The following is a 72,089-nucleotide window of genomic DNA, read 5'->3' as shown; positions in this document are numbered from 1 at the left end:
AGGGCATTTCATTCGGAGTATAGCGCCTACTTTCTCTGGGTTAGCATCGATTCCTTGTTCGAAAACAAGAAATCCGAGTAACTTTCCGCCTGGAACTCCAAACGCACACTTTGATGGATTGAGCTTGATATCATACCTTCTGAGGTTGGCAAAGGTTTCAGCATGGTCAGTCAGTAGGTCGGAACCTTTACGTGACTTGACCACAATGTCATCCATGTATGCTTCCACATTCCGACTAATCTGAGTGAGCAGGCACTTATGAATCATCCGCATGAATGTGGCTCTGGCGTTCTTCAAACCGAATGGCATTGTGACATAACAGAAGCACCCAAACGAGGTGATGAAAGCTGTCTTTATCTCGTCGGGTCCGTACAGACGGATCTGATGGTACCAAAAGTAGGCGTCCAAAAAGGACAAACGCTCGCACCCTGCAGTCGAGTCGACTATCTGATCGATGCGAGGGAGAGGGAAGTGATCTTTCGGGCAGGCCCGATTGATATGCTTGAAATCAATACACATGTGAAGTGAGTCGTCTTTCTTTGGGACCATGACAACATTGGCTAACCACTCGGAGTGATAAATCTCTCGGATAAACTCAGCTGGCAAAAGCCGAGCCACCTCTTCACCAATTGCCTTTCTTTTCTGGACGGCGGACCGTCGAAGATGCTCTTTAACTGGTTTCACCTTTGGGTCGACTCGCAAACGATGCTCAGCCAGTCCCCTTGGAACACCCGGCATGTCAGAAGGCTTCCATGCAAAGATGTCCCAGTTCGCACGGAGGAACTGGATGAGCGCTTCTTCCTATTTGGAGTCGAGTGTAGTTGAAATGTGAGTCAGAGCTACGTTGGGATCTGTCCGGTGAATGTTAATCGACTTCGTTTGACCAGACGACTGGAATGCTGAATCTGTGGCTGGCTTCTTGGCTCGCAGCAAGTCACTCGGGTCTGCATTTTTCTGGTTTTCCTGCAATTCTACCACGGCCATCTGGGCATCAGCGATCTTTGAGCCCTTTTGGAAGCACTCTTCTGCCTTCTTCCGATTACCAGAGATAGTGATCACTCCTCTAGGACCAGGCATCTTCAGTTTGAGGTACATGTAACATGGTCGAGCCATAAACCGTGCATAAGCTGGCCTGCCTAGAATTGCATGATAAGCACTCTAGAAATCCACAACTTCAAATGTCAACTTTTCTTTGCGGTAATTTTTGGAATCACCGAAAACCACGTCGAGTGCAATCTGACCGAGGGATGCAACCTTCTTGCCTGGAATGACCCCATGGAAACTCATATGGCTTTCGCTGAGTTTGGACATTGGAATGCCCATTCCCTTCAGTGTCTCTGCATACAGTATGTTCAGGCCACTACCACCGTCCATCAGGACCTTTGTCAGTCGAGTGCCTTCGACCACTGGGTCGACCACCAGTGCTTGCCTCCCAGGGGTGGCTATATGCGCTAGATGGTCAGACTGGTCGAATGTAATGGCAGTCTATGACCACTTCAAGTAACTGGGTGTCACCGGAGCGACCATGTTCACTTCCCTGTTGATGACTTTCAATCGACTTTTGCTCTCAACTTCAACAAAAATCATCAGAGTGGAATTCACGTGGGGATAACCATCATCATCCTCTTCCTCATCCTCAGCCTTGTCTGCTTCTTTCTCCTTTTCCTTGGGTTGTTTCTCTCGGAACTGCTGGATTAGAAGATGACACTGCCGAGTGGTGTGCTTCGGGTAATGAAATTACCTTCTACATCTTTTTTGGTGTGGATATGGCACGGCAGATCCAACACGTCATTCCCATCTTGATCTTTTACTTTCTTGGGGTTCCACGGCCCTTTGGGCTTCCCCTTGAACTTTCCTTGAACCACAGCCAAGGCTTCACCCGGAGCAGCTGGCTCGGCCTTGCGCTTCTGTTTCCGACCGGAGTTTCCTCCTCCGGCTTCGTGGGCAACTGCTTTGTGCTTGCCGCTCCGGAGTCGCTCTTCTTCTTCACCATTGGCATACTTGGTGGCAATTTCCATCATCCGAGCCAGAGTCATATTTCCTGTCCGACCGAACTTGATATTCAACTCTCGATACCTGATGCCTTCCTTAAAGGCACAAATTGCCTGATGATCTGACACATCTTCTACCGTGTGGTGCAGGGTGATCCATCTCTGGATATAATCCCTCAAAGTTTCATTTGGCTTCTGAACACAACACTGTAACTCTGTCAAACCTGACGGCCGTTTGCAACTGCCCTCGAATGTTCTGACAAACACTCGGGTGAGATCTTCCCAAGTATAGATGCTGCAAGGCGCTAACTGATTCAGCCATGCTCTAGCTGAGCCCTCCAACATCAGAGGAAGGTGTTTCATGGCCACTTCATCATTGCCGCCACCAATCTGGACAGCCACTCGGTAGTCTTCAAGCCAAGTGTCAGGCTTGGACTCTCCGGTGAACTTACTAACTCCAGACGCCAACCTGAAGTTGGGGGAAATCACCGCAGCTCTGATAGCTCTACTGAAGCACTCTGGACCAGAGACATGCACCCTGTTGCTGGTTTGTGGACCTCCATCATGGCCCTCTTGATGAGCTCTGTTTCTGTCGACCAAGCCCTGCACGAGAATAGATCTCGCATCAAAACCTGGCTCTCTAGGGTCGATTGGAATACCTCGCCCAACACTGTGAGGGCGCCTGTCATCATGTTGTCGAGGCACATACGACCCACTCCTTGGGGGAGGCGTGGGCACTCGACGGCGATCATCATGATCGACTCGGCGATCATACTGCTCTCGGTTTCTATACTGATCTCGTCGATCCCCACGTCCCTCATGCCTCGGAGGCGATCTTGGGCTGTGGGCCGACTGAACTGTGTCTGCCATCACGGATCTGCTGTGGATTCCATCCCGCAACTGAGATACAACTGTATTCTGTTCTCCCGCCGCCCGGAGCAAGGCTCGGATCTGCACCAGACCTCAACCAGCTTCTGACTGGGAGGGTTGGATCGACTCCGCTATCCGGGCAGCAGCAGCCAGATTCTGGATTGGGGTTCGGTACACCTGAGTCGGAGGAGGAAAAAGCTGGCATCGACTGGATTCGGGAGCGCGCTGCCGAGTGCGATCGTCGAGTGCGCGGTGGAGGTTCTCCAGTCGAGTGCGCTTAGCCAGGTTGGCCAAGCGCGCCTGCTCCAAGGCCTGGGCCTCAGGGGTTTCTCCAACTATAGGAGTATGCAATGCATCCATGTTCCAGTGGCGAAGTTCCTCCCTCTGCTACGAGGAGAGGGGTTCGGGGCGGTACTCCTCGTGAACGTGCGACGGATCACCATTCCCGTCGCCTCCGTCTTCACGGTTGAAGCCAGGAGGGCTGCGTGGTCCATTGACCATCAAAACTTCAGCCATTGGGTCTCTGCTGTCGCACTCGGATGCGGTCTCTACGGAGCCAGTCGACAGATCGAACAGGCCATAGAGAGTTTCGTCGGGCTCGATCGCCATGACTTGAGGGGTGGCCGACTGGCGGGCCACCGCATGCGTCACCCACCGCTGAAGCCTTGACCGACCGGAGCGTTTGATCCGGCGAGCCGCAGGGAGGGGGAAAGCTGATGGAGTCGACTGATACTGGGTCGACGGTTGCCGCAAGAGGACGCCGCGGACACACGCGCGAAAGTGCGTCGCCCTGCGAGCGGGGAGCGCGTCGACGTCGAGTGGAGCCTCCTGAAGCCAAGCGGAGTCGTCGGCGACAAACACGAGCGCGCCGAGATGGATCTCGCGGCCCTCAGCCAAACCTCCGCCTGAAACCATGATGAAGGGGATCGGAAAAATTGCAACTTCTCCAACAAGTTGCTAAGACACCTGCCCCATGGTGGGTGCCAACGGTCGTGGTTCTAAGACCGACAGTAGAATAGGGGGTAAGAATGTAGAGGCAAGATCCTAGCTATGGAGGAGTAGTACACACGAGTTTTACGAGTTTACCAATTGAGCACAATTTTCCGCTCCATCATTTTCAAGAAAGACATGATAAAGATGAATAATATGAGACCACCTCAATTCCATTTTTTGTAGTTTTCTTTTTATGAACCAAACTAGTGATAAAACAAGAAACTAAAAGACTCAATTGCAAGATCTAAAGATATACCTTCAAGCACTTACTGTCGTGGTTCTAAGACTGACAGTAGAATAGGGGGGTAAGAATGTAGAGGCAAGATCCTAGCTATGGAGGAGTTGTACACACGAGTTTTACGAGTTCAGGCCCTTCTCGGATGAAGTAACAGCCCTACGTCTTGGAGCCCTGGAGCGATCGACTGAATATATGTGTGTGAATTACAGAATGTGCGAACCCTTGTCCCAGAGGAGGGGGGTGGCTTATATAGAGTGCGCCAGGACCCCAGCTCCCCTCTATTACACAGGTTTCAATGCTCATAAAGGTGGGGGCATTACTAGTAACGTCTACAATAAAGTGTTATAAATGCCCATAAAGCTATGGTTTAAGTCATGACCGCTGCAGAGTGGGGGGTTTCTCATCTTCTGGTGGTTGAGTGTCTTCAAGGTGGTCGAGTGAGCACATCTTCATGGTCGAGTGGATGATGTTTTCTCTTCGACTGCTTCTGATTATTTGTAGAGATGTCCTTGGGGAGGGTATGTTGGACAGATCCATGACCCTACCCTAGGCACATAGCTTCATCACTTACCTCCCCGGCAACGGCGCCAGAAAAGAGCTTGATGTCTACTACACAACTTGTTCTTGTAGACTCGTGTTGGGCCTCCAAGCGTAGAGTTTTGTAATTTCCCTCAAGTGGATGACCTAAGCTTTATCAATCCATGGGAGGCGTAGGATGAAGATGGTCTCTCTCAAACAACCCTGCAACCAAATAATAAAAAGTCTCTGGTGTCCCCAACACACCAAATACAATGGTAAATTGTATAGGTGCACTAGTTCGGCGAAAAGATGGTGATACAAGTGTAGTTATGGTAGTAGATATTGATTTTTGTAATAGGAACAATAAAAACAGCAAGGTAGCAAGTAATAAAAGTGAGCACAAACGGTATTGCAATGCTTGAAAATGAGGCCTAGGGTCCGTAGTTTCGCTGGTGCAATCTCTCAACAATGCTAATATAATTGGATCATAACCATCCCTCAACATGCAATGAAGAATCACTTCAGAGTTATCCTTTCTGATCGATCTATCCAAGAGTTTACTAAAATAACACCAAGTTATCCTTTCCGATCGATCTATCTAAGAGTTCATACTAAAATAATACCATATGACACACATCAACCAACTCTAATGTCACCTAGATACTCCAACGTCACCGCGAGTATCCGTGAGTTGATTATACAATATGCATCAAACAATTTCAGATTCATAATACTCAATCCAACACAAAGAATCTCAAAGTGTGCCCCAAGATTTCTACCAGAGAAAAAAGATGAGAACGTGCATCAACCCCTATGCATAGATGAAAGGATCGACAAGAGGGGTCTAGAGGGGGGTGATTAGACCCTCAAAAAGTAAAAGTGGCAGTTTTTAGGTTCTTCAAATTAAGGTGGAGTTTTAGAACAAGTTTAAGCATTCATAATACATTTCAAGCAAGCATGACAAGAGTATGAGCAGCGAAAAGAGTAAACCATGCTAATTGTAAGAAAGTAAAGGGATGGGATTGGAGTGTGCAAACGCAATGAAGACACAGAGATTTTTGGCGTGGTTCTGACAAGTGGTGCTATCATACATCCACGTTGATGGAGACTTCAACCCACAAATGGTAACGGTTGTGCAAGTCCGCGGAGGGCTCCACCCACGAAGGGTCCATGAAGAAGTAACCTTGTCTATCCCACTATGGCCATCGCCCACGAAGGTCTTGCCTCACTCGGGTAGATCTTCATGAAGTAGGCGATCTCCTTGCCCTTACAAACTTCTTGGTTCAACTCCACAATCTTGTCAGAGGCTCCCAAGCGACACCTAACCAATCTAGGAGACACCAGCCACCAAAGGGTAATAGATGGTGTGTTAATGATGAACTCCTTAGTCTTGTGCTTGAAATGATAGTCTCCCCAACATCAACTCTCTCTCACACAGATTTTGATATGGTGGAAAGATGATTTGAGTGGAAAGCAACTTGGGGAAGGCTAGAAATCAAGATTCTTGTGGTAAGATTGGTATATCTTGATCTCAACACATGAGTAGGTGGTTATCTCTCAAAAAATGTATGCTAGAAGTGTAGATACGTTGTGATGGCTCTCTCTCATATGGAGAAGGGGTGGAGGGGTATATATAGCCTCCACACAAAATTCAACCGTTACACACATTTGACCCAACTCGGTCAGACCGAATAGATGAACTCGGTGAGACCGATTCAGTTCAAAATGTGAACGTGAGGAATATCGGTGGGACCGACTGGAATAACTCTATGGGACCCATGTGCTAGGGCTTAGGGAAAACTTCAATTTGGTGGCATCGACAACATCAACTCGATGATACCGAAGTGAAGCAATAAGGCAACAGAGAAAAAGTCAAGCAAACTCGGTGAGACTGATCGCAATTTCGGTGAGACCGAAACAATTGCAACAGGAAACACAGGGTTTTCAAGGCCATCTTGATGAGACCAAGATCCGTATCAGTGTGACCAAACTGTTAGGGTTTCTGGCAGTGGCTATGTCAAATGAACTCGGTGGCGCCGGATAGAAAGAATCGGTGAGGCCGAGTTTGACTTCGGGTTTTGGACATATTTGGAATGAGAAAGTGGTTGAGGGATTTGGAGCAATATCACTAAGCACTTTGAGCAAGTAGACCATTAAGCAACACCTCATCCCCTTTTAATAGTATTGACTTCCCTGTGGACTCAATGTGATGTTGGATCACGAAAATGTAATGAAGTGTCTTGAGCTTTTGCTAATATGTGTCCTTAGTATTTAGAAGGGTTTCACATCCCCTTGTCCATTCCACGCCATTGTAGAACTTGTCTGAAATGCACTAGATAAAACCATTAGTCCAACAAGAGATATGTTGTCATTAATTACCAAAATCACCCAGGGAGCAGTTGTGCTTTCAATCTCCCCATTTTTGGTAATTGATGACAACATACATCAAAGCTTTAGGTAAAAGATACTCCCTTTGTTTTTATTTAATTAGTTCGTGTATTAGCTTTGATCAAAGTCAAGCTTTGTATACTTTGACCAATTTTATAAACAAAAGTATTAACATATATAATAACAAATCAATACTATTAGATTTATTATTGAATGTACTTTCACGTCATATAAATTTGTTATGGTAAATGTTTATATTATTTTCTATGAACTTGGTTAAATTTTATGAAGTTTGGCTTAAGTCAACTCTAATATGCGGAGTAAATAAAAACGAAGTGGGTATAAAGGGTACCAGGTAAAGCTTTGGAGAGACATGTAACATGCATAAGTTCCCCCTACATGTATGCAATCATGTGAAGATAGAATATAAGAACATGTGAATGCATAATCATGACAGGGCAAGCAATGAGTTACATGTATCTTGGCTATATGCATCAGGGCAAATAATGTGGTTAAGAAGTGTACCTCCATGTTTATGAATCCCTCTTGCAAATAGTATGTAGATGTTCGCACACGAACATGTCACCGTGTACCCTCGACGCTGGGGGTGATGCACCGCAGCTCACGTCGAAGGACACCCGGCCGGAAGCGCGGTACGCAGGCAATCCGGAGGGTGCTTCTGAGGACCCAAAACCCCACACGCCCGGGAGAGACCCCGTCAGGGCACGCGGCGGCTATGAGCTGCCCTAGGTCGACTATGATCGCCCCTAGGCCCTCGAGGTTCGCCGCCCTGCCACATGAAGAACGAATGAAGAACGAGAAAGAAGAAGAACTAGGGTTAAGGAGAAAAGATAAAAGATAAAAACTGGTAGATGAATTGATTGATTGTGTGTTGCTCAATCGGCCGTCACCCCATAGGTATATAGGAGGCGGATGGACTTCCCGTACAAGAAAAGGACTCCAAATCACGTCCAAATCTTTTCAAAATTAACCGAAGTCGGATTTAGGTAAGTCAGGAACATCAGTTCGGTTTTTAGGTCTCACGGCCAGAAACGACCTCGGATGAAAAGAGCCCAAAAGAAAAATTGACCGTTTCGACGAGACGAACAATTTTCATGTTGAACATTTTTCAATTCGAGGCCATCTTCAGGGCCGAATCCTTCGTGCAAAACAGGCTGTTACTCGCGCTACCCATCAGACACCGTGTCTGATGGGGCGCGCCACTTTTGCCCTGTGATCGGGCCGCACTCAGCTGGCTGTAACTTTTACGTACGATCTTAGATTGATATGATTTTATATCAAAATCGATCGTTTCAATGAGATGAAGACAATTCGTGTAGAATGTTTTTCCATATGATTCCTTCTGGGGGCGTAATCAGCCAAATAGTATTCTGAATACAAAATATCAATATTTCGAATACAACTTTGGCCTTCGAGATGAGATCGGATAGCGATGGCCCTAACTTCAAATATGTTCATGTCGACAATAAGAAACTTTTTTATGTAGATCACTTCTCCATTTGAGGCCATATTAATTAAGTTCGTGACTGTGCCAAAATCCGATTTCAACAGTACATCAACAAGATATCATCATGCAGATGAGTGTGATGCATATACTTACCTTGTGGTCTTGAGCTGGCTTTGCAAAATGTGGACTTGAGAAAACGGGGTTAGATAACACAAGAGCACTCCTAGTAAAGCAATTTCAGAAAACCACAAAGATACCAAGACTGGGATGACATGTAATGGGTGAGTACTTAGTAGTTCAATTAGATATAGACATGTCCCCAAGAATTTAAAGATGTGCAATGAATTCCAAAGTTCCCCCCCTTAGACATGGACTCTTTCTCTCCCTGAATCTAATATTGGATAATAGGAGAAAATATGGTGAGATAAAATCAGAGCAAGAAAGGGTAATATCGAGCAAAGTCAGAGAAACAAGAATTTTTAATAGCAATGGCTAAGATCAAACATATTGACATGTCTTTCCCCTCTTAAAAACATGTGACTTCTCTCCTCTTTGATAACAAGCATCTGTAGAAGAGCTTACATGTGCTCATTTGATAAGCTTTGATGTGCTCTCTCTCCCCCTTTGACATCAATTTCCAAGAAGGGCACTTCTGGATCATGACCCAAATAGGCGTGGTCCTTGAGAGTCACTACAAAGCAACAGGTAGTTTATGATGCTAGTAGAGGGGAGAATCATTGAGTGGAGCTGAAGAAAATAGGAAATAAGAAATGGGAAAATATTTTCTCATAGTTGAAATTGGTGACGCCGATTTGTTTTTCGTCAGTGACACTGTGTTAACAGAGTCACAGAAGGTCCCGATCAGTGAGACCGAAGTAGTCCATGTCGGTTGTACCGATGAACTATTCACAAGGATACCTTGTGTTTTGGTCGAGTCGATGGATTTGGATCCGAGAGACCAAGTTCAACACAGAGTAAAGACTTTGTCATCTCAGCTCACTTAGCAAATGAAATCTCACAAAGATTTGCAAGGAATTAGCAGAAAGATTTGCAATGAATTAAACACACAAAATAAAGACAGAAAAAGAGATCTAAATGAAGTTTTTTTAGAGCAATACAAAATAGCAAGAAACACATGCAAGAACAAAAAGAAACTGAGCAAAAGAACACTAGAGAACTTCATCTAGAAGGGGTCGGCGACAAAGTCACCTATGTTAGAGTATATTGACTGAGGAGTTAAGTAATAGCACTTGATCGTAGGTCATACTCATCATTTAAGCTCAAAATGGGGTTACCATTTTTCCTTCAAGCATTTTGATGTATTCACATCTTGTAGAGTTGCTTCAACTCATGACTTGGGGCGAAGCTTCTCTAAGATGGAATGACATACCTTGGCTTGTGGTGTTGATCTTGATCATGTAGTCAAACTTGTGTTGGATGCTGAAGGTTGATGTTATCCATCAAGAGTTGGGAGCACCACTAGTAGTTTGCGTTCATCTTCCTACATGGGTTAGTCTTGCAAGGAAGAGCACTTGTGTATCCAAAATGACAATCATGAAATTTTTCATAAAAACATAGTCAAAGGATATGTTGAGTGAGTTCATGCTTCCTTGTATTCAACAACCATATCATAGGAACTTGGTGATGTAGAGATTGCTCAAAATGTGAATGACTTCCAATCCCATAGATTTGGGCTCATCCAAGTACCTACAAGGGTTAGATAACATGCAAGGGTACACGTATAGATCCAAGACATATGATCATCATCATAAGAGGAATATCAAGGATTAGTCATAAAAGGCTCATGCCTTGCATGTATCCAAATGGAGTTTCTACTCCAAGTTTGAGGAATCAATGATATTCAATTCACCTCACAAATGGAAAAATACTTTCTCATCAAGTGGTTTGGTGAATATATCCGTCAATTGCTTATCGGTATGAACATGTTTAAGATTGATGTCTCCTTTAGCAACATGATCTCGAATGAAATGATGACGAACTTCAATATGCTTAGTTTGAGAATGTTGCACGAGGTTGTGAGCAATCTTAATAGCACTTTCATTATCACAAAGCATTGGAACATGTTTCACATGTATCCCATAATCCTTAAGGGTTTGGGTCGTCCATGGTAATTGAGCACAACATGATCTAGCTGCAATGTATTCCGCTTCAGTAGTAGATAAGGATATCGAGTTTTGTTTCTTGGAGGACCAAGACACAAGGTATCTACCAAGAAATTGAAAAGTACCCGAAGTGGACTTCCTATCAACCTTGTCACCAGCATAGGCCAAATCAGAGTAGCCAACAAGATCAAAAGATGACCTCTTTGGATACCAAATGCCAAAGTTTGGTGTATGAATTAAGTATCTCACTATCCTTTTCATGGCCTTAAGATGACATTCTTTAGGGGCCGCTTGATATCATGCACACATGCACACACTTAGCATAATATCGGGACGAGAAGCACATAGATATAACAATGAACCAATCATAGAGCGGTAAACATTTTGGTCAACCGGTTTGCCATCCTTAGTCAAGTCAAGATGTCCACTAGTAGGCATGGGTGTTTTCATACCTTTGCTTTCTTGTGTGTTGAACTTCCTGAAAGGATCCTTGGTATACTTTGTTTGAGAAACAAAGGTGCCTTCCTTAGTTTGATTGATTTGCAAACCAAGAAAGAACTTGAGTTCACTCTTCATACACATCTCAAACTTCTCCGACATTAGCCTTCCAAACTTTTCACTAAAATGGGGTTCAGTAGAACCAAATATGATATCATGCACATAAATTTGGCACACAAATAATTCACCATCAATCCTTTTAGTAAAAAGTGTAGAATCAATCTTCCCAGTCTCAAAGCCTTTTTCAATAAGAAACTTGGTCAAGCATTTATACCATGCTCTAGGTGCTTGTTTAAGACCATAAAGAGCTTTGTGAAGTTTGTAGAAATGATTAGGTTTCTTGGGATTAACAAAGCCGGGAGTTTGTTTAACATAGACTTCCTCCTCAATTTCTCCATTTAGAAAAGCACTTTTAATGTCCATTTGGTATAAAGTGATATCATGATGATTGGCATAAGCAAGTAAGATGCATATGGACTCAAGTCTAACAACGGGGGCATTTGTCTCACCCTAGTCCATACCTTCAACTTGAGTGTAGCCTTGGGCGACGAGACATGCCTTATTGCATACAACTTGTCCATCTTCATCTTTCTTATTCTGAAACACCCATTTGGTTCCAATGACATTGTGATTGTTGTCGGGATTTTCAACCAATGTCCACACTTGATTCCTCTCGAAGTTGTGTAGCTCCTCATGCATAGCGTTCACCCAATCCGGTTCCTCAAGAGCTTCTTCAGCCTTCATCGGTTCAATACTAGAAATGAATGAGTAGTGTTACACAAACAAGTTTTAGAGCGAGTAATTATCCCGGTTTGAATATCATGAAAGATTTGTTCGATGGGATGGTCTCTTGTGACTCTTGCTCTAACTCGTGAGAGATTTTGTTTGGGTTGGAGTGGAACATCCTATTCATTGTCTTCTTCTTTTTGTCCTCCTTCATTGTTGTTGGCATTTTCATTCTCTTGTGGAGGTGGAGAGGAAGGTCGATGTGGTTCATCTTTTGCACTTCCTCATTTTCTCAGTCTTGGCGTGTTCCACTTGTGGATGCCTCCAAATCAACTTGTGGTTCACCTTGATGTGAAGTTGACGCTTCCACTTGAATGGATGAGGTACTCTCCTTCACCTCCTTTGGGTGAACCTTGACAATGGACAAATCTTGGATTGCTTTCGAAGGATATTTGTCTCCTACATCAATTGGCAATTGCTCAACTTGTGAGCCATTAGATTCATCAAACTTCAGATCTACCATCTCTTCAACCTTTTGGGTGAAATTGTTGTAGACATGGTAAGTGTGAGAGTTTGAGCCATAACCGATTAGAAAACCATCATGAGATTTAGGGGCAAATTTCCAGCGATGATGCTTATCAAGAATGTAACACTTTGAGCCAAATACTCGAAAGTATCCAACTTGGGGAGGATCAATAGGGGCATATCAGGGCTAGTAATATACCTTTTCAAATTATATTCATTGAAAATCGCATGCATCTCATTCTTCCAAGAGTTATAGAACTCTCTGTCAAGCATAGGAACTCTATGTCTAATACTCCCAATCGTAGACTCATCCATCTTCCTCCAATGGCGATTAAACCAAAGCAATGGAGACCAAATCTCTAATAGCAATTGAAATGATCGAGAAGAGGGGTCTAGAGGGGGTGATTAGACCCTCAACAAGTAAGAGTGGCAATTTTTAGGTTCTTCAAGTTAAGGTGGATTTTTAGCACAAGTTTAAGCATTCACAATACATTTCAAGCAAGCATGAAAATAGTATGAGCAGCGGAAAGAGTAAAGCATGCTAATTGCAAGAAAGTAAAGGGATGGGATTAGAGTGTGCAAACGCAATGAAGACAGGGAGATTTTTGGCATGGTTCCGATAGGTAGTGCTATTGTACATCCATGTTGATGGAGACTTGAACCAACGAAGGGAAACGGTTGCAAAGCCCATGGAGGGCTCCACCCATGAAGGGTCCACGAAGAAGCAACCTTGTCTATCCCACCATGGCCATCGCCCACGAAGGACTTGCCTCACTCGGGTAGATCTTCATGAAGTAGGCGATCTCCTTTCCCTTACAAACTTCTTGGTTCAACTCCACAATCTTGTCAGAGGCTCCCAAGCGACACCTAACCAATCTAGGAGACACCAGTCACCAAAAGGTAATAGATGGTGTGTTGATGATGAACTCCTTAGTCTTGTGCTTCAAATGATAGTCTCACCAACACTCAACTCTCTCTCACACAAATTTTGATATGGTGGAAAGATGATTTAAGTGGAAAGCAACTTGGGGAATGCTAGAAATCAAGATTCTTGTGGTAGGATTGGTATATCTTGATCTCAACACATGAGTAGGTGGTTCTCTCTCAGAAAATGTATGCTAGAAGTGTGGCCACATTGTGATGGCTCTCTCTCATATGGAGAAGGGGGTGGAGGGTTATATATAGCCTCCACACAAAATCCAATCGTTACACATATTTGACCCAACTCTGTCAGACCGAATAGATGAACTCGGTGAGACCAATTCAGTTCAAAATGTGAACGTGAGGAATATCGGTGGGACCGACTGGAACAACTCAGTGGGACCGATGTACTAGGGCTTATGGCAAAAATCAACTTGGTGGCACCGATTGCATCAACTTGGTGAGACTGAAGTGAAGCAATAAGGTAACAGAGAAAATGTCAAGCAAACTCAGTGAGACCGATCGCAATTTCGGTGAGACCGAAACAATTGCAATAGGCAACACAGAGTTTGCAAGGCCATCTCGGTGAGACCGATATCCTTATTGGTGTGACCGAACTATTAGGGTTTTTGGCATTGGCTATGTCAAATGAACTCGATGGCGCTGGATAGAAAGAATCGGTGAGGCCGAGTTTGACTTTGGGTTTTGCACATATTTGGAATGAGAAAGTGGTTGAGGGCTTTGGAGCAATATCACTAAGCACTTTGAGCAAGTAGACCATTAAGCAACACATCATCCCCTTTTAATAGTATTGCCTTTCCTATGGACTCAATGTCATCTTGGATCACAAAAATGTAATGAAGAGTCTTGAGATTTTTCTAATATGTCTCCTTAGTATTCAGAAGGGTTTCACATCCTCTTGTCCATTCCACGCCATTGTAGAACTTGTCTGAAATGCACTATATAAAACCATTAGTACAACAAGAGATATGTTGTCATTAATTACCAAAATCACCCAGGGAGCACTTGTGCTTTCAATAGGTTACCCCAATGTCACCTCGGGAATCCACGAGTTGAGTGCCAAAACACATATCAAGTGAATCAATATGATACCCCATTGTCACCACGGGTATTCATTGCAAGACATACATCAAGTGTTCTCAAATCCATAAAAGTATTCAATCAGATAACAACGAGATCTCAAAGGGAAAACTCAATTCATCACAACAAGATAGAGAGGGGAAAATACCATATGATCCAACTATATTAACAAAGCTCAAGACACATCAAGATCATGCCAAATCAAGAACACGAGAGAGAGAGAGAGATTAAACACATAGCTACTAGTACAAACCCTCAGCCCCGAGGGTGGACTACTCCCTCCTCATCATGGTGGCCATAGGGATGATGAAGATGGCCATCGGTGATGATTTCCCCCTCCGGCAGGGTGCCAGAACAGGGTCTGGATTGCTTTTTCGTGGCTACAGAGGCTTGCGGCAGCGGAACTTCTGATCTATCGACTCCCCTAGGGTTTTTGGAATATCTAGGAATTTATAGGGCAAATAGGCGGTGCAGTAGGCCACCAAGGTGGGCACAACCCACGTGGGCGTGCCTGGGCTCCTAGGCACGCCCTGGTGGGTTGTGCTCCCCTCGGACCCCCCTTTGATACTTCTTTGGCCAATCAGGAGTCTTCTGGTCTAGAAAAAATCGCAAAAAAGATTCGTTGTGTTTGGACTTCGTTTGATATTGATTTTCTATGAAGTAAAAAGTGAGCAAAATAACAACAACTGAGACTGGGCACTATGTCAATAGGTTAGTCCCAAAAATTGATATAAAGTTATTATAAAATGATTGTAAAACATCCAAGAATGATAATGTAACAGCATGGAACAAGCAAAAATATAGATATGTTGGAGACGTTTCAGGAAACACCCTAGATAAGTCATTGAACTCTAGATCTGGCATCACTGCATGACTATGGCGCTAGAGGAGAAAACCATACCTGCCAGCCACCAACCATGAGCCCAGCACACGATCCGTCTTCTAGATATCGTTGATGGAGACCACTATCTGCAATCGCTCATCGACTACCTCCCAAGTCTCACGCTAATGATGGCGTAGACGTTGTCTCAAAGATGGAGCTTCGTCGCCGCTACCACGACATCCCCACCTAAATAGACTAGTTCCCAAATTCATCACCGATCATAGAGCCTGCAACCTTGTTAGGAGAGGATTCGGAGCATCTTTATTCAGCGTCATCGCAGCCACCGTCAAAGCCAAGACATCGAACGGCCGAAAACCTAATCTATTAGGGCCCTACAACCTAAAGCTACACGACTTGAACATGCGGGATCCATCGACTCCTCTCACTACATATGATCGAGAGGTCATCGGCGGATGGGAGCTTCCCTGTGGCTAGCCTCGACTTGTGGCGGCTAGGGTTTCTAGCCTGGATTGTGGTCTTCTTTCATAGAGTTGTGTTTGAATTTTGTGAAGGAAATATGCCCTAGAGGCAATAATAAAGTTGTTATTTTATATTTCCTTATTCATGATAAAGGTTTATTATTCATGCTAGAATTGTATTGATCGGAAGCTTAAATACATGTGTGAATACATAAACAAATACCGTGTCCCTAGTAAGCCTCTACTAGACTAGCTCGTTGATCAAAGATGGTTAAGGTTTCCTAACCATGGACCTGTGTTGTCATTTGATTACGGGATCACATCATTAGGAGAATGATGTGATGGACAAGATCCACCCGTTAGCTTAGCATAATGATCGTTCAGTTTATTGCTATTGCTTTCTTCATGTCAAATACTTAGTCCTTCGACTATGAGATTATGCAACACCCGGATACCGGAGGAATACCTTGTGTGCTATCGAACTTCACAACGTAATTGGGTGATCATAAAGATTCTCTACAGGTATCTCCGAAGGTGTTTGTTGAGTTGGCATAGATCGAGATTAGGATTTGTCAATCCGAGTATCGGAGAGGTATCTCTGGGCCCTCTCGGTAATACACATCATAAGCTTGCAAGAAAATGACTAAGGAGTTAGTCGCGAGGTGATGTATTACAGAACGATTAAAGAGACTTGTCGGTAATGAGATTGAACTAGGTATCAAGATATCGACGATCGAATCTTAGGCAAGTAACATACTGATAGACAAAGGGAATTATGTATGTTGTCATTAGGGTTTGACCGATAAAGATCTTCATAGAATATGTAGGAGCCAATATGGGCATCTAGGTTCCACTCTTGGTTATTGACCGGAGAGGTGTCTCAGTCATGTCTACATAGTTCTCGAAACCGTAGGGTCCGCATGCTTAATGTTTGTTGACAATATAGTGTTATATGAGTTATATGTTTTGTTGACCGAATGTTGTTTAGAGTCCCGAATGAGATCATGGACATGACGAGGAGTCTCTAAATGGTCGAGAGGTAAAGATTTATATATAGTACGATGGTATTTGGACACCGGAAGCGTTTCGGGACGTACCAGGAAGTAATCGGGTCACCGGAAGGGGTTCCGGGCACCCCCTCCCTCCGGCAAGTTATGGGCCTTATGGGCCAAAGGAGGGAACAGACCAGCCCACAAGGGGGCTGGTCCGCCCCTTCCCTTGGCTAGCCAGCCGTAGGGAAGGAAAGGGGGAGGGCTAGCTCCTCCTACCTTTCCCTCTCATGGGAGAAAGGAAATGGGGGGCACCACCCTCCCTTGCCTTTCCCCGCGCTCCAAATAGGGAAAGGGGGCACGGCTTGGGAGAGACCCCAATTAGTATTCCCCCTACTTGGACGCCCCCCTTGGCTGCTCCACCCTCCCTTCCACCTATATATATGTGGGAGCAGGGCACCTAGCACAGGACAGACAATTGCCTAGCCGTGTGCACACATCTTCACCATTTACACCCCCGATCATATTTTCGTAGTGCTTAGGCGAAGCCCTGCGAAGATAAATTCAACATCACTGTCACCACGCCATCGTGCTGCTGGAACTCATCCACTACCTCGCCATCTTTCTGGATCAAGAAGGCGCAGACGTCACCGAGTTGAATGTGTGCTAAACGCGGAGGTGTCGTACGTTCGGTACTCGATCAGTTGGATCGCGAAGAAAGTTCGACTACATGAACCGCATTGTCAAATGCTTCCGCTTTCGGTCTACAAGGGTACGTAGACACACTCTCCCCTCTCGTTGCTATGCATTTCCTTGATAGATCTTGCGTGCGTGTAGATTTTTTTTGTTTCCCGTGCAACATGCCCCAGCATTTTGTATCTGTATTCTTGTTATCTATTGTCTTGGAATACATATTTTTGATACTCTGCTATCAACATCTTGCATTCTGTACTGAAATAATTATCCAACTATAGGCTTAACCACACATTTATCAATTACTGGACAATATATGGTTCTGTTTGTGATAATTTATTTTATATGTCTTCATGTATTTACAGAAATTTCTACCAGACTATTGGAAAAGTAGATGGCGCGACAACAGGCGCCATCGATGATCTGCTCTAGTATGAGTATCCAACCCAATTAGATTGATATTATGCTTGATTAGTTTTTGGAATTTATAAATGCATTGTTAAACTGGGACTGGGATTTAGTTACTTTGCATAGTAAAGTATAGCATGGTGGTAGAGAAGGTGCCTCCACGCGGAACCGCCACCTTCTCTCCAAAAAAGCTCAGGGTTCCTCTGCCTCCCGTCGATGTCGCCACTAGTCCACCACATCTCCGATGGACTTAGGGCCATGCGACCATGATGGATCCCGGCCCTTGTCGGTGGGAGGCCTACATTTTAGATGTTTCTTTGAGTTTTGTTAAGGTTTGTGTCCTACTCAGGAAGGCGAGACATTGATGAAACTGCTAGGTATCGACTAGAGGGGGGTGAATAGGCGATTTTATGGAAGTCTTCGAAACAAACAAATACTTCAAAGACAAACAGACAGACAAATAACACCTAAATAGGATGCGGCGGAAGATAGACTACACTAGCCATGCCACAATCAAAGAAACAGTACAGAGAAGGCACGAAGACAAGTAGCAGCTAGGTAGAACAAATCAGAATAGGAAGACAGTCTGAAGTCAAATGTGCAATCAGTGGTGAATGTCTTCACACAATGAACTCAATCAGAGCAGGCAAGCAATGATTTCGCAAAGCTAGATAGTAAGTAAGGGGTTAAGTGATAGAACCAGTTGCTTGACGAAGACAAGGATTTGGTAGACCCATTCTAGTTGTTGTCACAATTGTACGTATGGTTAGGGAGGCTCAAATTAAACTCAGAAGACCACGTATTCACCTTATTCCCCTTGAGCTAAGGTCACTTAGTCCTCCCCAATCACTTAGGTAAGTCTTCAAGGTGGACATCCAAACCTTCATAGACTTCGTTCACCGACAATCCATAGGTACTCTTGGATCCTCAAAACGCGAAGCCTAACTGACTGGAAGATCACAGTCTTCAAGTGTAACAAGTCTTCAGATCACGTGAAACAGAAAGACTTCAGTGATGCCAAACTCCCTTTTGGGCTTTGTGTATTGTGGGTTTTGTCCTCACAAGGATTCTCTCTCAAAGGCTTCAGAGGTGGGTTGCTCTCAAACAACAAAAGCCGTGCACTAACTCTGAGTAGTCACCAATTTATGGTGGAAGGGGTGTCTATTTATAGCCAGTGTAACCCGACATGATATGTTCGAAATGACCCTAGATCATTGGGGAACTGACGCGTGTCCAACGGTTGGATTTCAAACACATGCGGCAGCTTGACTTGGGCTACAACTAAAGCTGACTCATCCAACTCAGGATAAGATTTTCTCTCATTGTCTTCACTTGAAGACATAGGAATTGGGTTGAGCATCACGTTAGTTTTCTGACTTTGTTCACCTGGACCCCACTTGACAGTTTGGTGGTTCCTATGACTCAATAAAGTAGAAAATAAAACTATGAAAAGAACTATGTCTTTGCACTCCATTGTCTTCAAACAAATGTATTCACGCATCATTATCTTTGATGCAAATGTCTTCGCGAACCACCAATGTCTTCAGTGTCTTCATACATTTTTAGGGGTCATCTTTGATGGGTAAACCGAATCAATAGGGACTTCTACTTGTGTTCTCCTATGAATCTCACAAACACATTAGTCCCTCAACTAGGTTTGTCGTCAATACTCCAAAACCAACTAGGGGTGGCACTAGATGCACTTACAATCTCCCCCTTTTTGGTGATTGATGACAAACTGGTTGAAGTTTCAACGGGGATAAATATATGTGAAAGTCAAAGTACATGGTCATTGTCTTCATGAAGTTGAAGTGCTCCCCCTGAAGATGTGCATATAAGTAATTTGCTTTTAAATGCAAATGGAGATCTCCCTCTATTCATGAAGTCATATCAAGGTGCATACCAAAATGTTTTGAAGATAATGACATGCACAATGATAAATGGGCATTTGTAGAATGACTTCATGTGCATAAGATAGGAATTCAACGGCGCATAACAAAACAACAGCAAATGTGGTAGACGTCCCAAAACCAAATGTTCACAAACGGGAGTTGCAAATTTAACCAATATATAGCACCTAACCCAATAGTCCCGCTTGAAGACTGTCAACCCATAGGGTGTCTAAGCGTTCCTGGGAGGCGTTGGTGAAGATGTTGGTGCAATCGGGTCAATCGAGGAGTTGGGTGGTGCAGCGGGGCCTGATGCAGTGAAGCAATTGCTGGTGAAGTGGAGTCATCCTCCTCATCAACCATGCAGGAAAAAAATGTTGGGGCGGATGATGAGTAGTTTGAATCTTCAATTGATGGTGTATAAAGTCATTTAGCTGTTTCTAGGGGCTTGGAGTCAAACTTGAAGCGCTCTGTGAAGCCACCAACAATTGGGTCATTTTCAAAACATAACATCGTGAGGCTCTTCCAAGCTCGCCGGGAGGCTTCATGTGCAACAAAGGAATTCTTGGTGGAGAGGTTGTGGATGCGATTGATGTCCACAAGAAGACTTTGCATCTGGCATTTCATCCAGTCGTGATGCTTATCATGCTTTTGATGAAGGGAAACAAGGAGTTCCCCATCAGTCAATGTGCGAACACGCTTCTAAGCCCTCTAAGGTACTGTGCTGGTGGTCGCATCAATGTTTGCGCGATGAGGCGGACGTAGCTGACCGACAAGGGGACCAACAGCAACAGCATTTGGAACATGAGTGGCTTCGAGAGGAGCAGAGAAGCTTTGATAAGTTGCATTGTCTTCACGGAGCGGTTCTTTGGCTAGCTTAGGATAGATGGCTTCATGCGACATATCAACATCAGGCAAGAAGACAACATGATTGTAAGATGAAGCTTGATAGTTGATGGTGGAGTGAAGCTTAATCAGACGCATTATCCATGGAGCATAAAACTTCTAGCCAAAGAGATCAACGCCTGAAGCCGCTAGTTGCCTGATGAAGAAATCATGTGTGTTAAAGCGAGTGTCATTGAGTATATAGAAGACCAATGTCTTCATGGTGCCTTCAAGCCTTACTGAAGATGAGTGCCCTTTGATTGGCCACAGTGTAAGCCTCACAATGTGATAGAAGGAGTGGAGTAAATACACGAGGTCATTGACAAAGAAGTGAGTGGGGTACTCAGCATGAGCAGGCAATGGCTTCATCATTGAGAGCATATGGCTCATGTTGGGCTCTGGCTTCTGAAAGATGATGTCCATTTCCTTCTCATAGGCTTGACAACCTGGCTTGTAGAGATCACCAGGAGTGGGTGATACATCCATTTTGCATCATGCTTTTATGTTAATATTTATTGCATTATGGGCTGTTATTACACATTATGGTACAATACTTATGCATTTTCTCTCTTATTTTATAAGATTTACATGAAGAGGGAGAATGCTGGCAACTGGAATTCTGGACCCGAAAGGAGTAAATCTAAGAGACCTATTCTGCACAGCTCCAAAAGTCCTGAAAATTTACGGTGAATTATTTTGGAATATATAAAAATTATTGGGTGAATAAACTACTAGAGGGGACCCACCAGGTGGCCACAAGCATGGGGGCGCGCCCTACCTCCAGGGCTTGTGGCCCCCCTAGCAAGTCTCCGGTGCCCATCTTCTGCTATATGAAGCGTTTTGACCTAGAAAAAAATAAAAGGAAAGCTTTCAGGATGAAGCGCCACCGTCTCAAGGGGGAACTTGGGCAGGAGCAATCTAGGGCTCTAGCAGAGCGATTCTGCCGGGGAAACTTCCCTTCCGGAGGGGGAAATCGAAGCCATCGTCATCACCAACGATCCTCTCATCAAGGGAGGGTCAATCTTCATAAAAATCTTCACCAGCACAATCTCCTCTCAAACCCTAGTTCATCTCTTGTATTCAATCTTTGTCTCAAAACCTCAAATTGGTACCTGTGTGTTGCTAGTAGTGTTGATTACTCCTTGTACTTGATGCTAGTTGGTTTATTTGGTGGAAGATCATATGCTCAGATCCTTAATGATATTCAATACCCCTCTGATATTGAACATGAATATGCTTTGTGAGTAGTTATGTTTGTTCTTGAGGACATGGGAGAAGTCTTGTTATAAGTAATCATGTGAATTTGGTATTTGTTTGATATTTTGATGACATGTATGTTGTCTTTACTCTAGTGGTGTTATGTGCACGTCAACTACATGACACTTCACCATGATTTGGGCCTAGGGGAAGGCATTGGGAAGTAATAAGTAGATGATGGGTTGCTAGAGTGACAGAGCTTAAACCATAGTTTATGCGTTGCTTCGTAAGGGGCTGGTTTGGATCCACATGTTTCATGCTATGGTTAGATTTATCTTAATTCTTCTTTCATAGTCGCGGATGCTTGCGAAAGGGGTTAATCATAAGTGGGAGGCTTGTCCCAGTAAGGACATCACCCAAGCACGGGTCCACCCACATATCAAATTATCAAAGTAAGGAACGTGAATCATATGACCATGATGAAAACTAACTTGACAATAATTCCCATGTGTTCCCGGGAGCGCTTTGCTTTATATAAGGGTTCATCCAGGCTTATCCTTTGCTATAAAAAGGATTGGGCCACCTTGCTGCACCTTTGTTACACTTGATACTTGTTACCTATTACGAATTATCTTATCACAAAACTATCTGTTACCAATAATTTTAGTGCTTGCAGAAAACACCTTGCTGAAAACCGCTTGTCATTTCCTTCTGCTCGTTGTTGGGTTTGACACTCTTACTTATCAAAAGGACTATGATAGATCCCCTATACTTGTGGGTCATCAAGACTATTTTCTGGCGTCGTTGTCGGGGAGTGAAGCGCCTTTGGTAAGTGAAATTTGGTAAGGAAACATTTATATTACGTGTTCAAATTTACTCACTTGCCACTCTGGAAAATCATTCTTTGAGGGGTTTGTTTGGGGTATCTTCACCTCGACCATAAGAGCAAAGAGTTGCTCCTCAACCTACTGCACCTACTGAAAATATTTACTATCAAATTCCTTCGAGTATGGTAGAGAAACTGCTAGCTAATCCTTATGCAGGAGATGGAACACTACATCCTGATTTGCATTTAATCTATGTGGATGAAGTTTGTGGACTATTTAAGCTTGCAGGATTGCCCGAGGATGAATTCAAGAAGAAGGTCTTCCCTTTATCTTTGAAGGGAAAGGCATTGACATGGTATAGGCTATATGATGATATTGGAGCTTGGATTTACAACCGACTAAAATTGGAATTTCATCAAAAGTTTTATCCTATGCATCTGGTTCATCATGGTTAGAATTATATATATAATTTTTGGCCTCATAAAGGACAAAGTATCGCTCCATCTTGGGGGAGGTTTCAGTTAATGTTATATTCATGCCCCAATCATGAGCTCTCAAGAGAAATTATTATTCTGAATTTTTATGCTAAGCTTTCTCATAATGATCAATCCATGCTAGATACTTCTTTTACTGGATCTTTTATGAAGAAGACAATTGAATTCAAATGGGATCTCTTGGAAAGAATTAAACGCAACTCTGAAGATTGGGAGCTCGACAAAGGCAAGGAGTCAGGTATAAACCTTGAGTTTGATTGTGTTAAATCTTTTATGGATACCGATGAATGAAATATGCCCTAGAGGCAATAGTAAAGTTATTATTTATTTCATTGTATCATGATAAATGTTTATTATTCATGCTAGAATTGTATTAACCGGAAACATAATACATGTGTGAATACATAGACAAACAGAGTGTCACTAGTATGCCTCTACTTGACTAGCTCGTTGATCAAAGATGGTTATGTTTCCTAACCATAGACATGAGTTGTCATTTGATTAACGGGATCACATCATTAGGAGAATGATGTGATTGACTTGACCCATTCCGTTAGCATAGCACTTGATCATTTAGTTTGTTGCTATTGCTGTCTTCAAGACTTATACATGTTCCTATGACTATGAGATTATGCAACTCCCGTTTACCGGAGTAACACTTTGTGTGCTACCAAACGTCACAACGTAACTGGGTGATTATAAAGGTGCTCTACAGGTGTCTCCGAAGGTACTTGTTGGGTTGGCGTATTTCGAGATTAGGATTTGTCACTCCGATTGTTGGAGAGGTATCTCTGGGCCCTCTCGGTAATGCACATCACTTAAAACCTTGCAAGCATTGCAGCTAATGAGTTAGTTGCGGGATGATGTATTACAGAACGAGTAAAGAGACTTGCCGGTAATGAGATTGAACTAGGTATTAAGATACCGACGATCGAATCTCGGGCAAGTAACATACCAGTGACAAAGGGAACAACGTATGTTGTTATGCGGTCTGACCGATAAAGATCTTTGTAGAATATGTAGGAGCCAATATGAGCATCCAGGTTCCGCTATTGGTTATTGACTGGAGACGTGTCTCGGTCATGTCTGCATTGTTCTCGAACCCATAGGGTCCGCACGCTTAACGTTACGATGACAGTTTCATTATGAGTTTATATGTTCCGATGTACCGAAGGTTGTTCGGAGTCCTGGATGTGATCACGAACATGACGAGGAGTCTCGAAATGGTCGAGACATAAAGATTGATATATTGGAAGCCTATGTTTGGACATCGGAAGTGTTCTGGGTGAAATCGGCATTTTACCGGAGTACCGGGAGGTTACCGGAACCCCCCGGTAACCTAATGGGCCTAGTGGAGGAAGTAGAGAGGAGGCCAAGGGGCAGCCGCGCGCCCCTCCCCCCCCAAGTCTGAATTCGACAAGGAGGGGGCGGCGCCCCCCTTTCCTTTCCCCTCTTTCTCTCCTTCCCCCCAAGTCCTAGTCCAACATGGAAAGGGGGGGAGTCCTACTCCCGGTGGTAGTAGGACTCCTCCTGGCGTGCCCCTTGCCTGGCCACACCTCCTCCCCCTTGCTCCTTTATATACGGGGGCAGGGGGAACCCCAGAGATACAAAAATTGATCATTGATCTCTTAGTCGTGTGCGGTGCCCCTCTCCACCATAATTCTCGATAATATTGTAGTGGTGCTTAGGCGAAGCCCTGTGACGGTAGAACATCAAGATTGTCACCACACCGTCGTGCTGACAGAACTCTTCCCTGACATTCTGCTGGATCAGAGTCCGGGGATCGTCATCGAGCTGAACGTGTGCTAGAACTCGGAGGTGCCGTAGTTTCGGTGCTTGATCGGTCGGGCCGTGAAGACATACGACTACATCAACCGCGTTGTGCTAACGCTTCCGCTTTCGGTCTACGAGGGTACGTAGAAAACAATCTCCTCTCTCGTTGCTATGCATCACCATGATCTTGCGTGTGCGTAGGAAATTTTTTGAAATTACTACGTTCCCCAACAGTGGCATCCGAGCCTAGGTTTTATGCGTTGATGTTGTGCATGAGTAGAACACAAGTGAGTTGTGGGCGATATAAGTCATACTGCTTACCAGCATGTCATACTTTGGTTCGGTGGTATTGTTGGATGAAGCGGCCCGGACCGACATTACGCGTACGCTTACGCGAGACTGGTTCTACCGACGTGCTTTGCACACAGGTGGCTGGCGGGTGTCAGTTTCTCCAACTCTAGTTGAACCAAGTGTGGCTACGCCCGGTCCTTGCGAAGGTTAAAACAACACCAACTTGACAAACTATCGTTGTGGTTTTGATGCGTAGGTAAGAATGGTTCTTGCTAAGCCCGTAGCAGCCACGTAAAACTTGCAACAACAAAGTAGGGGACGTCTAACTTGTTTTTGCAGGGCATGTTGTGATGTGATATGGTCAAGACATGATGCTAAATTTTATTGTATGAGATGATCATGTTTTGTAACCGAGTTATCGGCAACTGGCAGGAGCCATATGGTTGTCGCTTTACTGTATGCAATGCAATCACGCTATAATGCTTTACTTTATCACTAAGCGGTAGCGATAGTCGTGGAAGCATAAGATTGCCGAGACGACAACCATGCTACGATGGAGATCAAGGTGTCGCGCTGGTGACGATGGTGATCATGACGGTACTTCGAAGATGGAGATCACAAGTACAAGATGATGATGGCCATATCATATCACTTATATTGATTGCATGTGATGTTTATCGTTTATGCATCTTATCTTGCTTTGATTGACGGTAGCATTATAAGATGATCCCTCACTAAATTATAAAAGTATTAGTGTTCTCCCTGAGTATCCACCGTTGCGAAAGTTCTTCGTGCTGAGACACCACGTGATGATCGGGTGTGATAGGCTCTACGTTCAAATACAACGGGTGCAAAACAGTTGCACACGCGGAATACTCAGGTTAAACTTGACGAGCCTTGCATATAAAAGATATGGCCTCGGAACATGGAGACCGAAAGGTCGAGCGTGAATCATATAGTAGATATGATCAACATATTGATGTTCACCATTGATACTACTCCATCTCACGTGATGATCGGACATGGTTTAGTTGATTTGGATCACGTGATCACTTAGAGGATTAGAGGGATATCTTTCTAAGTGGGAGTTCTTAAGTAATATGATTAATTGAACTTAAATTTATCATGAACTTAGTACCTGATAGTATCTTGCTTGTCTATGTTTAGTTGTAGATAGATGGATCGTGCTGTTGTTCCGTTGAATTTTAATGCGTTCCTTGAGAAAGCAAAGTTGAAAGATGATGGTAGCAATTACACAGACTGGGTCCGTAACTTGAGGATTATCCTCATTGCTGCACAGAAGAATTACGTCCTGGAAGCACCGCTAAGTGCCAAGCCTGCTGCAGGAGCAACACTAGATGTTATGAACGTCTGGCAGAGCAAAGCTGATGACTACTCGATAGTTCAGTGTGCCATGCTTTACGGCTTAGAACCAGGTCTTCAATGACGTTTTGAACGTCATGGAGCATATGAGATGTTCCAGGAGTTGAAGTTAATATTTCAAGCAAATGCCCGGATTGAGAGATATGAAGTCTCCAATAAGTTCTATAGATGCAAGATGGAGGAGAATAGTTCTGTCAGTGAACATATACTCAAAATGTTTGGGTATCATAATCACTTGACTCAACTGGGGGTTAATCTTCCTGTTGATTGTGTCATTGACAGAGTTCTTCAATCACTCCCACCAAGCTACAAAAGTTTCGTGATGAACTATAATATGCATGGGATGAATAAGAACATTCCCGAGCTCTTCGCGATGCTAAAAGCCGCGGACGTAGAAATCAAGAAGGAGCATCAAGTGTTGATGGTCAATAAGACCACCAGTTTCAAGAAAAAGGGCAAAGGGAAGAAGAAAGGGAACTTCAATAAGAACAGCAAACAAGTTGCTGCTCAGGAGAAGAAACCCAAGTCTGGACCTGAGACTGAGACTGAGTGCTTCTACTGCAAGCAGACTGGTCACTGGAAGCGGAACTGCCCCAAGTATTTGGCGGATAAGAAGGATGGCAAAGTGAACAAAGGTATACGTGATATACATGTTATTGATGTGTACCTTACTAATGCTCGCAGTAGCACCTGGGTATTTGATACTGGTTCTGTTGCTAACATTTGCAACTCGAAACAGGGGCTACAGATTAAGCGAAGATTGGCTAAGGACGAGGTGACGATGCGTGTGGGAAATGGTTCCAAAGTCGATGTGATCGCGGTCGGCACGCTACCTCTACATCTACCTTCGGGATTAGTATTAGACCTAAATAATTGTTATTTGGTGCCAGCATTGAGCATGAACATTTTATCTGGATCTTGTTTGATGCGAGACGGTTATTCATTTAAATCAGAGAATAATGGTTGTTCTATTTATATGAGTAATATCTTTTATGGTCATGCACCCTTGAAGAGTGGTCTATTTTTAATGAATCTCGATAGTAGTGATACACATATTCATAATGTTGAAATCAAAAGATGCAGAGTTGATAATGATAGTGCAACTTATTTGTGGCACTGCCGTTTAGGTCATATCGGTGTAAAACGCATGAAGAAACTCCATACTGATGGACTTTTGGAACCACTTGATTATGAATCACTTGGTACTTGCGAACCGTGCCTCATGGGTAAGATGACTAAAACGCCGTTCTCCGGTACTATGGAGAGAGCAACGGATTTGTTGGAAATCATACATACAGATGTATGTGGTCCAATGAATGTTGAGGCTCGTGGCGGATATCGTTATTTTCTCACCTTCACAGATGATTTAAGCAGATATGGGTATATCTACTTAATGAAACATAAGTCTGAAACGTTTGAAAAGTTCAAAGAATTTCAGAGTGAAGTTGAAAATCATCCTAACAAGAAAATAAAGTTTCTACGATCTGATCATGGAAGAGAATATTTGAGTTACGAGTTTGGTCTACATTTGAAACAATGCGGAATAGTTTCGCAACTCACGCCACCCGGTACACCACAACGTAATGGTGTGTCCGAACGTCGTAATCGTACTTTATTAGATATGGTGCGATCTATGATGTCTCTTACTGATTTACCGCTGTCGTTTTGGGGTTATGCTTTAGAGACGGCTGCATTCACGTTAAATAGGACACCATTGAAATCCGTTGAGATGACGCCTTATGAACTGTGGTTTGGAAAGAAACCAAAGTTGTCGTTTCTGAAAGTTTGGGGATGCGATGCTTATGTGAAAAAGCTTCAACCTGATAAGCTCGAACCCAAATCGGAGAAATGTGTCTTCATAGGATACCCAAAGGAGACTGTTGGGTACACCTTCTATCACAGATCCGAAGGCAAGACTTTTGTTGCTAAATTCGGAGTTTTTCTAGAGAAGGAGTTTCTCTCGAAAGAAGTGAGTGGGAGAAAAGTAGAACTTGATGAGGTAACTGTACCTGCTCCCTTATTGGAAAGTGGTTCATCATAGAAATAGTTTCTGTGACACCTACACCAATTAGTGAGGAAGCTAATGATAATGATCATGAAACTTCAGATCAAGTTACTACCGAACCGCGTAGATCAACCAGAGTAAGATCCGCACCAGAGTGGTACGATAATCCTGTTCTGGAAGTCATGCTACTAGATCATGATGAACCTACGAACTATGAAGAAGCGATGGTGAGCCAAGATTCCGCAAAATGGCTAGAAGCCATGAAATCTGAGATGGGATCCATGTATGAGAACAAAGTATGGAGTTTGGTTGACTTGCCTGTTGATCGGCAAGCAATTGAGAATAAATGGATCTTCAAGAAGAAGACTGACGCTGACGGTAATGTTACTATCTACAAAGCTCGACTGGTTGCAAAAGGTTTTCGACAAGTTCAAGGGATTGACTACGATGAGACCTTCTCACCCGTAGCGATGCTTAAGTCTGTCCGAATCATGTTAGCAATTGCCGCATTTTTATGATTATGAAATTTCGCAGATGGATGTCAAAATTGCATTCCTGAATGGATTTCTGGAAGAAGAGTTGTACATGATGCAGCCAGAAGGTTTTGTCGATCCAAAGGGAGCTAACAAAGTGTGCAAGCTCCAGCGATCCATTTATGGACTGGTGCAAGCCTCTCGGAATTGGAATAAACGCTTTGATAGTGTGATCAAAGCATTTGGTTTTATACAGACTTTTGGAGAAGCCTGTATTTACAAGAAAGTGAGTGGGAGCTCTGTAGCATTTCTGATATTATATGAGGATGACATATTATTGATTGGAAATAATATAGAATTTCTGGATAGCATAAAGGGATACTTGAATAAGAGTTTTTCAATGAAAGACCTTGGTGAAGCTGCTTACATATTGGGCATTAAGATCTATAGAGATAGATCAAGACGCTTAATTGGACTTTCACAAAGCACATACCTTGACAAAGTTTTGAGGAAGTTCAAAATGGATCAAGCAAAGAAAGGGTTCTTACCTGTGTTACAAGGTGTGAAGTTGAGTAAGACCCAATGTCCGACCACTGCAGAAGATAGAGAGAAAATGAAAGATGTCCCCTATGCTTCAGCAATAGGCTCTATCATGTATGCAATGCTGTGTACCAGACCTGATGTGTGCCTTGCTATAAGTCTAGGAGGGAGGTACCAAAGTAATCCAGGAGTGGATCACCAGACAGCGGTCAAGAACATCCTGAAGTACCTGAAAAGAACTAAGGATATGTTTCTCGTATATGGAGGTGACAAAGAGCTCATCGTAAATGGTTACGTTGATGCAAGCTTTGACACTGATCCGCATGATTCTAAATCACAAACCGGATACGTGTTTACATTAAACAGTGGAGCTGTCAGTTGGTGCAGTTCTAAACAAAGCGTCGTGGCAGGATATACATGTGAAGCGGAGTACATAGCTGCTTCGGAAGCAGCAAATGAAGGAGTCTGGATGAAGGAGTTCATATCCGATCTAGGTGTCATACCTAGTGCATCGGGTCCAATGAAAATCTTTTGTGACAATACTAGTGCAATTGCCTTGGCAAAGGAATCCAGATTTCACAAGAGAACCAAGCACATCAAGAGATGCTTCAATTCCATTCGGGATTTAGTCCAAGTGGGAGACATAGAAATTTGCAAGATACATACATATCTGAATGTTGCAGACCCGCTTACTAAGCCTCTTCCACGAGCAAAACATGATCAGCACCAAGGCTCCATGGGTGTTAGAATCATTACTGTGTAATCTAGATTTTTGACTCTAGTGCAAGTGGGAGACTGAAGGAAATATGGCCTAGAGGCAATAATAAAGTTTTTATTTATTTCCTTGTATCATGATAAATGTTTATTATTCATGCTAGAATTGTATTAACCGGAAACATAATACATGTGTGAATACATAGACAAACAGAGTGTCAATAGTATGCCTCTACTTGACTAGCTCGTTGATCAAAGATGGTTATGTTTCCTAACCGTAGACATGAGTTGTCATTTGATTAACGGGATCACATCATTAGGAGAATGATGTTATTGACTTGACCCATTCCGTTAGCATAGCACTTGATCGTTTAGTTTGTTGTTATTGCTTTCTTCATGACTTATACATGTTCCTATGACTATGAGATTATGCAACTCCCGTTTACCGGAGGAACACTTTGTGTGCTACCAAACGTCACAATGTAACTGGGTGATTATAAAGGTGCTCTACAGGTGTCTCTGAAGGTACTTGTTGGGTTGACGTATTTCGAGATTAGGATTTGTCACTCCGATTGTTGGAGAGGTATCTCTGGGCCCTCTCGGTAATGCACATCACTTAAAGCCTTGCAAGCATTGCAGCTAATGAGTTAGTTGTGGGATGATGTATTACAGAACAAGTAAAGAGACTTGCCGGTAATGAGATTGAACTAGGTATTAAGATACCGAGGATCGAATCTCGGGAAAGTAATAGACCGATGACAAAGGGAACAACGTATGTTGTTATGCGGTCTGACCGAGAAAGATCTTCATAGAATATGTAGGAGCCAATATGAGCATCCAGGTTCCGCTATTGGTTATTGACTGGAGACGTGTCTTGGTCATGTCTACATTGTTCTCGAACCCGTAGGGTCCGCATGCTTAACATTACGATGAGAGTTTCATTATGAGTTTATATGTTTTGATGTACCGAAGGTTGTTCGGAGTCCCGGATGTGATCACGGACATGACGAGGAGTCTCGAAATGGTCGAGACATAAATATTGATATATTGGAAGCCTATGTTTGGACATCGGAAGTGTTCTGGGTGAAATCGGCATTTTACCGGAGTACCGGGAGGTTACCGGAACCCCCCGGTAACCAAATGGGCCTTAGTTGGCCTAGTGGAGGAAGTAGAGAGGAGGCCAAGGGGCAGCCGCGCGCCCCTCCCCCCCAAGTCCGAATTGGACAAGGAGGGGGGCGGCGCCCCCCCCTTTCCTTTCCCCTCTTTCTCTCCTTCCCCCCAAGTCCTAGTCCAACATGGAAAGGAGGGGAGTCCTACTCCCGGTGGGAGTAAGGCTCCTCCTGGCGCGACCCTTGCCTGGCCGCACCTCCTCCCCCTTGCTCCTTTATATACGGGGGCAGGGGCACCCTAGAGATACAACAATTGATCATTGATCTCTTAGCCGTGTGTGGTGCCCCCCTCCACCATAATCCTCGATAATATTGTAGCGGTGCTTAGGCGAAGCCCTGCGACGGTAGAACATCAAGATCGTCACCACGCCATCATGCTGACAGAACTCTTCCCGACATTCTGCTGGATCGGAGTCCGGGGATCGTCATCGAGCTGAACGTGTGCTAGAACTCGGAGGTGCCGTAGTTTCGGTGCTTGATCGGTCGGGCCGTGAAGACGTACAACTAAATCAACCGCGTTGTGCTAATGCTTCCGCTTTCGGTCTACGAGGGTACGTAGACAACACTCTCCTCTCTTGTTGCTATGCATCACCATGATCTTGCATGTGCGTAGGAATTTTTTTGAAATTACTACGTTCCCCAACAACTGATTTCGTGAATTTAGCACTAAATATGGACTTGACTCTGAGATAGTAGCTTCTTTATGTGAATCTCATGTTGATCTCCCTAAGGAGAAGTGGTTTAAATATCATCCTGCCATTGAAGTAAAAGTAGTAGAACCTATTAAAGCTGAAGAAGAAACTATTACTTATAAGTTGATCAAGTTATTCCTACTGCTTATATTGAGAGACCGCCTTTCTAGTTAGGATAAAAGAACATGCTAAAGCTTCAGCTGTAGTCCGTAAGAGTTATACTAGAACACCTACACCCCTAAACAAATTAAAGTTGAACCTAGTGTTGCTATGGTTAAAGATCTCTTAGTTGATATATTGATGGGCATGTTATTTATTTCTATGACGAAGCTGCTAGAATTGCTAAACCCGATGATCAATATAAACATAGACCTATTGTTGGCATGCATGTTATCTCTGTTAAGATAGGAGATCATTGTTATCATGGCTTATGTGATGTTGGTGCTAGTGTGAGTGCAATTGCCTTTACTTTATAACAAGAAATTATGAATGATACTGCACCTGCTGAAATAGAAGATATTGATGTTACTATTAAGCTTGCTAATAGAGATACTATCTCACCAATTGGGATTGTTAGAGATGTTGAAGTATTGTGTGGGAAAGTAAAATACCCTATTGATTTTATAGTTCTTGGTTCCCCACAAGATGATTTTTGTCCCATTATATTTGGTAGACCTTTCTTCAACACTGTTAATGCTAAAATAGATTGTGAGAAAGAAACTGTTAGTGTAAGTTTAAGGGATGTGTCTCATGAGTTTAATTTCTCCAAATTTCGTAGACAGCCCGATGATAAAGAATTGCCTAGTAAAGATGAAACTATTGGTCTTGCTTCTATTGTCGTGCCTCCTACTGATCCTTTAGAACAATATTTGCCAGACCATTAAAATGATATGTTCATGTACGAAAAAAGGAATTAGACGAGATTTTGTTTAAAAAATGCCTGCTTTGAAACAAAATTTGACTATTGAGACTCTTGGAGATCCTCTACCACCCAAGAATGATCATGTGTTCAACCTTAAACAATTACCTGATACATTGAAATATGCTTATCTCGATGAGAAGAAGATATATCTTGTTATTAGTGCTAACCTTTTAGAGAATGAAGAAAAGAAATTATTGAAAACTCTAAGGAAGCACCATGCCGCTATTGGATATACTCTGGATGATCTTTAGGGCATTAGTCCCACTCTATGTCAGCACAAAATTAATATGGAACCTGATGCTAAACCAATTGATCATAGGTGACGGTTGAATCCTAAGATGAAGGAAGTGGTAAGAAATGAAATATTAAAGCTTTTGGAAGTAGGTATAACATATCATATTGCTGATAGTAGATGGGTAAGTCATGTTCATTATGTCCCTAAGAATGGAGGTATTATTGTTGTTCCTAATGATAAAAATGAATTGATTCTGCAAAGAATTGTTACAATTTATAGAATGGTAATTGATTTTAGAAAATTAAACAAAGCTACTAGGAAAGATCGTTATCCTCTACCTTTCATTGATCAAATGCTAGAAAGACTTGAAGGAAATATGCCCTAGAGGCAATAACAAAGATGTTATTTATATTTCCTTATATCATGATAAATGTTTATTATTCATGCTAGAATTGTATTAACCGGAAACTTAGTACATGTGTGAATACATAGACAAAATAGAGTGTCCCTAGTATGCCTCTACTTGACTAGCTCGTTAATCAAAGATGGTTAAGTTGCTTGACCATAGACATGTGTTGTCATTTGATGAACGGGATCACATCATTAGGAGAATGGTGTGATGGACAAGACCCATCCGTTAGCTTAGCATAATGATAATTTAGTTTTATTGCTATTGCTTTCTTCATGACTTATACATGTTCCTATGACTATGAGATTATGCAACTCCCAAATACCGGAGGAACACCTTGTGTGCTATCAAACGTCACAACATAACTGGGTGATTATAAAGATGCTCTACAGGTGTCTCCGATAGTGTTTGTTGAGTTGGCATAGATCGAGATTAGGATTTGTCACTCTGAGTATCGGAGAGGTATCTCTGGGCCCTCTTGGTAATGCACATCACTATAAGCCTTGGAAGCAATGTGAATAATGAATTAGTTATGGGATGATGCATTACGGAACGAGTAAAGATACTTTCTGGTAATGAGATTGAACTAGGTATGAAGATACCGACGATCAAATCTCGGGCAAGTAACATACTGATGACAAAGGGAACAACGTATGTTGTTATGCGGTTTGACCGATAAAGATCTTCATAGAATATGTAGGAGACAATATGAGCATCCAGGTTCTGCTATTGGTTATTGACCGAACATGTGTCTCGGTCATGTCTACATAGTTCTCGAACCCGTAGGGTCCGCACGCTTAAACGTCTGATGATGATTTGTATTATGAGTTATGTGATTTGATGACCGAAGTTTTTTCGGAGTCTCGGATGAGATCACAGACATGACAAGGAGTCTCAAAATGGTCAAGAGGTAAAGATTCATATATAGTACGATGGTTTTTGGACACCGGAAGTGTTCCGGGTGATACCGGGTCACCGGAAGGGGTTCCGGGCAACCCCCGGCAAAGATATGGGCTTCATGGGCCAAGTAAGGGACCACACCAGCCCACAAGGGGCTGGTGCGCCCCTTATAGGGCTAGCCACGTGGGGAGAAAGGGAAAGGAGAGGAGGAAAAGGAAAGTATGAATTAGGACTCCTACTTCCTTCCCTCCCCCCTCCTTCCTTTCGCCCTTGTCCAAATATGGTAAGGGGGCCGAATTGGACTAGGGGTCCAAGTAGGATTCCTCCTACTTGGGCGCACCCTAGGCTGCCTCCCTCCCTCTCCCTCCTTTATATACGTGGGGAGGACACCCCTAGAACACACATCAATTGTTCCTAGCCGTGTGCGGCGCCCCCCTCCACAGTTAACACCTCGGTCATATCATCGTAGTGCTTAGGCAAAGCCCTGCGCCAGTAACTTCATCATCACTGTCGCCACGCCGTCGTGCTGACAAAACTATCCCTCGTCCTCAACTGGATCAAGAGCACGAGGGATGTGATCATGTTGAACATGTGCTGAACACGGAGGTGCCATACGTTCGGTGCTTGGATCGGTTGGATCATGAAAACGTTCGACTACATCAACCGCGTTACTAAACGCGTCCGCTTTCGGTCTACGGGGATATGTGGACACACTCTCCCCGCTCGTTGCTATGCTTCTCCTAGATAGATCTTGCGTGATGGTAGGAATATTTTTGAAATACTACGTTCCCCAACAGTGCCATCTGAGCCAGGTCTATGCGTAGATGTTATATGCATGAGTAGAACACAATGAGTTGTGGGCGATAATACTCATACTGCTTACCAGTAATGTCTTACTTTGATTCGGCGGTATTGTTGGATGAAGAGGCCCGGACTGACATTACATGACCGTGTTCATGAGACTGGTTCTACCGACGTTCTTTGCACATAGGTGGCTGGTGGGTGTCTGTTTCTCCAACTTTAGTTGAATTGAGTTTGACTACGCCCGGTCCTTGTTGAAGGTTAAAACAGCAAAGTTGATGAAAATCGTTGTGGTTTTGATGCATAGGTAAGAACGGTTCTTGCTAGAAGCCCACGGCAGCCACGTAAAACTTGCAACAACAAGGTAGAGGACGTCTAACTTGGTTTTGCAGGGCATGTTGTGTTGTGATATGGTCAAGACGTGATGAGATATAAATTGTTGTCTGAGATTATCATGTTTTGTAACCGTTATCGGCAACTGGTAGGAGCCTTATGGTTGTTTCTTTATTGTATGAAATGCAATTGCCATTTAATTGCTTTACTTTTTCACTAAGCGGTAGCGATAGTCGTAGAAGCAATAGTTGGTGAGACGACAACGATGCTACGATGGAGATCAAGGTGTCAAGCCGGTGACGATGGTGATCATGATGGTGCTTTGGAGATGGAGATCAAAGGCACAAGATGATGATGGCGATATCATATCACTTATATTGATTGCATGTGAGGTTTATCCTTTATGCATCTTATTTTACTTAGTACGGTGGTAGCATTATAACATGATTTGTCACTAAATTTAAGGTATAAGTGTTCTCCCTGAGTATGCACCGTTGCTACAGTTTGTCGTGCCGAGACACCACGTGATGATCGGGTGTGATAAGCTCTACGTTCACATACAATGGGTGCAAGCCAATTTTGCACATGCAGAATACTCGGGTTAAACTTGATGAGCCTGGCATATGCAGATCTGGCCTCGGAACACTGAGACCAAAAGGTCGAGCGTGAATCATATAGGAGATATGATCAACATAGTGATATTCACCATTGAAAACTACTCCATCTCACATGATGATCGGACATGGTTTAGTTGATATGGATCACGTGACCATTTAGATGACTAGAGGGATGTCTATCTAAGTGGGAGTTCTTAAGTAATATGATTAATTGAACTTTAATTTATCATGAACTTAGTCCTGATAGTTTTTGCATATCTATGTTGTAGATCAATAGCTCGCATATAGCTCCCCTGTTTTATTTTTGATATGTTCCTAGAGAAAACTAAGTTGAAAGATGATAGTAGCAAAGATGCGGACTGGGTCCGTGATCTGAGGATTATCCTCATTGACGCAGAGAAGAATTATGTCCTTGATGCACCGCTAGGTGGCAGACCTATTGCAGGAGCAGATGCAGACGCTATGAACGTTTGGCAAGCTCGGTATGATGACTACTTGATAGTCTAGTGCACCATGCTTTACTGCTTATAACCGGAACTTCAAAAACGTTTTGAACGCCACAGAGCATATATGATGTTCCAAGAGCTGAAATTAGTATTTCAAACTCATGCCCGAGTCGAGAGGTATGAGACCTATGGCAAGTATTTTTCCTACAAGATGGAGGAGAATAGCTCAACCAGTGAGCATGTGCTCAAGAATGTCTGAGTACTACAATCGCTTAAATCAAGTAGGAGTTAATCTTCCAGATAAGATAGTGATTGACAGAGTTCTCTAGTCACTATCACCAAGTTACTGGAACTTTGTGATGAACTATAATATGCAAGGGATGACGAAAATGATTCCCCGAGCTCTTCGCGATGCTGAAATCGGCGAAGGTAAAAATCAAGAAAAGCATCAAGTGTTGATGGTTGACAAGACCACTAGTTTCAAATAAAAGGGCAAGGGAAAGAAAGGGAACTTCAAGAAGAATGGCAAGCAAGTTGCCACTCCCATGAAGAATCCCAAAGCTAGACCCAAGCCTGAAACTGAGTGCTTCTACTGCAGAGGAAATGGTCACTAGAAGCGGAACTTCCCCAAATACTTGGCGGATAAGAAGGATGGCAAAGTGAACAAAAGTATATATGATATACATGTTATGGATGTGTACTTTACTAGTGTTCATAATAGCCCCTTGGTATTTGATACTGGTTCAGTTGCTATGATTAGTAACTTGAAACATGAGTTACAAAATGAACAGAGACTAGTTGAGGGTGAGGAGACGATGTGTGTTGGAAGTGATTCCAAGGTTGATAATATCACCATCGCACACTCCCTTTAACTTTGGGATTAATGTTAAACTTAAAATAAATGTTATTTGGTGTTTCTGTTGAGCATAATATTATTGGATCATGTTTGTTGCAATACTATTATTCATTTAAGTCAAAGAATAATTGTTATTCTGTTTACACTGGTACGCGTCGGTGCTAAACAAACGGTTTTTAACCCCTTTCCGCGACGGCATTTGGAACCGTCGCGAAGTGAGTGTGTGATAGGGTGTCCTTCCCACATGACCCGGAAATTGTCGGGGATAGGCCCTCCTGGGACCCAGGCTGGGGTCGTTTGCGGTCGGGTGAGGCATCGAAACCCAACCATTTCCATAGGTATGTACATCCCACACGGTAATCCAAGAAAAACATTTCCATAGGTATGTACATCCCACACGGTGAATTCCAGAAAAAACATTTCCGTTCGTATGTATATCACACACAGTCAATCCAAGGAATACATTTCCGTTCTTATGTACATCCCACACCGTCAATCCAGGGAAAACGTTTCCATTCGTACATACATCCCACACAGTTTTATTTGTAGGCTCGTGTGTGAAAGGTGTAACTATCACACACGGTCTGCCTTGGTTAACGGTTTGCTTTTATCAACTATATCACACACGATTTGATGAAGAAAACGGTGTGGCATTGGGCTATCCATCGCAAGCGCTTTTACTACTAGAACCTTTCACATAGGTCCATGACACATTTAGCAGGTTTATTAGTTTAAAATTAATAATTCCAGTATTATGTAAATTCACATTTCATATCGAACAGTTGTTTGCCAATTTCATATCAGGCACATAAATATATTATAACATCACAGTAAGGTAGCTACATGAAAACAGCACGGTACAATATATAGCTAGTTCAACTTCATAAGAACAATATATCCATTTCCCTAATCGAGATCATCCAGGCTCGTCTTATCCACCTTTGCTTTCAGTTTAGTAAGAACCTATTTTGCATGGGCCAACTGGGAAAGTGTCTCCTTCGCCAACACCATCTTAGCAAAGTCTGATTTAAAAAATCTGAGCTCATTCTCCACCTTCAACTTTTTATCCCGCGTCTTTAAATATTCTTCAGCGTTGACAATAGTTTCTCTAAGCCTACGTCTGTTCTCTTCCTCATACATGCTCCAGAGCTTCGCTAGGCACATCTTCAAAGACTATGGCCACTCTTGATGAACCCACTCCAAGTAAGAACACTTTCGTTCATCCTATAATATTTAAAACTAGATCAGTAACAATTGTAGGGGAAATGAGTTTATAGCAACATAGAAAATCACCATTGTTTATTATGAAAAACTGAAGAAACATGTTAATTATGACATATCTTCTCAAGAAGATCAATGTGCAAATGAAATAATTGGTACTGAGACAACAACCAAATTCTGGAACATCATAAGCTATAATTAACTACAACGATGCTACAAGTTCTTACTCATGTACAATAAATAACAAATTGAACATTTTATGAAGAAGGTAAATATAACTGCAACAACATAGCGACAGTGTTTGGATGACAGCAAATTGATACTAACAGGTGTGTACATGCACAATTTTAGTAACATAGAACTAATAGCACTAAGCCGTCCACTATGTATGCCAAAACTGGGGTAAAGACAATTGTTGCTACATCTCGCACGGGTGCCCTGCACTGGCGAGCCGATGCAACAGAAAAAAACAGGGACCTGGACTCCGGAGCACGTAGCTGCTCCGATGTCCAGTTCCTTCGTGCCATAAAGATTTAGTATTTTACTACTTGGCTGCTCAGATGTATGGACCAAAGTTGGCTGCACAAACTGCTGAAGCGGTTCCAAATAATTTTCTAATGGCACCGCTGGTGAGATGGCAACAATTTAAGATGCTAGATACGAACTATGACACTGTCTTAGGATGCGTTTGGTTGAAGGTGTGGTATGAATGGGTTGGGACTGTGATAGTGTCTGAATCACATCTAACAAATGATTTGTAACAACGAAAGAGGGTCTAACCTTCTTTGCACATGCCAGAAACTTCCTCCCACTGTCCACAGAATCAAACACAAGTAGCTTCATGCATGGAGATTGATGGTGACAACGAGCAGATAGATCTTCAGCCACCCCGCTCCATTTGTTGCCACTGATGGTCCTAGGGAGCTACAAGAGGAAGAAAGGACTCAAATCGACCGCCGGGTAAAAATCATTCATTCCAAGTCATAGCCGGAGAGAGAGAAGAGTGGCATACCCGGGTGGTGAAGGAGTCATCTCCGGAGGAGGAACCGCTGGAGAGGTCTTTGCAGAAGACCATGGCGACCCCGGTGGTAGGACGCGAGATGGCGAGAGCGAGGAAGCGACTATAGCTTAGGAAGGATGGAAGGAAGGAGGAAACAGGGGAAATGTGACTTGTGGTCGGGGAGAAAAGGGGGTGGGGAAGGAGGGAAGGGGGCGGGGGTAGATATTTTGGCGGTAGGCCAAAATTTTGGAAATGTGGAGGGAAACTTTGCGCGTGGTGCCGCCGGACCTTTCACGTTGAACGATTGTGTGCATCGCAAATGGTTCTTCTGCTTTACGTGCATGGGATGAGTTTGATAATTCAAATTTTGGTGGAAATTTCCCCGGGTACGTCATTGCATAATTTAACATCGCTGGCTAATTTGGGCACACAAAAGAGCGTACAGCAGACAGACCACACTTACTGAATCGAGCAATTTTAGTAATTAAACAGAGCCAATTGACCTAAACATTGCTCTAACAAAAGACCAGCATTAAAAACAAAGCCTAAGTATGCATAATTTTAACAAATCGGCCGCCGCGCCGGCCTATGCATCGCCGGCGTGAGATGAGACGTCGATGACTTGTCCTGGCGACATGCCACCATTGGTGGACTCCGCGTCCCCCTACTGAAGTCTACCGTGTCCTCGTCCTCGGCACCACCCTCAAGGTTGTAGTACTCGTAGTAGTGGGTGCGCCAGAGATCGTGTTAGTACTCCACTGCCAATTCCTCGACGGAGAGACTCTTCTCTACCTCGACCTCAGCCATGCGCAACGCCTCCTCCCGGTGCTCCTCCATCTCCGCCGCCTCCTGCATCTCCAGCTCCCGCTCGGCGACCTCATGAGTAACCAGGTGCTCCATGACCACCGCCGTCTTTTCATATGTGGGTTGCATGCTGGAGTCTGAGGTGGCCTAGAATATCTTGGCGTGTGCATCCTCGATCTTGGCGTGGATGGCCTCGACCCAGGCCAGGGCGACATCAGCGACACGGATGGCATCTCGAGCGCTCTCGGCGTTTGCAGCCACCGTCGCAGCAGCAGCTGCAGCTGTCTCGGCTGCTACAGCTGCCCTATCGGATGCCACAGACGCCCTATCAGCGGAAGCGGCCGTGCTCAATGCGGATGCGACAGCACTCTCTGCGGAGGCTACCGCACTGTCGGTGCAGGCGGCGGTGCTCGAGGGGGGGGGGGACGCGGCCATCGTACGGGCCTTCACAAAGCGTTTCCACGGCGTCATCTTTGAAAGAAGGGGGTGCGGGAATGGGGGTCGGGATTCGTGGATTTGGGGGTTGCCGCACTGGAGCAGACGAGCCGGCGAAGCTTAAGGAAGGAGACTTAAATAGACCCAGATATTTTCATCGCAAACGGTTCCTAGAATACAACTGTGTGTGATGTTGTAGATATTTTTTTATTAGCTGTGAAAGACGAATTTGGAGTATAGTGGCAACGGATGGTGTTTTAAATGTACGAGAAATTTTGTAGTACTAATACAACTAACATGTCAAATTTTGGAAAATTTCAGGGGTCATTTGACCTTTTAAGACATTTAAGTGATTTTCTAGCCATTTAATGATCGTAATTGAAATTTGAACTACATGTACATGCAACAACTAACCATAATGGTTTGAAAACACATATTTTGTGTACTTGTCTGCGATTTAATTCCATGTGGAGTAAATTGGAAGGAATTTTCAAACATATTGGTTTAACGGCTATGACACAATTAAGCATGGAGTGACATGGCATTTTAATTCCAAAAAATAAAAACTGATCAAAAAAACATGAAACCTTGGTTGATGTTATGTCATGCCACCAAGATGACGTGGAATTTTTTTGGCATGTTTGACGAAAGTTTGGACACACACCCCTCACAAACCGGAGCAACTCACTAGAAGGCTCGTGGTTCCGAGAGGGAATAATGCATACTTGATGACGAACGGGAGATAGCTTCCTCTTACGGCCTTCAATTTTTTTTCTATGTCTAACGTGCACTACTACAACTGAAATGTGAAATTTTTGAAAATTCTAGGGGTCATTTGACCTTTTAAAGACATTTAAGTGATTTTCTAGCCATTTAATGACTGTAATTCAAATTTGAACTACATTTACATGCACTGCCTAACCAAAACGGTTTGAGAAATCATATCGGTGTACTTGTGTGCGAGTTAATTCCATGTGCAGTAAATTAGAAGGAATTTTCAAACATATTGGTCTCACGACATAGACACATGCATACGTATGCATGGAGTGACATGGTATTTTAATTCCAAAAATTAAAAAAATTGATCAGAAAAACATGAAACCTTGGTTGATTTAATGTCATGTCACCAAGATGATGTAGTAAAAAATTGGCCTGTTTGACGAAAGTTTGGATACACACTCCTCACAAACCGGAGCAACTCACTAGAAGATTTGTGGTTCTGAGAGGGAACAATGCATGTTTGATGACGAACGGGAGATAGCTTCCTCTTACGGCCTTCAATTTTTTCTACGTCTAACATGCACTAATACAACTATCATGTGAAATTTTTGAAAATTTCAGGGGTCATTTGACCTTTTAGAGACATTTAAGTGATTTTCTAGCCATGTAATGACCGTAATTCAAATTTGAACTACATCTACATGCAACGCCTAACCAAAACGGTTTGAAAAATCATATTTTTGTGTACTTGTGTGCGAGTTAATTCCATGTGCAGTAAATTAGAAGGAATTTTCAAACATATTGGTCTCAAGGCATGGGCACACATGCATGGAGTGCCATGGCATTTTAATTCCAAAAAATTAAAAAATGATTAGAAAAAGATGAAACCTTGCTTGATTTAATGTCATGCCTTCAAGATGATGTGGTAAAGAAATTGGCATGTTTGACGAAAGTTTGGACACACACCCCTCACAAACCGGAGCAACAAATTAGAAGGCTCGTGGTTCCGAGAGGGAACAATCATGTTTGATGAAGAACGGGAGATAGCTTCCTCTTACGGCTTTCAATTTTTTTCCACGTTTAACGTGCACTAATACAACTGTCATGTGAAAAATTGGAAAATTTCATGGGTCATTTGACCTCTTAAAGACATTTAAGTGATTTTCTAGCCATTTAATGACCGTAATTAAAATTTGAACTACATTTGCATGCAACGCCTAACCATAACGGTTGGAAAAATCATATTTTTGTGTACTTGTGTGTGAATTAAAAAATCATCAGACGATGTAAATATCTAGTGTTCAAAAAAGAAAATATAAAGATCTGGCAAGACAACCGGCCCCCACACGATTTGCACTCTATCTCGCGGCTCGAGGTTTGGTAGGTGAGTGGCGGGGATCATTAATCAGACACGGTTCTACATTGGAAACCGTCAGCTATTATGTTCACACACGGATTTTGGCTATTATGTTCACACACGGATTTTGCTGCGGGAATCGTGTGTAATTCAAACTACGGTACTTGTAAATTACGGCGACCGGCGTGTGTACTGTCCCCGTCGATCTAGATTCTGGCCGCCAATAAATACTACCTTGCTCACGTCGTCCCGCTTGCATTCTCACCTACATCATCCCCTCGCTCGCCTCTCTCTCTCTCAAATCTCTGCCATGGCGCCGCCGGTCTGCCCTCGTGTTGACGAGGAGTCGCTGCCCCCCGAGGATGCTCACTCGATTAGCAGCGATGAGGACCCCTACGTGCCACCTGACGAGGTTGCGCCGGACCCCTGAACTTTGGATTGGTTTTGGTGCTAGTACAATCTTTGTCTGTGGAAGTCGTTGCCGCCGGCTGAGAAAGCCAAGCAAGTGGCATTCAAGAAGGAGATGGTGGAGGACGAAGCCAGGTACCAGGCGACCTGTGAAGCCTGTGATGCTGCCTGGAAAAAGGAGGCGGCGGAGCTTTGGGGGCGGGCGCTTCGTCGTGCCGAGGAGGTGTACGAAGACGGGTACTTCGCGAGGAAGGTCATAGGTGCTGGTCGCCTCGTCGCTGCGTGAATGTAACGACCCGACCCGAATGGATCAAGTCTCTGTGCTTAAGTGTCATCCCTGGATCGGTATGCTGACACACACAGTACTCGAGGATTTATAACAGAGGTAAATCACATGTATAAGTAACGTAAATACTATTACCTCAATCCAAAATAGCAGAAGTAACAAAGTTGTGGATTCCCATCAACACCAACGGCAAAGTTGAGTGTAGAAATCGTAACCCTAACGTATCACTTACTCGTCGTAAGATTCCTGCAACATGAGACGTTGCAGCCACAAAGGGTCAGTACATTGAATGTACTGGCAAATTCACGCCATAGAGAGAAATGATGAACAATGGCTATCACTACATGCATATTTGGCTGGTGGAAAAGCTCTATGGTTATAGTTTTTGCGAAAAGCCAATTCTTCCCTACTACAAAGGAATAAATTTTATTTAACTATCATGGTGGTTGTTGAACATTGAGAATGGTTGACAGCATTCTCAATCCCAATTAAATAACATCATTAAACCCAACAAACTTAATTTAGAGTAACGTGATGAGATTCACATGATAATCCAAGTACTAGATACTCAAGATGTCCATAACCGGGGACACGGCTAACCATGATTAGTTTATACACTCTGCAGAGGTTTGCGCACTTTTCCCCACAAGACTCGATCTCCTCCGTTGGATATCTCGCACTGCATGGTGTTTGAGAAACGGATGACCGAGACATAGTCTTTCAGAAGTGCTAGCACCTTACGATCGGGTAGACCGTACCACCCACATCCCCTACATCTGCTAGTCTACCACTGTAAGAGTTCACACGACTTAGTCAACTATGCTAGAGCCCATAATAGCTTGTGGCTGCACACGGAAGTTTCTAGCATGAAAAATCACATGATCCCTTTGAGCCTGGGTGGCGGTCCATAAAAAAACAGGCAATCCTGGTCTACCCAGGTGCCTAGACAGGCAATCCTAGAATAACCAGGTGCCTCAATCCACCCAGATGTGTGTTTAAGTTGCCACCATAAGTAAACCATTAATTAACAATCTCACATCTGTCATGAATACTCTCAAAACCCAATCCACGTCTATGAGCATAGCATGGCACTATAAGCATAACATAATAGTAACTCCCAAGGGTTTGATAATAAACAGGTAATAGGTACTACCTCATCAACTACTTCCCAATACCCACATGTTATTAATCCTACTCATGCAATGTTTGAGGGTTGTAACTAATGCATAAAAACTGGGTATGAAAAGGGATATGATCAAAGTGTGAACTTGCCTGCAATGTTGGTGAAGATGATTCGCACTCAAAACTCTCGATAGTTCTACTCATCACACTCCGGTCAATCTATCGTAAGCAAGCAATAGTAACCACACATAAGCAATCACTCAAAAGATCGGAAAGAACGAAGAAAACAATTTGGAAAACATCGAAACCAAGAAAATAACCCTTGCAACATAAAACAATTTCTAACAGTACCAAAATTATATGAATTTGGCCTTATTAGAATGTTTAGGTCAAGAGCTTCGATTTGCAAAAAGAATCAACTCAAACGGAGCTACGAAACTCAAGTTATGATCAAACGAAGTTTGAATTCAAATCTGATCTAATTCAATTTTTAAAATTTTCAGAAACATGTTTGAGTTGGATTAATGGATAGAGGGGATCATAACGAAGACGTGAGCGTTGGTCTCGTAGGATTTGGATAAACGGACAAAAAGTTGTGCTTGTTTGAAGATCAGGGACTATTCTGTAAATAAAGTATTCACATCTAGGTCCCTGGCCGAAAATAATAGAAAAAGAAAAAGACTAAAAGGGACGCTTATAAGGGCTAAACAGTGGACGATCTCTATATAACTAAACCAAAAGAAAAACCGGCGAACCGGGCGGTTTTACTCGGGTTATACCGGTTCGGTCGGTTCGGCGGTTCGGCAAGAAAAACCGACGACTGGCGACGACGGTTGGCGGCGACAGTGGGGCTCCGGCGAGACGGCGGCTCCGGCGAGACAGCTGGCGACGGCGAGCGGCGCTTGGGCGGCGGCTTCGACGGCGAGCGGAGGCGGCGGCGCGGGAAGTGAGGCGCGGCAGCGGCGGCGAGTGCAAGTGGCAGCGGCGCGGTTCGGCGACGGCGGCGGCAGCAAGTGCGGCAGCGGCGCGAGGCGAGGGCGGTGGGCTGCGGGTCCTGCGGCGGCGGGTTTTATAGGGGAGGGGGCGGAGGAGACGTGCGGGAGGGGGAAGGAGAGGCGGCACGAGGAGTCCGCGGCGGGGACGGCGGCCATCGCGGCGCGGTGGCGTGTTGCGGGCGGAGTTCCGCCCGGGAGGAGACGAGCGGGGCGCGCAGGCGAGCTGGGCTGGGCCTCGGCTGGGAGCTGGGCCGGCCCAGTTTCGACGGAAAGATTTTTTTTAAAACATTTCCAGAGAATTAAAATAATAAAACGAGATAATTAAAAATATTATATAGGCATATAATATATCAAAATTTTCAGAAAAAGATTTTCTACAAGATGAACATTTTCCTAGCATTAAATAAATTTCACCCAAATTCAGATAAATCAAAGAGTGCTACTGGTCTATTAAAATCCAGCAAAAATCATTTTAAAAATACCAAAATGATTTCAATTTAATTTTTCTCCAATTTTCTAATGTAGGGAATCATGTTACCCTAATTTCCATATATTTTATTTTTGGAGAAAAATAATTTGAATAAAACTCAAATAAATCCAAATTGAAAATTAATTCCAAAAGGACCTTGAAATTGATCCTTTGAAACTCCCAATCATATTTCATATAATTTGAAGAAGTCATTTTATCTTCGCTCGTGAAAATCATTGAGTTGCATAAAGTTTCAAAATTGGAAATATTTTCAACATGCCTTGTCATTTAAATAAATGGAAGAAGTCATGTCATCTTCTCTCCAGGGTATCATGGTGAAAAGAATTTGAATTCATGGAGATCATAAAATGCAAAGGTGAAAGTTTGGGAAAGTCCTTTTATTCCCTCTGATTTAACTTTCAAAAAGCTTCAAATTTCACTCACTTTCAGTCAATCAATCAAATCTATCTATTTATTATAACATTCCAGAATTTAGAATTTTGGGATGTTACAAACCTACCACCCTTAAAATGAATCTCGTCCTCGAGATTCGGAGAGGCTAGAAAGAAATAGGTTAGGTTCGGGGTCTTCTCAAAATCCATCAATCATCACAGGGGGTCTAGGTGCTACCACCCTTAAAATCATTGTTACGGTTCCATCAAAACTCATATACTCCATCCTTATTCTTGACAGTGTCGGTCTTCTTATATCCTCGAGAAAATTCCTCCTCTGAGCTCTTCCGGTAACGGCATAACCTTTTTCCTCCATTCTATTGTCCTTTCCTCTTGGTAAGGTTATTCTGTGACTGGGTCTTCTTATCTGACGGGTCTGGCGCCAGTACTAAACAACTAATCGATATCTCATGGTGGTCAACAATTTAGGGTTTCTCCTGCAGGAAATGGGTCTGGGTTGATCCTCACCGTATAACCTACGGTTGGCAAGCTACCTTGTACAAGGGAAAAATACCTATACCATTCTAAGGCGTAAACAAGGTTTTGATCGTCATCTGTTTACTATAGGTAAGTCACTCAGATTTACCATCCCATATAGCAAGGCGAATAATAAGAGTAAGTCGGTATGGTGATCAATCCATCCCGCACCCAAATCATTACCTTGTATACGGTTTAGCGAATCTCGCATTCTAACACTCGGTCATCCTCACAAGCATTACAGAATTTCTCTTGTCCACGAACTGTGTTCGGAATAATCCATTGATTCTGCAAGCCAAACAAACATCTATCGTTCCTTCACCACTCTTAGGTTTTGCGTAAACTCCTATAAAATCGTCGGTTAATAAGTCGTAACTCCTTCCAGGTTTTTTTTTCCTTCAGCAAAATGTGCTTGCTTCTTGGTAGGTCCTGGGGCCTGTGGGTTATGGCCCATCTTATCACTTGTAGTCCTTGAACTTATCATCGGGCAACTGATCATTATTCCAACTTCCAACTTCCTAGTATTCTTAAATCCATCCAATTGTAATGTCTTCCTTCCTTCTATTGGCACCAAACTAGGACATGATTACTCAGACTCATCATGGAGTTTCCATTGATCCATATTTCCGGAATCATACCTCCTTTATATCCATTAGTAATTTATCTCTTCATCCTCGTGGAATATCCCTCATACCGAGATAAAAACTTATACTTATGTAGTCCATATTCCACTTCGTGGAACATCATTATCCTTTCCAGGGTCAAGCATCCTTACAGGGGAATATTGGCCATCTCTGCATGGCACTTCTTCAACTGGGAAACGTGAAACACATCATGAACTCCTGACAGTCTTTCGGGTGACTCCAACTTGTTGGCCACTTCTCCCATACGCTCCAAAACTCGGTATGGTCCTACAAATCTCGGGGCTAACTCTCCCTTAACTCCAAATCGTTTAACTCCTCGCAGAGGGGTCACACGAAGACATGCTGTGTCTCCAATTTCATAGACTACCTCCTTGGGTCTACATAACTCTTCTGCCTGGACTGAGCTACCTTCAGTCTATCTCGAATCAACTTAACATTCTCTTCTGACTCCTTGATCACATTTGGTCCAAACAGCTAACGGTCTCCAACTTCATCCCACATACTCTTGGGGCATCATGCATATCGAGACAAAACTCGTATGCATTTTGTCCGAAATCCACTCAGTGGAGTATCCTTATCTTTTCCAAGGGTCAACGGTTCTTACAGGGTACTACCACCCTTAAAATGCACAAATCTTCCATAGACCATATTTCTCATATCCTCAAAATGGCCAAAATTCTTCTTCATAGAGTAACAATTCATAAAATCCATATCAGTACCAACGATGCTAACTTTATTCATTCTCAAGTGATTACAATCTCTCACTTCTCCATTACATGTCTCAACTCAACACCTCAATATAAAAGATAAATGTTCTCACTTCTACTACTCCATTTCTTTTGTTGCAAACTCAACTATATAGCACAAGTTTCCTTCTCCTTGGGGCATTCTCTGGCAAAGTGCCCTGCTCCATTACAACTGAAACATATTACTTCTGACAAGTATCGAGGTTTCCTTTTGGGGCAACTGTTGAGGTAGTGCCCTGACTCCTTGCACCTATAACAGGTGATATGACTCAGGTTCTTCCTGGAATCCAATCTGCTTCTCTTCCTGGACCTTTCCATGCCGAGCATGACTTCTATTTCTTGTGGGTCATACTCTACTTCCTCCGTCGGGAATTCTACTAGATCACCATTCATACAATTCTGGGAGATGTGTCCTTCTTCTCCACATGAAGAGCAGGACTTAGTGCAGGGTTTACTCGGGTCCTCTTTAGGTGTGTCCTCCACATATTCCTTCATCACGGGTTCTTCTAAAATTTCCATAAGGGCTCCTTTCTTTACTTCTTTCTTCTGTTGTACGGTTCGTTGTACCATGGGGTAAATGTGACACTGAGTAGGATAGTGGGTAGTCCCTTCACACAAGAAACAAGTAATCTGCCTAGTTGGGCATTCTTCAACTGGGTGACTTCCTTCACAATTAGGGCATTCATCCTTGTGTTCTTTATGGGCGTGTCCTATTTCTCCACAAATCTTGCATCCACAAGGTTTCTTCATATCCTTTCCATAAGGCTTCAACTTCTGGGACACAAGTTGAGATCTCTACAGAGTCAACTTTAATTCTTTCCAAGTGGTTACTCCTTGCCATCCATTGATGGTTTGGTACATCCTCCACCAAGTAGCAGCACCTCTTTCAAAGCACTAAAGAGCATGCTGGGTCATATCCTTTCCGACTATAGGGTTGTTCTCCATGTGGTCCTCCATGTTCTGAATCCATCGGTCCGTCTCCAATTGATTCATCGGTCCAGAAAATATAAGCTCATCTTCATTCATCATCTATTGGGTCCATGGGTTTGGGGTGAGATAAGAGAGATAGAGAGGGATACACACAATGCAAATAGCAGTTTTGAAAAGACAGATTTTTGTTGTGGCTGTCGAAAAACATCAAACAAATGACAGCTCACAATCGTTGCATCTAACGTAGGTATATAACAGGGGTTTGGTCTTCTAAGGTCAATAAATATTCAACGTCTCCAAACTCTACAAGCCTTGTTCATGCCTCCAATGGCTTCTTCCGATCATGCTTGTCTTCTCAAGTTCTTTTGCCAGATCATCTCTGTTGACGTGAAATCTCTCGTGACATTCTTTAATACTCCGGAGTTGCATTTCCAACTTCTAGGTTTCAACATCCTTGGCATGAACCATGGTCTAGTTCCTGACGAATCTCCGGTTTCTCGAGTTTTGCTCCTCCAGCTTGCTACTTCAGCTTCTTGGACCTAAGTTCTTCATGAAATGCTTCCTTGTCAAAATACGGTTTCATCGAGCTACACCTTAAAATTCTTGATGTACTACTCCAGATCCTGGTGATACACCGGCTAAGGTTAAAACTTCATCTTACTAATAGGTGCTCCGTCAGCCTTCTTCCATCAAATCCATTCTGAAGAAATGCATCCTTAACTCAGCATGGTGATAATAGCATCAGCGGCGATGACATCACGGATAACCGTGTTTCTTCCCTTGTCATTGCCAGGAGCTATCTTCCATAGTTGATATCTCTTGCCTTAGGGTTTTCTTGACAAAACTTTGAGTTCTCATGCTCCATGCTCCGGTCTTTCTCTGATACACCTTGATCTCGGGTATTGACAACTTCCATAGTCTGCCAAGTTCCATAAGGGTTGCCTTCCTAGGTCACACAAATCTGGAAATTCTTCAGAGCCTTCAATTTTCCTAGTCTTCAGAGTCTTCAACAGTTTGTAGTTTCCATTATTCAGATGCACGGAAAATACTCTTCATTCCGAAGCGGTATTAGTTGCCCGACATGTTGTACTTCTCGGAGTGGTCTCATCAGTCGAATCTTCGTGTGGTCAAAAGGGGAAAGGGGTATGGTCTCACAAAAGGGAATTTTTGAATAAGCTCAGAAGAGGAGAGGAAAAGATCTTTTTGAAAATGAAGTTGTAGAGAAAAATCTTTCCTATGGGCTTGCCAATTTCTAGGGTCACGTCCTGCAGTCAACATGTGCTCTTATACCATCTTGTAGCGACCCGACCCGAATGGATCAAGTCTCTATGCTTAAGTGTCATCCCTGGATCGGTATGCTGACACACACAGTACTTGAGGATTTATAACAGAGGTAAATCACATGTATAAGTAACGTAAATACTATTACCTCAATCCAAAATAGCGGAAGTAACAAAGTTGTGGATTCCCATCAACACCAACGGCAAAGTTGAGTGTAGAAATCGTAACCCTAACGTATCACTTACTCATCGTAAGATTCCTGCAACATGAGACGTTGCAGCCACAAAGGGTCAGTACATTGAATGTACTGGCAAATTCACACCATAGAGAGAAATGATGAACAATGGCTATCACTACATGCATATTTGGCTGGCGGAAAAGCTCTATGGTTATAGTTTTTGTGAAAAGCCAATTTTTCCCTACTACAAAGGAATAAATTTTATTTAACTATCATGGTGGTTGTTGAACATTGAGAATGGTTGACAGCATTCTCAATCCCAATTAAATAACATCATTAAACCCAACAAACTTAATTTAGAGTAACATGATGAGATTCACGTGATAATCCAAGTACTAGATACTCAAGATGTCCATAACCGGGGACACGGCTAACCATGATTAGTTTATACACTCTGCAGAGGTTTGCGCACTTTTCCCCACAAGACTCGATCTCCTCCGTTGGATATCTCACACTGCATGGTGTTTGAGAAACGGATGACCGAGACATAGTCTTTCAGAAGTGCTAGCACCTTACGATCGGGTAGACCGTACCACCCACATCCCCTACATCTGCTAGTCTACCACTGTAAGAGTTCGCACGACTTAGTCAACTATGCTAGAGCCCATAATAGCTTGTGGCTGCACACAGAAGTTTCTAGCATGAAAAATCTCATGATCCCTTTGAGCCAGGGTAGCAGTCCATAAAAAAAAGGCAATCTTGGTCTACCCAGGTGCCTAGACAGGCAATCCTAGAATAACCAGGTGCCTCAATCCACCCAGATGTGTGTTTAAGTTGCCACCATAAGTAAACCATTAATTAACAATCTCACATCTGTCATGAATACTCTCAAAACCCAATCCACGTCTATGAGCATAGCATGGCACTATAAGCATAACATAATAGTAACTCCCAAGGGTTTGATAATAAACAGGTAATAGGTACTACCTCATCAACTACTTCCCAATACCCACATGTTATTAATCCTACTCATGCAATGTTTGAGGGTTGTAACTAATGCATAAAAACTGGGTATGAAAAGGGATATGATCAAAGTGTGAACTTGCCTGCAATGTTGGTGAAGATGATTCGCACTCAAAACTCTCGATAGTTCTACTCATCACACTCCGGTCAATCTATCGTAAGCAAGCAATAGTAACCACACATAAGCAATCACTCAAAAGATCGGAAAGAACGAAGAAAACAATTTGGAAAACATCGAAACCAAGAAAATAACCCTTGCAACATAAAACAATTTCTAACAGTACCAAAATTATATGAATTTGGCCTTATTAGAATGTTTAGGTCAAGAGCTTCGATTTGCAAAAAGAATCAACTCAAACGGAGCTACGGAACTCAAGTTATGATCAAACAAAGTTTGAATTCAAATCTGATCTAATTCAATTTTTAAACTTTTGAAAAACATGTTTGAGTTGGATTAATGGATAAAGGGGATCATGACAAAGACATGAGCATTGGTTTCGTTGGATTTGGATAAACGGACAAAAAGTTGTGCTTGTTTGAAGATTAGGGACTATTTTGTAAATAAAGTATTCACATCTAGGTCCCTGGCCGAAAATAACAGAAAAAGAAAAAGACTAAAAGGCGAACGTTCGCTTATAAGGGCTAAACAGCGGACGTTCTCTATATAATTAAACCTAAACAAAACCGGTTTTAGACGAAAACTAAACCAAAAGAAAAACCGGCGAACCGGGCGGTTTTACTCGGGTTATACCGGTTCGGTCGGTTTGGCGGTTCGGCGAGAAAAACTGAGGACCGGCGACGACGGTTGGCGGCGACAGTGGGGCTCCGGCGAGACGGCGGCTCCGGCGAGACAGCTGGCGATGGCGAGCGGCGCTTGGGAGGCGGCTTCGACGGCGAGCGGAGGCGGCGGCGCGGGAAGTGAGGCGCGGCAGTGGCGGTGAGTGCAAGCGGCAGCGGCGCGATTCAGCGATGGCGGCGGCAGCAAGTGCGGCGGCGGCGCGAGGCGAGGGCGGCGGGCTGCGGGTCCTGCGGCGGCGGGTTTTATAGGGGAGGGGGCGGAGGAGACGTGCGAGAGGAGTAAGGAGAGGCGGCGCGAGGAGTCCGCGGCGGGGACGGCGGCCATGGCGGCGCGGTGGCGTGCGGCGGGCGGAGTCCCGCCCGGGACGAGACGAGCGGGGCGTGCGGGCGAGCTGGGCCTCGGCTGGGAGCCGGGCCGGCCCAGTTTCGACGGAAAGATTTTTTTTTAAACATTTCCAGAGAATTAAAATAATAAAACGAGATAATTAAAAATATTATATAGGCATATAATATATCAAAATTTTCACAAAAAAGTTTTTCTACAAGATGAACATTTTCCTAGCATTAAATAAATTTCACACAAATTCAGATAAATCAAAGAGTGCTACTGGTCTACTAAAATCCAGCCAAAATCATTTTAAAAATACCAAGATGATTTCAATTTAATTTTTCTCCAATTTTCTAATGTAGGGAATCATGTTACCCTAATTTCCATATATTTTATTTTTGGAGAAAAATAATTTGAATAAAACTCAAATAAATCCAAATTGAAAATTAATTCCAAAAGGACCTTGAAATTGATCCTTTGAAACTCCCAACTCATATTTCATATAATTTGAAGAAGTCATTTTATCTTCGCTCGTGAAAATCATTGAGTTGCATAAAGTTTCAGAATTGGAAATATTCTCAAATGAAATTCAAATATTTTCAACACCCCTTGTCATTTAAATAAATGGAAGAAGTCATGTCATCTTCTCTCCAGGGTTTCGTGGTGAAAAGAATTTCAATTCATGGAGATCATAAAATGCAAAGGTGAAAGTTTGGGAAAGTCCTTTTATTCCCTCTCATTTAACTTTCAAAAAGCTTCGAATTTCTCTCACTTTCAGTCAATCAATCAAACAATCAATCAAATCTATCTATTTATTATAACATTCCAGAATTTAGAATTTTGGGATGTTACAGTGAAGGTGGGCCGATAAGCTCCAGCGTGCCACCAACGAGGAGCTCCACTCGGCGCCCAACGAAATGGCAAGATCGGCCGTGTGCGTCCGCCAGCAAGAGGCAGATAGGTACGTCAAGCGCTGCGAGGCGGAGGAGGCGGAGTACTTCCTCCGTACTAGGAAGACGCTGCGCACGAGGGAGCTGCTGTCGAGGGGATGCCGGAATACTGGACCCAGGAGGGATTATTAGTTTTAGTACTGTTCATTTTCAATTTTATGCATTGTACCTAGAAGTTAAGTATCATCACGTATATGTGATGATATTATATATATATTCTGTGATGAACTAATGAACAATTAATATATATATATATATTATGAATTCCATTTTCTATCTGTTTTTGTGTACTAATTTGAATCTAGCTATTATCATCCACATATACAGAATGGAAAGCGTATATACACACATTGAAACGGAACATACAAGAATGGAAAATAGAACATTCATTGAAACAAAGCAATACTATGATTGTTGTGAATACATAGCTATCCGTCGAAACGACTTTTCAAAATAAAACGCATCCATGAGACCATGACCAGCAGCCCTTGCCTACGGTAGCTCTTGGCTCTGCCTGAACTCGTGTAGGCGTTCATCCAAGCGGTCGACATGCTCGCGGTACATCTAGAGCGCGATCTCGAGCTCCAAGTTGGCTATTTCATCGAAGATCATCAGCTCGAGGATGCGACGGTCATGTTCCTCTACTGCGCCCAGGTGGACACCTGGGCCAAGGAGGCGGTCGAGCCTACGGACCAGCGCGTTGGCATCCAGCGGGCCGCGGACAAGGAGAATGGCGGTACCCATGCGAACGGCGCGGCGGGCGTCCGGTGCAAGTACGGCACGGCCGGCCTCTGGTGCAAGTACGATGCTGAGGGCCTCTACCCACTCCTGGCGAGGAATGGGGGTACTGACCGGACGTGTACCCAGCTGCGACACCGTGTCGACAGCAGGCAAGCGCCGATGGATCCTCTCTTGCTGTGCGGCGCGACATGCCTCTCGCTCTGCGGCGCTCCAACGGTCTCGCCGTGCGGCAAGCCGCAGCCTATCTACACGGACGCGCCTAGCTTGCTCTGCGGCGCGCCATCGACCATGTTGTGCGGCAGCTGCAGCCTGTCGGCGCTGACATACCTATCTTGATCCGCGGCGCTCAAGCACCATGCGCCAAAGGTCTGCTCAACCCTGGCGATGATGCGCATCACGGAGTCGTCCATCGCGTTTCCAGGGAGCACATTGGCCTCGACAGGCCGTGGCACCTACTCGTTTCCTCGTCGACGAGGTTGATGGCAGAGGCGGCGCTTTGGTGGGTTGGCATGCTTGGAAAAGGTGGATGTGCTACAGGTTGCGCTTGTCGCCTCCGTGCGTCACGCGCCGCCTATGAGCAACATCGCTGAGTTGCGGGAAACAGGTGAGGAAATGGCGGGAAACGGTGGTGTGTTCATAAAACGCCATCAATTAATGGAAACTTAGCATAGAAGGAACATCGAGCTAGCATAAGAAGGAGATGATGATCATATGAACATGGGCCACACTAGGGAACCATTTCTGTATTATCGGTATTCGCACACATTTCTAATTACAGACCTGTTTGCCGTGTATCACACACATCTTTTTATATTGAACCATTTCTGTTCTCTTGTCTCAACGCAAACAGTTCATCCGAGTGAACCGCATGTTGTGTATCGCACACACCTTCATCTGGCTGCCCGTTTCTTTTGTGTTGCCTAATCACAAACAGTTCATCTGAGTGAACCGTATGCTGTATATCGCACACACCTTCATCTGGCTGCCCGTTTCTTTTGTTCCTCCTCATCGCAAATAGTTAATTGAGCTGAACCATATGCCCTGTATCGCACACGCAACAAAAATCTGAACCGTGTTTGATGCATCCTCCATTGCAAATGTTTTGCACCTTTTTGACGGGTTTTTACACCACAGATTGCGATTATGGCATCGCACACAGTTTCGCCGAAGGGTCTCTGATCGTAGTGTCGAGTTAGTAGCAACCTGCAGTAGTGTTACATGAATAAAACCTTCTGTGGTCATACACCCAAGGTGAATTGTTTATTGAATCTCGATCGTAGTGATACACATATTCATAATATTGATGCCAAAAGATGCAAAGTTGACAATGATAGTGTAACATACTAGTGGCACTGCCATTTAGGTCATATTGGTGTAAAGCGCATGAAGAAACTACATGCGGATGGACTTTTCGAATCACTTGATTATGAATCATTTGATGCTTGCGAACCATGCCTCATGGGCAAGATGACTAAGACTCCATTCTCCGGAACAATGGAGAAAGCCACTGACTTATTGGAAATAATACATACCAATGTATGCGGTCCGATAAGTGTTGAGGCTCGCGGCGGGTATCATTATTTTCTGACCTTCACAGATGATTTGAGCAGATATGGGTATATCTACTTAATGAAACACAAGTCTGAAACATTTGAAAAGTTCAAATAATTTCAGAGTGAAGTATCATAGTAACAAGAAAATAAAATCTACGATCTGATCGTGGAGGTGAATATTTGAGTTATGAGTTTGGCCTTCATCTAAAACAATGTGGAATAAGTTTCACTACTCACGCCACCTGGAACACCACTGCATAATGGTGTGTCGGAATGTCGTAACCGTACTTTATTGGATATGGTGCGATCTATGATGTCTCTTACCGATTTACCACTATCGTTTTGGGGTTATGCATTAGAGACAGCTACATTCACGTTAAATAGGGAACCATCTAAATCCGGTGATACGACACCAACTGTGGTATAGCAAGAAACCTAAGTTGTTGTTTCTTAAAGTTTGGGACTGTGATGCTTATGTGAAAAGGTTTCAACCTGATAAGCTTGAACCCAAATCGGAGAAATGTGTATTCATAGGATACCCAAAGGAAACTGTTGGGTACACCCTCTATCACAGATCCGCAAGCAAGATATTTGTTGCTAAGAATGGATCCTTTCTAGAGAAGGAGTTTCTCTCAAAACAAGTGAGTGGGAGTGTCGGTGTCAAAACCGGCGGATCTCGGGTAGGGGGTCCCGAACTGTGCGTCTAGGCCGGATGGTAACAGGAGGCAGGGGACACGATGTTTTACCCAGGTTCGGGCCCTCTTGATGGAGGTAAAACCCTACGTCCTGCTTGCTTAATATTGATGATATGGGTAGTACAAGAGTAGATCTACCACGAGATCAGAGAGGCTAAACCCTAGAAGCTAGCCTATGGTATGATTGTATGTTATGGTTGTTGTCCTACGGACTAAAACCCTTCAGTTTATATAGACACCGGGGAGGGTTAGGGTTACACAAGGTCGGTTACAAAGGAGGAGATATCCATATCCGTATTGCCTAGCTTGCCTTCCACGCCAAGTAGAGTCCCACCCGGACACGAGACGAAGTCTTCAATCTTGTATCTTCATAGTCTAACAGTCCGGCCAATGGAGATAGTCCGGCTGTCCGAAGACCCCCTAATCCAGGACTCCCTCAGTAGCCCCTGAACCAGGCTTCAATGACGACGAGTCTGGTGTGCAGTATTGTCTTCGGCATTGCAAGGCGGGTTCCTTCTCCGAATACATCACAGAAGAATTTGAATATGAGGATAGTGTTCGACCCTGCAAAATAAGTTCCACATTCCACCGCAGAGAGAATAATATTTTCACAAATCTAATTTGCTGGCTTGTTTTGGCAGCCTGACGTTATGTCATGGCCCGGCGATTATTCGAACCGTTTCACTTAACCAGCCCCGCACATAACGCGAGGCAGTTTTTCGACACGTCTTGTCAAAGCAGAGATCATGTCCCCTTATTACGGGATTCTCATGAATACGGGAATGGGTAACCCAACCGCGCCATCAATTGCGGCGCTTGGGGGACAAGCGAGTTTTACCAGGCAAGTGGGGACGCTTAGCTTCGTCCGCCCATATAAAGGGATAAGGATTCACCTTACTATCCACGCCTTCTTCCTCCCTTCCCATTCGTTTTCACACACTCGAGCTCTAGCGCCCAAGTCCGCACTTCCCACCTCGACCTTCTCCAATCATGTCCGGAGCGGGAGGCAAGTGGATGGTCTCCTCCATCACGGAGGGAGACATCAGGAAACTGCGTGGAGCCGGATACCTAGCCGCGAACATCGCGCATCGGCTGCCCGCCGCGGGGCAGATCGTCCCTACCCCGGAACCTCACGAGAGGGTAGTTTTTCTTCACGACTTCCTCCGCGGACTAGGGTTTCCCCTCCATCCATTCGCCCGTGGTCTCATGTTCTACTATGGGATGGACTTTCATGATCTGGCCCCGAACTTTATCCTCAACATTTCGGCGTCCATCGTCGTGTGTGAGGCTTTCCTCCGCATCCGGCCCCACTTCGGCCTGTGGTTAAAGACCTTCAATATCAAGCCGAAGGTGGTACGAGGCCAACAAGCAGAATGCGGCGGAGCCATGGTGGGCAAGATGCCCAACGTCATATGGCTCGAAGGCTCCTTCGTGGAGACAATAAAGGGATGGCAGTCGGTGTGGTTCTACATCACCGAGCCGCGCGATACCAAATGGGCGACAGCCCCTGCGTTTCGATCCGGATGCCCTACATGGCTCACTTCCTGGAAAGAGAAGGGCTTGTCGTGGGGTTCATCCGTGGAGCTGGACGGACTCCAGAAATGTATCCGGAGTATGGCAAGCAAGAAGATCAAGCTTGTCAACATAGTCCAAGTTATGCTCATCCGCCGGATCCTCCCGTGTCAACAACGAGATTTTACCTTATGGGAGTTCGACCCAGCCCAGCACCAGACTCTGAGCGAGCTCTTTGATACAACGCACAAGGACGTCTGGAAGGTGTTGTTCAAGGGCGCCGAGGTCCCTCCTTCTCTCGCCGAGGACCGCGGACTAAGCGCAAAGCGCCTGGCGCGTCCGGTGAGTTCAATACGTCCCGTAAGACATTTACTTTCCCTATCTTAATTATACGCGGGGTCTAATCTCCATGCCTTTGACAGGACTGGGTGGAGATGTCGGGGCAGATCGACTGTCCGGCCCCTTTGCCCGAAGATACTGCGGGCGCTCTCCTGACGGAGATGCTAACTCCAGCTCCTTACAAGGTGCCGGAGAAGACCAAGAAGGCCAAGGGAGCCCGAAAGAGTTCCCGGCGCCAGGTGTTATCAGACTCATCATCCGATAACTTTGCGGCACACTCCTCCCCCGAAGACAAGGAGGAAGAAGAAGATGCTCCCCCTCCAGGCGGGAGAGACAAGAAGAGGAAGGCCGCCCCAACTGGGGAGGCCGAAGGGTCCAAGAAGGGACGGACTCTCCTTCCGGACAGTTCCACCGCCGCCAACGAGGGCGAGGACGAGTGGTTGCCCAGGGCCAAGCCCCGGGGGAGATCGTAAGTATTCGGATACCAGAGTAACTCATAGGATTCCTTTTTCGCACTGCTTTCCCTAACGCCAAACATCATTATGCAGGCCACCACGAGCCAATATCAAGGTATCATCGGACGACTCCCTGGGCTCGTCGGACATGGACAGCGATCAAGTCCCGACCGCCTCCTCCCCTCATCCCGCCGACGATGCCGAGGTATTGTCTCAAGAGGCACCGGATCGAGGGGAGACAGTCCCGGAGGCGCCTCAAGGCGACCTTCTGGACTTCGGGAGCCGAGGGGATGGGGCCCCTGAGAGCTCTGAGTTCGGCCCTCAGCCGAACACCGTGCCGGACCCTCCAGCGGTTCCGGGCTCAGGCAGGCGGCCTCCTTCTAAGAGTTGCAAGACGCCTGTGCCGGTGACCTATGTCCATCCAGAGGCACCGGACAATCTGCTGGAAGCGCTTCGCAGCGCTTCCATCAACGAGGAGCACCGCACTATCATGAGTGCCCTGATCCAGAAGGTTCAGTCCGCCAAGAGCGGATTGACTGAAGCCTGTGCCAGCCTTCTAACAGGCTTCGAGGTAAGTGTTTAAAATGTAGTAGAAATATTACCGCATAGATAGTAGCCCCTGATGCTTTGTTCGGTGTTCACAAAGAAAAGCCGAACAGAGGATCAAATAATATCGCAGGAGTCTAATATAAGTATGTCAATATGTGTATGCAGGCTTCGCTGCTGGCATCCGCCGCACTGACTGCGGAGGTCGCCGTACTGAAGCAGGGCCTTGAGGGGTCCAGGAAAGAGCTCGGCCTTGCCAAGAGGCAGCTCGAGGAAAACAACGGTAGTAATACCCTGTCTTATGTATATATATAAAAGAGGACGTGATTGCAAAATGACAGGATCATCGTATGTTTGCCAGGGGCCACGACCGAGGTGGCGACCCTAAAGCAAGCGCTCGCCAAGTCCGAAGATAAAGCGGCCAAGGAGCGCATCGAGCGAGAGAAGCACGAGGCTCGGGTGGGCGAGGTGCAGCAAGAGCTCCAGGCTCTCGTGACGAAGCATGAGGCGTTGGAGCTTGACTCGAAGACGCTAGAGTCTGAGCTTGCCGCGGCCCTTGAGAGCGCAAAGAGTGCCAAGGACGAGACCCAGAAGGCCCTCCAAGAGATCGACGCGATGAAGAAGATAGCGGTGGGTAAGGCTTTCTATATGCAAAGCAAGCATGTAAAAGTAAATTACCGATTACTTACCTGGATCTGGAGCTCTTCAGGAGCATTCGCAGATTTGCCCCGCAGTGTGTCCGATGCCGCACAATTTTACCAGGCAGAGGACGGAAGCTCGACGGAGAAGCTGTTCTGGTCTCAGTATGCTGAGGCCGAACATCCGGTGCCAATGAGCGACCAACTGAAGCAGATGGTCGAGCTACATAAGGCGGCCGGTCAGGCCATGAAGAGCTTTATAGTCCGGCTGTGGCCTGGCGACGCCCTTCCGAACAACTTCTTCGGCCTGGTGAGGCGGCTTGTGGATGCTTGCCCGCGGCTGGAGGTTGTCAAGCGATCTGTCTGCATTGAAGGTGCACGCCGGGCTTTCGCCCGTGTGAAATTGCAGTGGGTCAAGCTAGACGCCGTGAAGCTGATCAAGGATGGGCCGCTAGAGGGCAAGGAGCACCGCCACCCCGAGATGTACTATGAGGGTGTTCTGCCGGGTGCCCGTCTCATCGCGGATGAGTGCTCAAAAGATGTAATATTTGAATGAGACTTGCTTGTGTGATCATGTATGATGAAAACTTGTTTCATATGCGCTATGCAACGCTTGTGTGAATTTAAAATATTAACTTCTATTTGGCTGTTTATCCAATCTGAGAGATGGCTAGTCCTCGGCTTCTGCCCCCATGCCACGAGTACTGGGGTTTTCGGGATAAACCTGAGCACTATTGTTCCCGTGTTTGGGTCCTTCGAGGGAGGTGCTCAACATAACGAACAAGGCAACCGGACTAATAATGCTTTATCACTCTCACTTAGCCATAGAATTCTATAATTTTAAATTTCAGCGAAGCCCCTGGAATTCGGAAGGCCGAATTCGGGGCGCGATACACGCCTGTAAGCCAAACAGAGCCGGCCCTCGCCCTAAGCGGCATAAGTCTTTAAGGACTCGAAAATCCTCGCCGAACAGTGACCAGTCTCTCGCCTTATCATGACAGTCAGTTTTAGCTTTCACTACTGAGGTGCTCAGCCCGGCAGAACTAGGGCACAATCGCAGTAGTTCTCCTAGCGCTACCTTAGCCGATAGAGTGAAACGTAAGGTACCAAAACATAGGAGCCGGGCAAACCCAACATTTGACCAAAGAAATGATTCGGAGCTGATGCATATAATGCTATAAGTTCGGGGTGCCGCACTTGTGAAAGTGTTCGGACTTTTCACACCGTGTCGTGGAATTGTCACGGCAGATGTCCTTAGTGTGAGGACTTAGTCGCGAGGTCAATGCATCTATGTGGTAGCTTGAGAGGGGTTGAGCGGAATCGAGAGACGCAACACAAGACAAGGGTTTAGACAACTTCGGGCCCCGGGAAACATCATCCGGTAACAACCCTACATGCTGTTTGAGGCTAGATCTCATTATCATCACGAGGGAGTCGCCGTAAACCGGCTCTCCTCTAGTTGTTCCTAGCCCTAGAGATTGTTTCTTTCTTGTCCCCCTTTGAGGAGCCCTGCCCCTCATATATGTTGAAGGGGCGGGTTACATGTCGAGTCCAACTCGGACTTTAACTTAAACTATTTTGACTTCCCTTCCTGGGCTTCTTAACGTCTGTCGGTTTAACATTGTCTGCCGGTTTAACATTGTCTGCCGGTTTAACATTGTCTGCCGGCTTAACATTGTCTACCGGTTTAACATTGTCTGCCGATTTAACATTGTCTGCCGGTTTAACATTGTCTACCGGTTTAACATTGTCTGCCGGTTTAACACCAGTCGGTTTACCGTCCGTCTTAGCCATCTGTCTTGACTCTCTGTCTTAACTCTCCGCCGGTTTACCATCCGCCGGTTTACCAAGTCCTAGCCGGTTTACAACTCCAGCCGGGTCATACCGCGGGGTATATCCCCGACACACCGCATTATGGGGTACGTAAGCCCCTGGTGTATTGGCCATACCATAGTGTACGGTTGCAAGGCGTCATTAATGAACACATAGATACATACATATATAACAAGAATGCAATAATAGTCGTAATGTCATGCATTATTTATTAAAAAATTGCGTTAAAGCAGAGTGATACAGATAGTGCGATAAGCAAAGAGTAGGACTATGTCCCTTCCAAGGGCAAGCTGAGGAATGCTATTAAATTGAATATTTCACTCGTTTACTATAATCAACCTGGGAATTCCGTGATATAACGTAGCTGTCTGCCTCCTTGGTTGCTGCATCATGTGTTCGGCAATAGTGCTGCCGGACAGTGTTTCCACAGATTAAGGTCCTGAAAGAAAAAGAAAAAGAACCTAACGGGAAGCCCCTAGTGCGGTTTAGGCCGCGTCTTGGGGCGTGTCGTAGTTGTGCCCCCCTCCCCACCTATGCCCATGGTATTTTTAATGCGTAATTATGTACACGTGGCACAAGTTTCGCCGCTGGGCTGGGATTGGGGTGGCCGTCGTATTGCTATGCGAGCTCAGATCGCGCCAGGCGGTCTATTTGCCGATTGCCCCGAGCGCACTTGAAGGTGTCCCGGATTTGAAGCGCCGAAGTAGTTGATTTCCTTGAGAGGCTGCTTTGCGCTTCTGCTGCGAGGGCCGTGGTGTGCTCCTCTGTGCGGAGAGAGCGCTCTGTGTTTCCATTGACTGTAATAACTCCTCGAGGTCCTGGCATCTTGAGCTTGAGGTATGCGTAATGCGGTACCGCATTGAATCTAGCAAATGCGGTTCGCCCGAGCAGTGCGTGATAACCACTGCGGAACGGGACTATATCGAAGATTAACTCTTTGCTTCGGAAGTTATCCGGGGATCCAAAGACCACTTCCAGCGTAATTGAGCCTGTGCAATGGGCCTCTACACCTGGAATGACGCCCTTAAAGGTCGTTTTTGTGGGTTTGATCCTTGAGGGGTCTATACCCATTTTGCGCATTGTGTCCTGATAAAGCAGGTTCAGGCTGTTGCCGCCGTCCATGAGGACTCGAGTGAGGTGAAATCCTTCGATGATTGGGTCTAGGACTAGTGCGGCGAATCCGCCATGACGGATACTAGTGGGGTGGTCCCTGCGATCGAAGGTGATTGGACAGGAGGACCAAGGGTTGAACTTTGGGGCGACTGGCTCCAACGCATATACGTCCCTGAGCACACACTTCCACTCCCTCTTGGGGATGTGGGTTGCGTATATCATGTTCACCGTCCGCACTTGCGGGGGAAACCTCTTCTGTCCTCCAGTGTGCGGCTGCCGGGGCTCCTCCTCGTCATCGCTATGTGGCCCCTTGTCCTTGTTTTCGGCAATTAACTTGCCGGCCTGCTTGAACACCCAACAATCCCTGTTGGTGTGATTGGCTGGCTTGTCTGGGGTGCCGTGTATTTGACACGAGCGATCGAGTATACGGTCCAAGCTGGACGGACCCGGCGTACTTTGTTTGAATGGCTTTTTCCGCTGACCGGGTTTAGAGCCTTTGAATCTGGCATTGACTGCCGTATCCTCGGTATTTTTGCTGTTAATGCGGAGCTTATGCTTGTTGCGACGTGACCTGCTATTTCCGTCCTTGGTATCTGAGGTACCATGGTTCTTTGATATGTTATTACTGCGAGCCAGCCAACTGTCTTGTCCCGCACAAAAGCGGGTCATGAGCGTCGTGAGAGTTGCCATAGATTTTGGCTTTTCCTGACCAAGGTGCCGGGCTAGCCACTCGTCTCGGATATTGTGCTTGAAAGCCACTAAGGCCTCCGCATCCGGACAGTCGATGATTTGATATTTGTTTGTAAGGAACCGAGTCCAAAATTGCCTGGCTGATTCTTCTGGCTGCTGAATTATGTGGCTCAAATCATCGGCGTCTGGTGGTCGCACATAAGTGCCCTGAAAGTTGTCGAGGAATGCGGCTTCCAGATCTTCCCAACAGCTAATGGAGTCCGCTGGCAAGCTGTTAAGACAATGTCGCGCTGGTCCTTTGAGCTTTAGTGGGAGGTATTTGATGGCGTGTAAGTCATCGCCGCGGGCCATGTGGATGCGGAGGAGGAAGTCCTCAATCCATACTACGGGACCTGTTGTGCCGTCGTATGATTCAATATTTACAGGTTTGAAACCTTCTGGGATTGATGTTCCATTACTTCGTCTGTGAAGCATAAGGGGTGTGCGGCGCCTCTGTATTGGGCTATATCTCGACGCAGCTCGAATGGGTCTTGCCCGCTGTGTTCGGTCCGGCCGGATTTGCTTTTACTGTATCCGGCGTGACGTTTGTCGTCTCGCAGAGTGGTGGCCCTCGTGATCCATAGATCTATCTGGAATGCTTTGCCTTGTCTTCCAATATGTCTCGCAGGTCTGGCGTATCTCCCCATGACTTTTTATTTGAATGGCGTTGGGGTGGAGGCTGAGCTTTTGGCTGGAATGTCTCTCTATCGTGGCCACGAGGTGGCCGATCAGCCGTATCATATGCTTCTTCCTCCAGTCGGGGTAGTAATATGCGCCTTGGGTAACTCTTGGAGGGGCGCTCGAGTTTATATTCCTCGGCCGCGAGGATTTCAGTCCATTTGTCAGCTAGCAGATCTTGATCAGCTTGAAGCTGTTGCTGCTTTTTCTTCAGGCTATTTGCCGTGGCCATGAGCCGGCGCTTGAAGCGCTCTTGTTCGACGGGATCCTCTGGGATGGCGAATTCGTCGTCGCCGAGGCTTGCCTCGTCTTCGGAGGGGGGATGTAATTGTCATCCTCCTCCTCTCTGTCTGCTGCTCTCTCAGGAGAGCTAGCTCCTTCATCCTCCTGCTCTAAATCTTGCTGGAGGGGTTTGTTGTTTTCTTCGGCACTATCCGGAGTGTTATTATCTCATGTGCCGGTATCACCACTTTTGCTTTGGCGGGACTTAGAGCGGAGCCGCTGACGTTGGTGTTTGGGTTGCTTCTTGGAGGGGTCATCCTCCGCTATCCCGTCGCCATTGCCTTCTTTGGGTGTATCCACCATGTATATGTCGTATGACGAGGTTGCTTTCCAGTTCCCTATAGGTGCTGGTTCATGTTCATCTCCGACATCGTCATCCATATCGTCGATGTCTTCGGAGTCGAAGTCGAGCATGTCAGTTAAATCATCGACAGTGGCTACGAAGTGGGTGGTGGGTGGGCGTCGAATTTCTTCGTCGTCGGCATTCCAATCCTATTGGCCATAATCCAGCCAGGGCCCTCCTGACAAAGAGAGAGACCTTAGTGAATTCAGAATGTCTTTGAAGGGCGAGTGCTGAAAGATATCTGCGGCGGTGAATTCCATGATTGGTGCCCGATCGGATTCGATTGGCAGGGGCGCGGATGGTTCGGAGTTCGAAAAAGAGTCTGACACCTTGGAGTCACGGGCTACGCAGAGGGTTAGGTTGGCGTTCGGCTCGATTGCCGTTGAGGCTGCAGCCCCTGAGGCGGTGTCTAACCACCCGTCCTCGACTGGCGCAGTTGGCTCCGAGCTAAGGGTCGGAGCTGATGCGGGCGCAACCTCTGGGGTACTATTCGGCGGCAGAGCTAGGTCATACCCATCGCGACAGTGCGGCGCGCCCGGCTGTGGCTCGAATCCGTCGAATATCAAGTCTCCGCGGATGTCGGTCGTGTAGTTCAAACTTCCAAATCTGACCTGATGGCCAGGGGCGTAGCTTTCAATCTGCTCCAGATGGCCAAGCGAATTAGCCCGCAGTGCAAAGCCGCCGAATATGAAGATCTGTCCGGGGAGAAAAGTCTCACCCTGGACCGCATCGCTATCGATGATAATAGGAGCCATCAAGCCTAACGGCGACGACACAGAGGAACTCTCAATGAAAGCACCAATGTCGGTGTCAAAACCAGCGGATCTCGGGTAGGGGGTCCCGAACTGTGCGTCTAGGCCAGTGGTAACAGGAGGCAGGGGACACGATGTTTTACCCAGGTTCGGGCCCTCTTGATGGAGGTAAAACCCTACGTCCTGCTTGATTAATATTGATGATATGGGTAGTACAAGAGTAGATCTACCACGAGATCAGAGAGGCTAAACCCTAGAAGCTAGCCTATGGTATGATTGTATTTTATGGTTGTTGTCCTACGGACTAAAACCCTTCGGTTTATATAGACACCGGGGAGGGTTAGGGTTACACAAGGTCGGTTACAAAGGAGGAGATATCCATATCCGTATTGCCTAGCTTTCCTTCCACGCCAAGTAGAGTCCCACCCGGACATGAGACGAAGTCTTCAATCTTGTATCTTCATAGTCTAACAGTCCGGCCAATGGAGATAGTCCGGCCAATGGAGACCCCCTAATCCAGGACTCCCTCGGGGAGGAAAGTAGAACTTGATGAGGTAATTGTACCTTCTCCCGAATTGGAAAGTAGTTCATCATAGAAATCAGTTCTAGTGATTCCTACACCAATTGGTGAGGAAGCTAATGACGATGATCATGAAACTTCGGATCAAGTTATTACCGCATAGGTCAACCAGAGTATGATCCCACCAGAGTGGTACGGTAATCCTGTTCTGGAAGTCATGTTACTAGACCGTGACGAACCTACGAACTATGAGGAAGCGATGATGAGCCCAGATTCCGCGAAATGGCTTGAGGCCATGAAATCTGAGATGGGATCCATGTATGAGAACAAAGTATGGACTTTGATTGACTTGCCCAATGATCGGCGAGCCATTGAGAATAAATGGATCTTCAAGAGGAAGACATACGCTGATAATAGTGTTACTATCTACAAAAGCTCGAATTGTCGCAAAAAGTTTTCGACAAGTTCAAGGTGTTGACTATGATAAGATTTTCTCACTCGTAGCGATGCTTAAGCCTGTCCGAATCATGTTAGCAATTGCCACATTTTATGAAATCTGGCAAATGGATGTCAAAACTTCATTTCTTAATGGATTTCTTAAAGAAGAGTTGTATATGATGCAACCAGAAGGTTTTGTCGACCGAAAAAGTGCTAACAAAGTATGCAAGCTCCAGCGATCCATTTATGGACTGGTGCAATCCTCTCGGAGTTGGAATATACGTTTTGATTGTGTGATCAAAACATATGGTTTTATACAGACTTTTGGAGAAGCCTGTATTTACAAGAAAGTGAGTGGGAGCACTACAGCCTTTCTGATAAGTACATGTGAATGACATATTGTTGATTCGAAATGATGTAGAATTTTTCTAGAAAGCATAAAGAAGTGTTTGAAAGGAGATTTTCAAACAAAGGCCTCGGTGAAGCTGCTTACATATTGAGAATCAAGATCTATAGAGATAGATCAAGACGCTTGATAAGATTTTTTTTAATGAGAACATACCTTGACTAGATTTTGAAGTAGTTCAAAATGGAACAGTCAAAGAAGGATTTCTTGCCTGTGTTACAAGGTGTGAAGTTGAGTAAGACTCAAAACCCGAGCACGGCAGAAAATAGAAAAAGAATGAAAGCCATTCCCTATGCCTCAGTCATAGGTTCTATAAAGTATGCAATGCTGTGTACCAGACCTATTGTGTACCTCACCATGAGTTTGGCAAGAGGGTACAATAGTGATCCAGGAGTGGATCACTGGACAGCGTCAAAATTATCCTTAGTTACCTAAGAGGACTAAGGAAATGTTTCTCGGTTACGGAGTTGATAAAGAGTTCGCCGTAAAAGAGTTACGTCGATGCAAGCTTTGACACTAATCCAGATGACTCTGAGTCTTGATCTAGATGCATATTAAAAGTGGGAGCAATTAGCTAGAGTAGCTCTATACAGAGCATTGTAGACATAGAAAATTTGCAAAATACGTACGGATCTGAATGTGATAGACCCGTTGGCTAAACTTCTCTCACAAGCAAAACATGATCACACCTTAGTACTATTTGGGTGTTAATCACATAGCGATGTGAACTAGATTATTGACTCTAGTAAACCCTTTTGGATGTTAGTCACATGGAGATGTGAACTAATCACATAAAGATCTGAACTATTGGTGTTAAATCACATGATGATGTGAAATAGATTATTGACTCTAGTGCAAGTGGGAGACTGAAGGAAATATGCCCTAGAGGCAATAATAAAGTTGTTATTTATATTTCCTTATATCATGATAAATGTTTATCATTCATGCTAGAATTGTATTAACCAGAAACTTAGTACATGTGTGAATACATAGACAAAACAGAGTGTCCCTAGTATGCCTCTACTTGACTAGCTCATTAATCAAAGATGGTTAAGTTTCCTGACCATAGACATGTGTTGTCATTTGATGAATGGGATCACATCATTAGGAGAATGATGTGATGGACAAGACCCATCCGTTACCGTAGCATAATGATCGTTTAGTTTTATTGCTATTGCTTTCTTCATGACTTATACTTGTTCCTCTCACTATGAGATTATGCAACTCCCGAATACCGGAGGAACACCTTGTGTGCTATCAAACGTCACAACGTAACTGGGTGATTATAAAGATGCTCTACAGGTGTCTCTGATGGTGTTTGTTGAGTTGGCATGGATCGAGATTAGGATTTGTCACTCCGAGTATCGGAGAGGTATCTCTGGGCCCTCTCAGTAATGCACATCACTATAAGCCTTGCAAGCAATGTGACTAATGAGTTAGTTACGGGATGATGCATTATGGAATGAGTAAAGATACTTGCCAGTAACGAGATTGAACTAGGTATTAAAATACCGACGATCGAATCTCGGGCAAGTAACATACCGATGACAAAGGGAACAACGTATGTTGTTATGCGGTTTGACCGATAAAGATCTTCGTAGAATATGTAGGAGCCAATATGAGCATCCAGGTTCCGCTATTGGTTATTGACCGGAGATGTGTCTCGGTCATGTCTACATAGTTCTTGAACCCGTAGGGTCCGCACGCTTAAACGTTCGATGACGATTTGTATTATGAGTTATGTGATTTGATGATCAAAGTTTGTTCGGAGTCCCGGATGACATCAAGGACACGACGAGGAGTCTCGAAATGGTCTAGAGGTAAAGATTCATATATATAGGACGATAGTATTTGGACACCAGAAGTGTTCCGGGTGATACCGGGTCACCGGAAGGGGTTACGGGCAACCCCCGGAAAATATATGGGCTTAATAGGCCAAGAAAGGGAGCACACCTGCCCACAAGGGGCTGGTGCACCCCCTATAGGGCCAGCCACATGGGGAGAAAGGGAAAGGAGAGGAGGAAAAGGATACTTCCTTCCCCTCCCCCTCCTTCCTTTCCCCCTTATCCAAATATGGTAAGGGGGGCCAAACTGGACTAGGGGCCCAAGTAGGATTCCTCCTACTTGGGCGCTCCATAGGCTGCCTCCCTCCCTCTCCCTCCTTTATATACATGGGGAGGGCACCCCTAGAACACACATCAATTGTTCCTAGTCGTGTGTGGCGCCCCCCTCCACAGTTAACACCTCGGTCATATCTTCGTAGTGCTTAGGCGAAGCCCTGCGCCGGTAACTTCATCATCCCAATGCCACGCCGTCGTGCTGAGGAAACTCTCCCTCGTCCTCAAGTGGATCAAGAGCTAGAGGGACGTCATTGTGCTGAACGTGTGCTGAACACGGAGGTGCCGTACGTTCGGTACTTGGATCGGTTGGATCATGAAGACGTTCGACTACATCAACCGCGTTACTAAACGCTTCCGCTTTCGGTCTACTAGGGTACGTGGACACACTCTCCCCGCTCATTGCTATGCTTCTCCTAGATAGATCTTGTGTGATCGTAGGAATATTTTTGAAATACTACGTTCCCCAACAAGACTGTCAGAACATACACATTTCTTCTTTCTAGATGGTTACTATGGTTTTTCCCAAATACCTATGTCACAGGAGGATCATGAAAAAACTACTTGTCTTGAATTGGGAGATGTGTTACTTTATGGTTAATGAAGGTATTGTCTTGGGGCATAAGATCTCTGAAAGAGGTATTGAAGTTGATAAAGCTAAAGTTGATGTTATTGAAAAAAGGTCGTGTCCTAAAGATATCAAAGGTATAAGAAATTTCCTTGGTCGTGTTGGTTTCTATAGGAGATTTATTAAAGTCTTCTCTAAAATTTCTAGGCCTCTTGCAAAAAGATGTTCCATTTTTTTTGATGAGATTGTGTAGAAGCATTTGAAATCCTTAAGAAAGCCTTAGTTTCTACACCTATTATTCAACCAACTGATTGGAACCTACCCTTTGAAATTTTGTGTGATGCTAGTGATTATGATGTTGGTGTTGTTCTAGGACGTTGATAAGAAATTAAATGTTATCCATTATGCTAGTAAAACTCTAGACAGTGGTCAAAGAAATTATGCTACTACTGAATAAGAATTTTTAGCAGCTGTATTTGTTTGTGACAAGTTCAGATCTTATATTTTTGATTCTAAGGTAACTGTTCACACTGATCATGTTGCTATTAAATATCTTATGGAAAAAAAATGCTAAACCTAGACTTATTAGGCGGGTTCTCTTGCTACAAGAATTTGATTTACATATTATTGATAGAAAGGGAGATGAGAACCCCATAGCAGACAACTTGTCTAGGTTAGAAAATATTCTTGATGACCCACTACCTATTGATGATAGCTTTCCTGATGAACAGTTAGCTGTTATAAATGAGCATAACATTTTGAATAGAGCTATCATTGGATATGGCCACCTTACCAAGGCCAAGTACCTTACCCTTGGAGTTATCTTCAAAAGTCACATACTTGCGTGGACCATCATTTTTGGCAAGCTCACAGAACATGTCTTTATCTCCGGTCATGTGATCGGTACATCCACTATCAAGAATCCATTCCTTTCCTCCGGACATGTAATTGCGAAGATTTTCCATGGATTAAGGTTCCTCATAGTCTTGTCGTATTCAATGTCAAATTCTTCGTCTTCATCATAATAACCATGCTCGACATCATCATCAACATGCATATGATCATCACCTAGGTCAAGTGATTCGTTAGAATTTCGACCATGACAATGTTCAAGTTTTTCAATTCTAATAGCTTCTATAATGATGTTTCCAATGGTTCTGACATCTCCTTTAGCACGCATAAGATCTCGAAGCTCAAAAAGACATTCATCAAATTTAGGATCACTAGGATCCATCTTATGTAAAGCAATGGTATTTCCAAGAATCACATTAAGGCTCTTTAGAGAATAATTAGGATAGAGCATCTCAAGATTCTTCCACAAAGTGTAAGCACATTCAAAGTTCTGCACTTGTCTAAGCACAATATTTGGTAATCCTTTAATAATAAGATTGACAGTTCTAAGATTATGAAGCATATCAATTTCCTCTTCATGAGTAGGATGCAAGGTATCAATAGGAAGCCCATAAGGAGTATGAACATACTTGCTCAAGTTAAATCTATCAAAGATATCAAGCATTTCATCTCTCCAAAAGTTACAGTATTCTCCATTGAGAATGGGCACTCTACAACTAAGACTCCCCAAAGTAGACTCATCCATTTTCCT

This window comes from Triticum urartu, chromosome 1A (assembly GCF_056163025.1).
Source record: "Triticum urartu cultivar PI428250 chromosome 1A, HENAU_Tu73, whole genome shotgun sequence".
NCBI classification, from domain to species: domain Eukaryota; kingdom Viridiplantae; phylum Streptophyta; class Magnoliopsida; order Poales; family Poaceae; genus Triticum; species Triticum urartu.
Note: the sequence above shows the minus strand (reverse complement) of the source record.